This window comes from Triticum aestivum, chromosome 3B, assembly GCF_018294505.1.
Source record: "Triticum aestivum cultivar Chinese Spring chromosome 3B, IWGSC CS RefSeq v2.1, whole genome shotgun sequence".
NCBI classification, from domain to species: domain Eukaryota; kingdom Viridiplantae; phylum Streptophyta; class Magnoliopsida; order Poales; family Poaceae; genus Triticum; species Triticum aestivum.
The window spans coordinates 678107086-678179174 of NC_057801.1; the positions used below are offsets into that span (position 1 = coordinate 678107086).

General features: G+C 44.9%; 1 protein-coding gene and 1 long non-coding RNA gene across 8 annotated transcripts; one reads left to right on the top strand and one right to left on the bottom strand.

Annotated features, from left to right (window-relative positions):
• Positions 1 to 8932: 8932 nt before the first annotated feature.
• LOC123071665 (uncharacterized) lies at positions 8933 to 16802 on the bottom strand. Of its 5 annotated transcripts, none has more exons than XR_006434490.1 (5): positions 14309 to 14585; positions 14117 to 14214; positions 12934 to 13051; positions 9701 to 12676; positions 8933 to 9592 (listed from the first exon to the last, which is right to left on the bottom strand). It is a non-coding gene; the product is annotated as an uncharacterized lncRNA (long non-coding RNA). The 5 variants fall into 5 exon arrangements; XR_006434489.1 differs by having other exon boundaries at positions 14117 to 14232; XR_006434492.1 differs by lacking the exon at positions 12934 to 13051.
• Positions 10260 to 16025, top strand: LOC123071664 (putative ABC transporter C family member 15). Of its 3 annotated transcripts, none has more exons than XM_044495243.1 (10): positions 10260 to 11124; positions 11210 to 12657; positions 12924 to 13010; positions 13210 to 13794; positions 13888 to 14052; positions 14133 to 14427; positions 14579 to 15099; positions 15265 to 15328; positions 15416 to 15655; positions 15783 to 16025. In XM_044495243.1, the coding sequence occupies exons 1-10, from the start codon at positions 10260 to 10262 to the stop codon at positions 15902 to 15904; spliced, it is 4392 nt and encodes a 1463-aa protein (XP_044351178.1). In that variant the 3' UTR covers positions 15905 to 16025. The 3 variants fall into 3 exon arrangements, with proteins under 3 accessions (XP_044351178.1, XP_044351179.1, XP_044351180.1); XM_044495244.1 differs by having other exon boundaries at positions 15419 to 15655; XM_044495245.1 differs by having other exon boundaries at positions 15787 to 15991.
• Positions 16803 to 72089: the final 55287 nt, after the last annotated feature.

The following is a 72089-nucleotide window of genomic DNA, read 5'->3' on the forward strand; positions in this document are numbered from 1 at the left end:
TCATGGTCGTTTGAACTGCACGAGATCTACCCTAACCATGTGAACGGTCTCCATATCTTAGATGAATCCTTCTCGGAAGCAGAAATCAAAAATACATTTTTCCAAATGAATCCACAGGCCAGCCCTGGCCTTGATGGCTTTGGGCCCTCCTTCTACCGATCCTACTGGCCCATATTAAAAGCTTCGTCCTATCTTTTTTCTCCCAATTTCCTCAAGGTGTGGTAGACACATAATGCATTAACCGAGCACACATCATCCTCCTTCCTAAAAAGGATTTGCCTACCTCTCCCAACGCATTTCGGCCCATCTCGCTCCAAAACTGCCCAATTAAAGTTGTAGCCAAAGTCTTAACTACTCGCCTCAAACCTCTCATTCCCTTGTTAGTGCATGGTAATCAGACTGGCTTTATCCCACGGAGGAATATTGCTAAAAATTTCATTTTCGCAGCCGATCTCATTAGCTCCTGCCATCCTAGGAAAAGGCCTACTATGGTCTTCAAACTAGATTTTCGCAAAGCCTTCGATTCCGTTGCATGGCCAGCACTTGACAAGATTCTCCTTGCCTGTGGCTTCTCCCAAACTTTCCGTAGTTGGATCCAGAACATCCTTCACACAACAAGACTGCCATTCTCCTAAATGGGGCACCAGGAAACTGGATAGACTGCAAAAATGGCCTATGGCAGGGTGACCCGATCTCCCCCTATCTCTTTCTCATCGTCGCAAAACCTGCTCCATCAACTCATCTTCAATAACACGAACGCTGCCCTCCACCACCCCATTTTCTCTCATCTCCCCCATTGTTCTGCAGTACGCTGACGATACACTCATCGTTGTTGTTGCGTCACCTGTTGCCGCCGCAGCTCTAAGAGTAATCTTAAACAACTTTGCCAATGCTACTGGGCTGACCATTAACTTCTCCAAAACTACCCTCGCCACACTATACACAGATGACACCATTGCTAACGCCACCGCCCTCGCCATGGGTTGCTCACATGACCCCTTCCCCCAAACTTACCTCGTCCTCCCTCTCTCCCCTACTAAGCCTCCGCCTAATGCCTTCGATCCTCTCCTAGAACGCGCTCGCAAACTGCTGACAGGATGGCGAGCTAAGCTGCTTGATAAAGGCGATCGGCTCATTCTCATATCCGCGGTCCTCGACTCCCTCCTCACCCACTTCATGTCGGTCTTCCGTATTCCAAAAAAGGTCTTAAAAACCCTAGACTCCCTTCACACGGCTTTCTTTTGGGCGGCAGAAAATTCATGTTCTGGAGCTCAATGCCTTATTTTATGGAAAAACGTGTGCACTCCAAAGAAATACGGTGGTTTACGGCTAAAAACATGCATATTCAGAACAATTTCTTGCTTATGAAATTTGCAGCCAGGGCTTTGACCTCCTCTTCGACCCCATTGCTGGAATGGCTAGATCTTCAACACCCCAATGCACTCGTCTCCCCCTCCACCCAAACCTCTTTCTTCTGCCGAACCATAGCACAACAAATACCCACTTTACAGTCTATTTCCTTCGTCCTAACAAACAATGGGGCGCATACATACTTTTGGCACGATACCTGGCTAACCCCAACGCCTCTTGCTTCTGCCTTTCCCCTTCTCTACTCACATTCCACTCTTCAGCTGGTTAAGGTGGCTAATGTACTACGTTACGGTTTAAAAGCTAACCTCCGTAACCGTCTCTCCTTTCTGGCAGAGCAAGAGCTTGTTGTGTTGTTGGCTGTTTTGCAGGACTTCGCTCCTATGACCGAGGAAGACCAAATGTTTCTACATCAAGGACTTGACTTCTCCACCAAGCATGCGTACGGTGCCCTCATGGCATGGCCGGACAACAACCCCATTGCTCCCCTCATTTGGCGCTCCAAGGTTCCACGCAAGATCAAATTTTTTGCTTGGCTACTCTTCAAAGACCGCCTCAACACCAGGGCCAACCTTGCTCACAAGCAAATCATTTCCACGAACATATGCCCTTGTTGTGCTATGTTCCCCGAGGACTCCATGCACCTCTTCATCACTTGCCCACTTGCCAGCCACGTCTGGCAGCGCGTGGATATCTTGCCACAGACGGATGACATCGCCGATCATTGGGACGTGCCTCTACCCCACCACCTACCGCACAAGACCTGGCCGCTAGTTCTTATGTCTCTCCTTTGGAAGATCTGGGCCGCCCGCAATAACATGATTTTTAGAAACATTGGTCAACGTTCTGTAATAACCCTCAGGGCCCTTATTTCTGACTTAGACCTTTGGTCACATTGTCTCATGGCAGCATGTGACAAGGAGGACGTCCCCTCGTGGCGTTCCTACCTCTCTGCACGCTGCGTCGTGCCTTTGTAATTCTGTGCTTGCTGCCTCGACGGTGTTTGAGTAATATATTCAGGTGGGGAGCTCCCCCCGGTGATTCTCAAAAAACAAATGGCTCGCATGCCACAGATAAACATGCGAGACTAACAATGGCAACAACTATATTTGTTCTTGATGACAACGAGGTAGTAGACTCTCGGATCTTGTTCTTATTGCATCCGTGGCACGCGGAGGCTGGGTTGCCAAATTCATCAAGAGTGGCTCGTAAACTGAAGGACACGGAGTGGGTACCAGGATACAGGAGACGCTCTCCTCGCCGAACATGTAGGCGTTTAAGCGAAGGTCGCTGAGGGACACAGACGTGGCTCTCATCATGCCCCGATCAAACTTAGTGTCGGAGATCCAAGGAGACAAGGCAACTCAATTGATCTCCCATTAGTTGTTACACTATTAAAGATGTCAAAGAAACAAAAAACAAGATTGGACTTGTAGTTTAACCTATTGTTGTTTTTCTACTATATGAGAAAAAGCGGTTGAACATGTTGGTCATTCCAAGGAGGCGGCATTTTTCGTTACCAAAGGTGCCAAACATTTGGGCACAATTATGCGGTGAGAGTAATGGCTTTTCTGTAACCAAGGGTGTGCTATAAATAAACCAACCAAACTCTATTATCTTTTTAATTAATAGATAAAACAAATCTTTTGACTCGATTTCAAAGAAAAAGCTTGACATAAAAACATGACAATTGTGCACTGCGAGTGCTGTTGGTTGAAATCAAGACGTGTCACCCAATTGTTTTTTTTTTGAACAAGCAAAGGCACCGAAGTGCCAAATTCATTCAGCTCGTAGAGAAAGTACAAAGAGAATTACATAGATCTGCTGAAGATGTAGAGAGCAGTAGCAGCAGTATCTAGAAAAGAGAGCTGAAGAAAGACCCTATATGAGGCAAAGTGGGAATGACCACTACACCATGATCAACATGGTCAGAACTAGCACAGGAACACTCTGAATATGAAACTATGAATTTCTGTTGTCTTTTGCTTCACTGTCATCTTTCTTGAAGCAAGCATGTCAAGGTCCTGTAGAAACAACAAAATACATCTGCAACCAAGATGAAAACCCTGCAAAATAAGAAACTGATGTACTCCAGCTTCGCGATATAGCATCAAACTCCAGAGATCTGCAAACGAATAAAAAACCAAGCATAACACAAAGTACAGAGAGAAGGCATAGCTAAAGAAGAAACAAAGAACAAGCCCAAGCTACCATCTATAACTGAGATAAAAACTTGCCACACCAAAACCTACAGGGAGAAAATTAATAACAGTGAACTGTATGAATTCTAAAGCCCTGAATCTGAAAATTTTCAAGAAGAGGCAGTATTGGGCAAGGACCATGATTGTGTCTTGCAACAAAACAAGAAAGCCGAGTGTCGCCAATAGCACGGAAAACTTGTTGAGCAAGATTATGAGCAATACCATTGATCTCCCTAGAAATGTGAAACACCTTTGGCTGAAGCTGATAAGTAGTCTTAAAAAAACTAGCCAAAGATTTCCTGATACTCCATGGAGTTTCAAAAGTGGAGACATTACCTAGAGCAGCAGCCCCCGCTAAAACCAAGCAGTCCATCAGAAAAGTAGGCTGAGCAATGTTGAGTTGAGATGCAAGATAAGCAACAAAATTTAGTGCAAGAGCCTCCGCTTGCAGAGGAGTAGAAGTTGGAGGAGCTGAAGCTTGCACTTGCACATTGATCTCTCCTCGGTTAGAGGGTAAGGAAATAAAGATTCCCACACATGTGCCAACCTGTCCTTACAACATACCTGGAATTTTCTTGGTCCTAAAAGTTGCATCCGAATAGATTTTAGCCCCATCAGCCAACAAATCAGACCTAAGGGTTCTGCCAGGCAAAGGAATTTGATTAGAAGACAACTTAGTTGGAGTTGGAGCCTGATTCAAGAGAAGGGCATTGTCATACACATTAGAGGTTAACTCAAGAGCAGCAATGTGAACTTGATGAGGAAGAGATTTCACCCTATCAAATAGAAAATCATTCCTTGCTTTCCAGAGACACCAACGAAGCGTAAAAATGTTAGAAAGAGAACCATATGGATGCCTCATGCGAAGAACATCAATAATAGAATGCAAGGCGGAATGCCCCTGGACTAAAGCATCCGAACGAACAAACCAAGGAGAGGAAAACCAAGCTGCACGAGAAAAAGAGCACATGAAAAACAGATGGACCTTATCCTCTTGTTGACCACATCGGCAACAATTTATTGAAATATGAATGGAAAATCTACCAGCCCTCAACCCCGTAGGAAGAGCCCTCCTAAGCAGTCTCCACGCAAAAGTTTTTACTTTTGGGAGCATATCCTTTTGTTTCCAAATGAGTTTAAGAAGATTTGAGAGATCCAAAGGAACAGCAGAAGGAGCATTTCGGGGAATGGCCTAAATTTCCTGCAAACAAAGTTTATAGGCAATTTTGAAGAACAAATACCATTATGAGTGAGATCCCAACAAAGCATATCCGGACTATCATCATCAATAATATCTGTTTGCACAATAAGAGAGGCCAAAGGTTCTTGAAAAAGAGAGCAAACCAAGTCCTGATTCCAAGTTTTTTGGTCCGGAAACCAAAGATCTTTAACTAAAGATGGATATTGAAAACCATGTCGTTGATGAATAAGACAATCATGAACTGATCTCCAAAGAGAGCACCAAGGAGTGCTCCAGATTGAGATATTGCCTTGAGATAATTGATAAAAAAATGGGCTTTGAGTTTCGGTAGAATTTTAAGAATAGAAGCCCAAAAGGCCGACTTAGGAGAATTAGCAGAGGTTGTCCATATGGAGGCATTATGAAAATATTTAGCCTTAAGAACGAGATGCAAGTGAGAAGAAGGAGACTTAGCTAATCTCCAAGCAGCTGTGAGAAGGAGACCTTCATTGATAGCCTTCAAGTTCCTTATTCCTAATCCTCCCTCTTCCTTAGAGTTACAAATATCCTTCCAAGCTCGGAGGCAAAGGCTCTTTTTGGAATCACTTTCTCGAACACCTGTCCACCAAAAATTCCTAATGATTGCAGTAAGTTTAGCTATGAACTTCTTGGTAAACAAGATGTTAGCCATATAATAAACAGGTATAGCCGAGAAAACCGAACGAATCAATTCTAATCTGGCAGCATGGGAAAGCATGTTAGCTTTATAAGTAGGCAGCTTATTCTGAAATTTTTCAATGACAAAGTTGTAAGGCGAAGCTCTATTCTTAGCTGGAAGCACAAGGGGATGACCAAGATGAACAAAACTGCTATCCAAGTTAGAAACCGGGAAAATCTGCTTAATAGCATGAATCATAGCTTGAGGAACGTGAGAGCTGAAAAGAATGGCTGATTTAGCCCAGTTTGGAGTTTATCCTGAGATGGCACAAAAATGGTTAATGATTTGAGCCATAGAATGAGACTCTTGAAGACTTGCGTGTCCACAAACCAACAAATCATCTGCAAACAACAAAGAGTTAATAGGAGGGCAGTTTGGTCCAAGAGAAATTCCCTGCAAATGGTGAGCAGCCAGAGCCTCATTAAGAGCAAGAGATAATTCATTGATAGCAATGACAAACAAATAAGGTGACATGGGACAGCCCTGGCGGATACTTCTGAAGCTTCTAAATTTATGCGAGGGCTGACCATTAATCAAGACCGAGAACATGGGAAAAGAAATACAAGCATGCACCAAGTTAATGGAATGACCATGCAACCCTTTACGTGTAAGAGCAGCCATTATAAAATTCCATTCCAAATGATCAAAAGCTTTGACTAAATCAATTTTAAGCACAAAGGCATTATGATTCCAAGATTTAAGAGAGAAAGAGTGCATGATTTCTTGGGCAATGATGATATTATCACTAATGCGTCTACCGTCAATAAAAGTTTGCTGAGCAGGATCAATATAATCAGGCAAATGCAATTTAATCCTATTAGCAGTGTCGCCCAATTGTCGGAGTGCGTTCGTGGGTAATACCTACCCACCCACACCTAGAGAAAGTACCGTCTGAAGACTCAGTTTCATATTGAAACCTGGAGAGTGGAGACTGGCTTCCGATCCAAAATCTGCGGTCCAGATCAATCATGTTCGCCCCACCGGATTGCTTTGTGATCTTTTGCCAAAAAGAAAAACACCCTTTGTATTTCTTTTTCCCATAACCTGTACCAGCTCCAAGCTGCTGCCAGTCTGCCCCGAGCTAAGACATCCGTGACTGGTCATGTCCATAGGTTAGTGCGGCAGAAAGACCTGCTAGGCTTCATACATGTGTTCCATGCTGTTCACTGAATATTTGCTTCATACACCAGTTCAGTTATGGTTTCACACTGTATGGAAATTTGTTCAGGAATACTATCGGACAACTGTACGAGTAGAAGCACATCACTGCTTGTTGAATAATGCTGCAAGGATCTCATCAGTCTTACTGAGCTTAGACAGGATCCAACGGCCTCATGGAGCTGAATACCAGTTTTCATTGGAGACTTTGTCTGTGATATGCCTGCAGCGCAGTGCAGTCCGAGACAGATCGAAACAAGGAGGCTAGCTAGGAACGCCGGCTGGCAACCTGTCCCTTCTAGTCTTTGCTTCGCCTAATTACGTGCCTGTACTACACGTTCGTGCGTGCTGTGCACGGTGCACACGCAGCAACCGCAGGATAAGGGACGGGACCCATAGAGACAGCTAGCGAATCCACGTACGCACTTGCGTAGCGGCTTCCCTCCGTGTGTGTTTTATGCCAGCTGATAAAAAGCGTTGGATTCTGGATCGGATGGTCCAGTTTAAACAGAGGCATGCCGGCCCCGTGCACGCCGTACGCACGTACGTGGTCCGTCCTCGTCCCCTATACATACATACAACAGTGCACGACGTCAAAAAAAAAAAAAGTGCACAACCGATCCTGCACGTACCGCACGCGCATGCACGACGCAATCGCCCCGCTGCCACTTCAGATACCGTGACGCGTGTGGGACTCCGGCGCGCGTGTGAAACCGACGGCACGGGACAAAGTACAGCGGCATGCATGCGGGCCAGGCAGGCGCGCGCACGCTCGATCGTGACCGTGGCGTGCACTGGCATCGGCATGGGCAAGCACGGACGGCGCCCAGACGTCGATCCATCGACACCATGAGGCCACCGGCGCTTCGCGGCGGCACACTGTGTCGACACCCTACGTACACAGTGCACAGGTAGTCCTGCACATGCATCATGCATGTGTTGATCCGGCTAGCCAGCCACCTAGAGGGTTCTCCGGCACGTCCAATTCTTCGAGTCCTCGGTCCAGGAACAGACGCCCACCAATACAGTAGAACGGCCGCCCGCGCCTATCCATTGCGGTATACTATGTCACGACAGCCACGTACTGTACGTAGGTACGTACTCGGGAGTTGGGGGTACCAGCTGCCGACGTGCTCCATGTTGCCATCAGCTGCCCGCTCCGGAGCCTCTGGAACATGCACGCGACGGACATGAGGTAGCGGCCGATCTGAGTGGTGCATGGAGGCACAGCTAGCTCAATTCCATGCTTTTTTTTTAATTCGCAACCATGACTAGCCTTTTCGAAAAAATGCAAGCTATACATGCAGACGGCTGGATGTTTCCACATGATTCTTTTGACGAATTGATATGAGATATGTTATTTATTACCAAATCGGCGCCATGTGATGGAGAAAAGACACAGGGAAAAACACAGAAAACAGCATGGCTGCATAGGGGCGGGGTTCAGAGAGGCAAAGCACACTGACTACGTACACTGGCTGGCAAAGCTAAGCTAATTAATTAACCTCAAAGCGGGCATGGACAGAAGGATTTCCAGACCCCTTTGGCACCTGCCCTATCCCAAAAGAGAGAGCATTTTTGATCTCCGGGTCTAAAGAGTCCGCTAAGCACGAGCAAGATTCACCGCGCGGGAGGAACACGACAAATTGACAAGGTTGCTCGACCTCACGATCTGACCGGACCGGGATTTTCGCTGGCAAATGAAAGTGCATGCGCAGTAGGCCCACGTGTAGCCAGTAGCGCCGGTGGGATCGTGTCAACTCAACCCGCACTAGCTATGCTCCCATCTACCAGTAGTAGGAGCCTTGCCTTTGTGCCGCATGCATGTTGATGTTTATACGTCTACTCATGTAGCTAGGCTCGCCACTCTCTGGCGAATTACAACGACGACTACAAGCGCCTGCGTTCGTCAAATTCTACCAACACATAATTTTCGCACACGCTCTAGGTAGAAATCGGTTAAAATCGGACGGGATTGGCTACTAGTGGCGTCAGGGTGGCTGCCACATTTCACGAGCGAGGTTGGGTACATTGAGACGGAGAGAAGATCTTGGGCAGTACGTACTCCATCTCCATGCATGTTGCCATGACAGCAGCATCGTGATTTACGGCGGTGGCCGGCCTCCAATGGGATTATGGGAACGTGAGAGGTCAGCAAGGACTCCCGGCGCGCGTGCATGGATAGCCGCTTGGCGCGTGGCTGGCACGCGACGGGCGCGTGCCGCCCGGCTCCGGCCATGTGGCGGCCCCCATTAAGGAAGCTTTTTTCAGAAAGAGGTGCAAACCGGGGAGGGAGGGACGACGGCCATCACAATCGGATCGGATCGAAATCGTGGCGGATTTGCATGCGCTCGCATCAACGACGTCACCACACACGCGGACGACGTATGTGTATGTTCACAGGGATACATACAAAGGTCGATCAAGTTTCACCGCCTTCCTCCTGCCAGCGCCAGCGAGCGCGAGGATAAAAAATAAATCGACGGCAGTGATGGTAACTTTCCGCTTACTCACATGGATGCTGCATCGGCCCCTCTTCCATTGGCCATTGCCAATGCTAAGCCATGGGGGGGGTAGACGACGGCACAAGGGCTCGTCCTGCAACTGCTGCAGCGCATGCATGCACGTTCCGCGTCTGAGCAGTGCGCCGTTGGCGGCTTGCACCGCCACCCACCACCGATGGAGATGCCCGGGCCAGATCGGGCCCGGCGCCGTGCCCAGATTTGATCATCGTTCTCCGTGGGCAATTTGGATCGGGCGTCCCCCGGGTCTCTGCCCTGTCGTGCTTTCGATCAGTGGCATTTCGATATTTGCTTCTTCATCTTCTCCGCTGATACTCACTCTCACTAGTGATCTAAATGCTTTTATATTTCCTTACAGAGGGAGTACAGTAGTTCAGCTTTTTCGACACGAGGCTCGACTTATCTCCGGCACTTTTGTGCTTGTTTATTATATAGGGCCATCTTCCTGCATGCAGAAACACAAAGGGCACGTTAGATGGCTCACAGGATGTTACTCACTCTGTAAAGAAATATAATAGTGTTTAGATCACTACTTTATGGAGGGAGTACTTACGTTTCGAAATCACAATATCCGGTACGTTTAGCTGCATAATAATACTGCATTAGCAGATTAGCTGAGACCGACGACCATATGCTTTGGAGCTGGCTGATAAGAACAATAGTTGGTGTACTCCATCCACGCCGCGACCAGCTCTAGTTGCCTACTTGGTGCATCTTTCGTTTATCCGGACAGACACTGATACCAACCTGCTTTCTCCTGCTTATGCCAAAAGAGCCGGCCAACAAACCCAATCAAGATGCACGCATGCCGCAAAACATAATACTATCTCAATATATATGCCCTTTGATTCTCTTTCTTGTTTTAGGTCGGCAGTAAACACTAGCATCGCCGCTTGAAAAAGGCCAGCGCAAGGCTTGATGCCATTGCCGATCCCAAGTATGCGTACATAGCCTCTCAAGCCAAGCCACGTGCTGTCAGTCAGGCTCTACTTTTGGTTAGCGCCCGTCCCCTCCCACTACTCACTGCTTAGCTTATTTTGCCCAAGTTTGTCTCTCACTGTCCTGCCTCAATGTAACAGGCCAATTCGGTGCCATCTTGGTTCTACAGCTCCATGCCACCTTCTCATGATTTCCAGCACCCCATGGAGCGATTGCAAGCATTGGACTACGTCCGGGCAGCAGCATTCGCCGTCCTGCTGGTTTGGACCCTTGCAGAGCTCGTGAAACGGAGGAACAGGCACCAAGAAGCAGCAGCGGCAGGGTATGGCACCGACATGGTCTCGGCGCAGCAGCGAGGAGGGGCAGCCAGTATAGTTGCATTCTGCAATGCTTCGATCACGCTGTTGCATATAGGGCTCTCGGTTCTTGGGTGTTGGAAGCGGCAAACCATCTCCCCGGGCCTGGTATTTCAATCTTCCTCGTGGCTTCTGGCTACTCTCTTTCTGCTCTACTGCAACCATGAAAGTGCTGCAGGGGTAGTAGTATCGTCCAACTGGCCTCCGGTTCTTGTTTTTTGGTGGTTCTTCAGCTTCTTATCGGAATCGCTCCTTGCCTCGCTGCATTTGCTTTGCCTCTTTGATTCTGCAACTGTCGTCGTTGATTTCGCTTCTCTTCCCTTCTGCACTGTCATCTGCCTGGTTGTAGTAGCTATGAGGCTTTCCAAAGCAAACCAGAAAGAGCTGAACCAGCCACTACTGCTCAGAGAAGATGCTGATGACAGCAGCAGGGACAGGTTATCTAGCTCGGGGTGGTGGAGTCGCCTCACATTCCGGTGGCTGAATCCAGTCTTCGAGAAGGGGCACAAGGTGAGGCTTGAGCTGGAACACATCCCATCTGTGCCGCAGTCCGAGACGGCAGAGCAGTCGTATGCCTTGCTTCAAGAGACACTCCACAAGCAGAAACCTGAGCCAATGCCACTGCGGGAAGCCATCATTTGTGCTGTCTGGACACCTCTGGTCACCAATGCAGTCTTTGCAGGTCAGTGAACAGTTCTTCTTTTTTCAATAGAGCTAAGTATTTGTCCTGGCAATCTATTAATACAGTGACTGGCTTTCATTACCAGGGCTCAACACTGTTTCTTCTTATATGGGACCATTCTTGATCACCTACTTGGTGGAGCTACTCTCTGACGAGAACACTGACAAGGGCCATGGCCGTGGATACATGCTTGCATGCCTCTTCTTTGCCTCCAAGACAGTGGAGTCACTCTCACAGCGGCAGTGGTATTTTGGCGCCCGCAGAATTGGATTCCAGGTGCGGGCAGCACTGATGGTGTCCATCTACAAGAAGTCCCTGCTGATGAAGAACTCGGGTCCAGTTGCAGGGAAAGTTGTGAACTTCCTTGATGTTGACGTCGAGAAGGTTGGTGAGTTCTTCTGGTACATCCATGGGATTTGGTTGCTGCCCTTGCAAATTTTCTTGGCACTTGCCATCCTGTACCGCAGTCTTGGTGCAATGGCCTCGCTGTCTGCAGTCCTCGTAACAGTGTTGGTGATGGTGAGCAACACACCACTGGCAAATTCGCAGCAGAACCTCAATATGAAGATAATGGAGGCGAAGGACTCTCGCATCAAGGCTATGGCCGAGGCAATGAAGAGCATGAGGATCTTGAAGCTTCATGCATGGGAGACAGCCTACTTGGACAAGCTCCTGAAGCTCAGGGATGTGGAAAGGGGGTGGCTTAGGAAGTATCTCTACACGTGCTCAGCGATAGCCTTCCTGTTCTGGGCCTCACCAACGTTGGTTTCGGTCGTTACCTTTGGTGTCTGCATTCTTGTGGAGATACCATTGTCAGCTGGAACAGTTTTATCGGCCCTTGCCACGTTCAGAATCCTCCAAGACCCGATCTATAACCTCCCAGAGCTTGTGTCAATGGTCACACAAACCAAGGTGTCCTTGGATAGAATAGAAGAGTTCATCAAAGAAGATCACCAGGGTAAACCAAGTTGCCATGGCAACATAAATGGAATGAAGGACTTGGCAATGGCTGGCGAAATAATAATTGAACCAGGAGAGTACAGTTGGGAAGCTGATACTAGCTCGAAGAAAACAAAGGTAACACTCAAGATCAACAGCAAGGTGAGCATCAGGAAGGGTCTCAAGGTTGCGGTGTGCGGGCCAGTTGGTTCAGGCAAATCAAGCCTCCTTTACAGCATCATGGGAGAGATTCCAAGGGTTAGCGGTGCAGAACCAACAGTTGTCGGGTCAAGGGCATATGTCCCACAGAGTGCTTGGATTCAAACTGGGACAATTCAGGACAATGTGCTCTTTGGGAAGGCTATGGACAGAAGCTTATACGAAGAGGTGCTACAAGGGTGTGCTTTGGATAGAGATTTGGAGTTATGGGCCAATGGAGATATGACTGTAGTAGGGGAAAGGGGTGTGAACCTAAGTGGAGGCCAGAAGCAGAGGATCCAGCTTGCCAGGGCATTGTACAGTGATTCTGATGTTTACTTCTTGGATGATCCCTTCAGTGCTGTGGATGCGCACACCAGCGCACATCTCTTCAAGGTACGTAAACATGAGTGATCTGCAATACATGAGCAGCAACAGATGAGCTTAGCTTCATGAGATTCAAGGGCAGTTACTGCAATTTACATGCCTACAACATAAGGCGTGAAACATAACCAAACAAGTAATAAACACACTAATTACAGTACTAAATTGTATAGCCATTAAATAGTCTAAGCAAGAGTATTTCCATCGAGTATTTATAGTCTGACATGGTCAGCATCAACTTCGAGAAAATGAATCAACTGATAAATTCATATTTGCAGGAATGCTTACTGAGACTAATGTCCTCTAAGACAGTCATGTATGTTACCCATCAGCTAGAGTTCTTGCGGGACTCAGATCTTGTTCTGGTAAGGTGTCAACCCAGTTTCCACACATAACTAGTTTTTACCTGAGTTAAAGAAATTTTGTGCAGTTTAGACTAGGTTCGAACAGAATAAAATAAAAACATTGTGGATATCTTAAATAGAGTAGAAATGTAGAGTTATACTGTCATGCACGCATGGCAACATCTAATTCTAACAGATGGTCGTGAATGGTCACTTGAAGGTCATGAAAGATGGAAGGATTGTTCAGTCTGGGAAATATGATGATCTGATAGCTGACAAAGATGGAGAGCTCTCGAAGCAAATGGCTGCACATGATCAATCCCTTAGTCAGGTCAACCCAGCAAAAGCACATGGCTTGCCCAAAAGCAAAAAACAGAAGAAGCAGATAGAGGCCACAGAAATAGAATCGGATGGCCATGTCATAGGGAGGGAATGTGAAGAAGAGCGTGAATCTGGAAGAGTCAAATGGGATGTTTACCGCAAGTTTGTCACCTCTGCATACGGCGGAGGTCTCATCCCTGTGGTTCTTCTATGCCAAGTCTTTTTCCAGGGATTGCAGATATGTAGCAACTACTGGATTGCATGGGCAGCAGAGAGAGAGGATCAAGTAAGCAAGAAGAAGATGATTGGTATATTTGTGCTTTTGTCTGCAGGAAGCTCGGTATTTATATTGGGAAGAGCTGTCTTCCTATCAACAATTGCCATTGAAACTGCCCAACAGCTCTTCTTAGGCATGACCAGAAATATTTTTCGAGCACCAATGAGCTTCTTTGATTCCACTCCATCAAGTCGGATACTCAATAGGGTGAGCCAACAACTGTACCTCTCCATTAGGGAAATTGTACAAAATACTCTCCGATTTTTTCAGTTCTCATGGCTTAGCTTGTCCATTTTGCAGGCTTCAACAGATCAAGCCACAATTGACACAGATATTCCCTACAGGCTAGCAGGGCTGATATTCGCAATGATTCAGCTCCTCAGCATTATTTTCATCATGTCCCAAATTGCTTGGCCTATATTCATGCTATTCATAATAATAATTGCAATCTCCACTTGGTATCAGGTACAGCTTCATTCATTGTAACCTACTTCCCTAAGTTCTCAAAATGCACACTAGTAAGTAGTACCTTATACTTAATGCAGAGCTATTACATCAGTTCGGCTAGAGAGCTAGCAAGGATGGTTGGCATCAGAAAAGCTCCAGTCCTCCACCATTTTTCAGAGACTGTATCAGGAGCTGCAACTATTAGATGCTTTAATCAGGGAGAGAAGTTCTTGACAAAGAGTCTTGCGCTAATTGATGACTATACCCGCATTACCTTCCATAATTCAGCGACAGTTGAATGGCTATGCATACGTATCAACTTCCTCTTCAACCTTGTGTTTTTCGTGATGCTAGTCATACTCGTCTCCTTGCCACGGGATACAATTGATCCAAGTAAGTGTTTTTTGTAAAATAGGATTTTCAGTTACACGAACTGTATTTTCTAGGGCAGTTTTAGAGTCAAAATGCATTATTCTATACAGCTTTAATTTAAAAAAAACACATTGCTAGAAACAACAAATCATTTTTCTTTCTCCTTGTTTAGGTCTTGCAGGGCTTGCAGCTACCTATGGCCTTAACCTTAATGTGTTACAAGCATGGGTTATATGGAATCTGTGCAATGTCGAAAACAAGATGATCTCTGTAGAGAGGATTTTCCAGTTCTCAAACATACCGAGTGAATCACCTTTAGTGATTGAGAACTCTAGACCAAGGGAGACATGGCCATGGTGCGGAACCATTCAGATCGAGGCTCTCCAAATTCAGTACAGCCCTGACATGCCCATGGTTCTCAAGGGCATAAGCTGCACATTTCCTGGAGAAAGGAAAATTGGGGTGGTAGGGCGGACAGGGAGTGGGAAGTCTACTCTCATCCAGGCTTTGTTTCGGGTCGTTGAACCATCTGCAGGACGGATATTCATAGACGGAGTGGACATATCGCTTTTGGGAGTGCATGATTTGCGGTGTAGGTTGAGTATTATACCACAAGAACCAACTCTCTTCCAAGGGACTGTCAGAACAAACCTGGATCCTCTACAACAACATCTGGACACTGAAATATGGGAGGTAAACAATATACAGTGCCAGCAAAAGGCGCTTTAGTGTTTATATGATGCAAATATTCTTTGCAAAGAAATTACAGTAGTAATAATTTACCTGTTCATGAATCAGCAGTTCGCTAGTAGTTTCCTACTTTGTCAAGTCTAACTTTTAAGAATTTCCATCTATCAGGTTCTGCGTAAGTGCCGCCTTGAGGAGATTGTCAGAGAAGACAATAGGTTGTTAGATGCACCAGGTAAGATTAATTAGTTACGATTCTCACATTCTATCCAAATTCATTTTTCAAGATGGCCCTGTTACATGGTTGTAGTTTATGTAACAGTAGTTGAAGATGGCGGAAACTGGAGTGTGGGGCAAAGGCAACTTGTGTGCTTGGCCAGGGTATTGCTGATGAAAAAGAAGATACTTGTTTTAGATGAAGCTACAGCATCAGTTGATACTGCAACGGATAATATCATCCAAAAGACTATAAGGCAAGAAACGGACAATTGCACAGTTATTACAATTGCACACAGAATCCCCACCGTGATTGACAGCGACCTTGTTCTTGTACTCGAAGAAGGTAAAGAACACTAAAGCGCTTGCAGTATTTTGGTTTTTGCATAAATTTTGGGGTGTTATAAGTTGGCACTTCCAACAAATTGTGTTCTATGACAAAGATTATCATTTCTCATCAATTTTTGCTGCAGGTAGGATACTAGAGTTTGACTCACCGGAAAATCTACTTAGGGATGAATCATCAGCTTTCTCAAAGCTGGTGATGGAATTCGTGGGAAGGTCAGAGGGCCGACATCAACCCGAGCCAATGTAGAGGCATCAAGCAACTACCAACCTACCTGACCTCACTTAGGCTTGTGTACATATAAGCTCTGACGGAATATAAGGAAATACAGCATGGGGAAACAAGGAAAATTTGGTTTAGTGGTGACTGGTGAAGATTAGACCAGCGGCATATGGACACTTGAACTACTGTATAATCTAATTTATCTTCCTGCTCTAGCCCTTTTTTCTTCTCCTAGCGTTTGTTCATATCGTATGGCCAATCTAAGTGATGTTAGATGTATGCAACTCCTTTTCTACCAACCATTGAAAAGAGAATAAATAGTCACCCTGCTATTTTCAAACAGAATGTTGCCATCCATAATTCGTTCTTATCATGGTACATTTCGAGAGAGACATTCTACGTTTAGCTTTTTCAGGCCAACAGAGACCCACAGGCCCTTGGCCCTGCCCCATTCTACTCAAGATGAAGCAGGCATCAGCATCAGCAAGCAGAGCTCATCTTGTGCGCGTGCAGTTGCAGTCTTGCAGAGCATGCAATCGACAGAACGTAAGTTGCTAAAAAGAGTAAAAGCATGCCAGCAAGCAATACAAATCGGCTGAGAAACTGGCGATGCGGACACGGACGCGTAATCCGCAGTTGCTGAGAGGCAGCAGCGAGAGGGGGAGCGAGTCCTTACCCGTCTGGGGCAAAAGAGCGAACAGCTGGCGGGCACTGGTGACCACCCGCGGGGCACACGGCGATCGAACGACTGCTTCGCGCACGAGCACCGGCTCCCGCGCCGCTGCCGGTCGCCGTACTCGCGCACGAGCGCTGGTTCCCGCGCCGCCGCCCGCAGGCGCGGCGCCATCCGTATGGGCGCGTGGCTCCGGCCCGGGCGTTGTTGCCACGGTGCGTGCTGTTTTCGTTTCTTTCTCTCCGAAGTGGAAACGGGCAACACAAAGCTGCGGCAGAGCACAAAGTTTGTTTTAGAAAGAAGAACAGTAAACAAAAAGAGTAAAATGCACTGCTAGTCCGTAAACTCGAGCAATTTTGGTTAGATATCCGTGGATTTAACTACTCTCTTCGTTTCATATTACCCCGCGTACAAAATTTATTTGAAATTAAACTACACAAAGTTGGATCAACTTTATATTAAAAATTACAGACATTACTATACCAAAGTTATGGAGTATGAAAATAAATTTTACTATGCATCTAATGATATTTGATTTTGTATCGTGAATGTTGATATTTTTTTTCTATAAAATTTGTCAAACTTTACAAAGACTTGAAACAAATTTTTATATGCGGATAAAAAGAAACATGGAGAGTATTTTTCATCGAGCCCTCCCTCCTTTCTTTTCATATCCTCCGCGTCCCAAAGTAATTAAAGTTATGAGTTTGTCTTAAGTCAAACTAGTTTAGGTCTGACCATGTTTATAGGAAAATAAATATTGACATAAAGAGCACCAAGTTTTTCTTTTGTGTGGGAATAAAGAACACCAAGTTAGTCTCACGAGATACTTTGTGAAATATATTTTTATACTATGCGTATTCAGTTTAGTACATCTTAACACATTTTCCTATACAGTTGATCAAACTTAAGTCAGTTTCACTTAGAACAAAATTAAAAGTTTAATTATTTTGAAACGGGGGAGTAGCATGGTTAGATATTGATCTTATAAACAATATCAAGTGGAGACATCCACCATAGCCGAGCGATAAACACACTTTGTGCATATGTAGAGGGGTTATTGCCGTTCAAATAGATTTCCCATCTCTTTTAATCAGTTTGGACCTTTTGACTTACCTAGTTGGAGATGCACTTCTATTCATGCCCTGTTTGTTTCAGCTTTGATTGGATTTTAATCACATGTGGATTCACTTCAGTTGCGAAGCTGCTTCGCCACCGAAGTACACTTAAAGGTGCTTCGGGAAGTTGCACTACAAATGGCCCAAATTTAGATTCAGTTTCACTGGCAAAGCTGATTTCAAATAGTTGTTTGTTTCAGATTTCAGATTCGGCATCACTCGAAACAAACAGGGCCTCAGTATCATAGCTTACATGCGTGGGGTTGGGGGGGGGGGGGTGCTCAGTACGGCCTTTGACCGTGTTCGTTTGAATTTGATGTGTTTCCTATGAATTTTGATTGTAGTTTGATGTGTATTAATGAAATTGTGGTCGGTATTTTGCATTCAACTTAATTGTCTTAATGTTTTAGGTGTTCAGAAACAAACCTCCGCGCGCTTCAATATATTTTCTAATAAAGAAACAAATTCATACGCCAGCCGTTAGAACCAATTAGGGGTTTGATCCAAATTCGACTAAGTATCCAACTCGCCTACCCACATATAAATGTATAGACATGTTTTGTACATAGCTCGGTTGCTGTGAAGAATAGGAAAGATTTGAAACCATCTAATGCGTCCACAACTAATCCTGAGATTTGGGCCAGGTCAGGCCAGCACGACAGGACCCTCCCGTGCCCTGGGCCAAGTCAGGCTTGGGCCAGATGGCTCGGCCACCCCATGGTGTTGTGTCGTGCTGGTCCATGCCACCCATTTGTCGCCGAAGGAAGGAGGATAGAGGAGACGATGAAGACACCGCCCTTGTAGGGCAACATGGTACGCCATCGTGTTTGTTATGGACCGATGGGCGTCGACACGATGCCAACCCCTGTGCACGACCTTCAACCACTACAAGGAAGCCGGCTGGTGAACTCTGTGCAGGGCTCAACACGATTGCAAGCGCTCGTTCGTCCGGTCCCAACACGGCGACACACAACAATGATAGCTACCTATAGAGGAGAGAGGGGCAAGCGGTGACAGCAGAGAGATAAAAGGAGTATGTGGTGGCAAGCAGCGTCATGAGCAGTAAGGAATGGGCAGATCAAGGGGGTTTCAGAGTGACCGAGCGAGACCGATGAAGAGGCTAGTGATGATCTGGTGGGCCTTTTCTTGTGTTTATGCCTTTTTCGGTGCTTGTGTCTATTTCATACCGGGACGTGCTCATGCCAGCCCGCCAGCTCAAGTTGGGCCGTGCCATTGGGCCAGGCCGGCCTTGCATGCCAACCATTGGGTCGGGCTGTGCTACGGGTTGTGCCTTAAGGTCAGGCCTGGTGCCAGGCCGAACAAGCACAACCCGAGTCTCATATTTATTCACAACAACACAAGTCGGATGACACACGGAAGGGATGTAGCGGGTTGCATGACCAGATTATTGCTAAGATCAAGTTAAGAGCTCTAGATTTTAGCTGTATTTTTCTCTTTGAGGGTCGGGCATCGAACACTAAAGCCCATTTGCTTGCCAAATATTCCGTATGTAGTCTATATTGAAAATCTCTAAAAAGACTTATATTTAGAAACAGGGAGAGTAATTCATCAAATCAGGGTGCTATGTATAGTTAGGCCAACCACACGATTCTTTTTGTCATCTTTTATTTTACGCCAAAACTATCATCTTTTCTTAGTCAACATTATCATCTTTTTTTTGCGAGAGTACGTAAATTGCGTACCATAATTTTATAAAAGAAAGAAAGTTGATTACAAGAGACCAACGGTAGTGCAAACTGATGGAGAACGTAGTAATTTCAAAAAATTTCTCACGCACACGCAAGATCATGGTGATGGCATAGCAACGAGAGGGGAGAGTGTTGTCCACGTACCCTCGTAGACCGTAAGCGGAAGCGTTATGACAACGCGGTTGATGTAGTCGTACGTCTTCATAATCCGACCGATCCAAGCACCGAACGTACGGCACCTCCGAGTTCAGCACACGTTCAGCTCGATGACGATCCCCGGGCTCCGATCCAGCAAAGCTTCGGGGATGAGTTCCGTCAGCACGACGGCGTGGTGACGATGATGATGCTCTACCGGCGCAGGGCTTCGCCTAAACTCCGCGACGATATGACCGAGGTGGAATATGGTGGAGGGGGGCACCGCACACGGCTAAGGAACGATCCATAGATCAACTTGTGTTGTGCCTAGAGGTGCCCCCCCGCCCCCGTATATAAAGGAGCAAGGGGGGAGGGGGCGGCCGGCCTAGTAAGGGCGCGCCAAGGGGAGTCCTACTCCCACCGGGAGTAGGACTCCCTCCTTCCTTGTTGGAGTAGGAGAAAGGGGGAAAGAGGGGGAGAGGAGGAAGGAAAGGGGGGCCGCACCCCTTGTCCAATTCGGACCAGAAGGGGGCTGCGCGCCTCCTTCCTTTCGACCTCTCTCCTCTATTCCCGTATGGCCCAATAAGGCCCATATACTCCCCGGCGAATTCCCGTAACTCTCCGGTACTCCGAAAAATACCCGAATCACTCGGAACCTTTCCGAACTCCGAATATAGTCGTCCAATATATCGATCTTTACGTCTCGACCATTTCGAGACTCCTCGTCATGTCCCCGATCTCATCCGGGACTCCGAACTCCTTCGGTACATCAAAACTCATAAACTCATAATATAACTGTCATTGAAACCTTAAGCGTGCGGACCCTACGGGTTCGAGAACAATGTAGACATGACCTAGAACTATTCTCGGTCAATAACCAATAGCGGAACCTGGATGGTCATATTGGCTCCCAATATTCTACGAAGATCTTTATCGGTCAAACCGCATAACAACATACGTTGTTCCCTTTGTCATCGGTATGTTACTTGCCCGAGATTCGATCGTCGGTATCCAATACCTAGTTCAATCTCGTTACCGGCAAGTCTCTTTACTCGTTACGTAATGCATCATTCCGTAACTAACTCATTAGTTACATTGCTTGCAAGGCTTATAGTGATGTGCATTACCGAGAGGGCCCAGAGATACCTCTCCGACAATCGGAGTGACAAAACCTAATCTCGAAATACGCCAACCCAACATGTACCTTCGGAGGCACATATAGTACTCCTTTATAATCACCCAGTTACGTTGTGACGTTTGGTAGTACCCAAAGTGTTCCTCCGGTAAACGGGAGTTGCATAATCTCATAGTTACAGGAACATGTATAAGTCATGAAGAAAGCAATAGCAACATACTAAACGATCAAGTGCTAAGCTAACGGAATGGGTCAAGTCAATCACATCATTCTCCTAATGATGTGATCCCATTAATCAAATGACAACTCATGTCTATGGTTAGGAAACTTAACCATCTTTGATTAACGAGCTAGTCAAGTAGAGGCATACTAGTGACACTATGTTTGTCTATGTATTCACACATGTATTATGTTTTCGGTTAATACAATTCTAGCATGAATAATAAACATTTATCATGAAATAAGGAAATAAATAATAACTTTATTATTGCCTCTAGGGCATATTTTCTTCAGTCTCCCACTTGCACTAGAGTCAATAATCTAGTTCACATCGCTATGTGATTTAACATCAATGTTCACATCTGCATGTGATTAATACCCATAGTTCACATCATCATGTGATCAACACCCAAAGGGTTTACTAGAGTCAATAATCTAGTTCACATCGCTATGTGATTAACACCCAAAAGAGTACTAAGGTATGATCATGTTTTGCTCGTGAGAGAAGTTTAGTCTCCGGGTCTGTCATATTCAGAGCCATATGTATTTTGCAAATATTCTATGTCCACAATGCTCTGCACGGAGCTACTCTAGCTAATTGCTCCCACTTTCAATATGTATCCAGATTGAGACTTAGAGTCATCTGGATTGGCGTAAAAGCTTGCATCATTGTAACTTTTTACGACGGGCTCTTTTATCACCTCCATAATCGAGAAACATCTCCTTAGTCCTCACTAAGGATATTCTTGACCGCTGTCCAGTGATCTACTTATTAGATCAAAATTGTATTCCTTTGCCAAACACAGAGCAAGGTATACAATAGGTCTGTTCACAGCATAGCATACTTTATAGAACCTATGACTGAGGCATAGGGAATGACTTTTCATTCTCTTTCTATTTTCTGCAATGGTCGGGTCTTGAGTCTTACTCAAATTCACACCTTGTAACACAGGTAAGAACTCCTTTCTTTGACTGTTCCATTTTGAACTATTTCAAAAATTTATCAAGGTATGTACTCATTGAAAAATTTTATCAAGCGTCTTGATCTATCTATATAGATCTTGATGCTCAATGTGTAAGCAGCTTCACCGAGGTCTTGCTTTGAAAAACTCTTATTCAAGTATCCTTTCATGCTATCCAGAATTTCCATATCATTTCCAATTAACAATATGTCATCCACATATAATATTAGAAATGCTACAGAGCTCCCACTCACTTTCTTGTAAATACATGCTTCTTCAAAAGTCTGTATAAAACCATATGCTTTGATCAACTCATCAAAGCATATATTCCAACTCTGAGATGCTTGCACCAGTCCATAGATGGATCGCTGGAGCTTGCACAATTTGTTAGCACCTTTAGGATTGACAAAACCTTCTGGTTGCATCATATACAACTCTTCTTTAAGAAAACCATTAAGGAATGCAGTTTTGTTTATCCATTTGCCAGATTTCATAAAATGCGGCAATTGCTAACATGATTCAGATAGACTTAAGCATAGATACGAGTGAAAAACTCTCATCGTAGTCAACACCTTGAACTTGTCGAAAACCTTTTGCGACAATTCTAGCTTTGTAGATAGTAACACTATCAGCGTCCGTCTTCCTCTTGAAGATCCATTTAATCTCAATGTCCCGCCGATCATTGGGCAAGTCAATCAAAGTCCATACTTTGTTTTCATACATGGATCTTATCTCAGATCTCATGGCCTCAAGCCATTTTGCGGAATCTGGGCTCATCATCGCTTCCTCATAGTTCGTAGGTTCATCATGGTCTAGTAACATGACTTCCAGAACATGATTACCGTACCACTCTGGTGCGGATCTTACTCTGGAAGACCTACGAGGTTTGGTAGCAACTTGATCTGAAGTTTCATGATCATCATCATTAACTTCCTCACTAATTGGTGTAGGAATCACTGGAACTGATTTCTGTGATGAACTACTTTCCAATAAGGGAGAAGGTACAATTATCTCATCAAGTTCTACTCCCCCCCCCCACTCACTTCTTTCGAGAGAAACTTCTTCTCTAGAAAGGATCCATCTTAGCAACGAATAATTTGCCTTCGGATCTGTGATAGAAGGTGTACCCAACAGTTTCCTTTGGGTATTCTATGAAGACGCACTTCTCCGATTTGGGTTCGAGCTTATCAGGTTGAAACCTTTTCACATAAGCATCGCAACTCCAAACTTTAAGAAAGGACAACTTAGGTTTACTGCTAAACCATAGTTCATACCGTGTCGTCTCAACGGATTTAGATGGTGCCCTATTAAACGTGAATGTAGCTGTCTCTAATGCATAACCCCAAAACGATAGTGGTAAATCGGTAAGAGACATCATAGATTGCACTATATCCAATAAAGTACTTGTTATGACGTTCAGACACACCATTAAGTTGTGGTGTTCCAGGTGGCATGAGTTTGTGAAACTATTCCACATTGTTTTAATTGAAGACCAAACTCGTAACTCAAATATTCGTCTCCGCGATCAGATTGCAGAAACTTTATTTTCTTGTTACGATGATTTTTCCACTTCACTCTGAAATTCTTTGAACCTTTCAACTATTTCAGACTTACGTTTCATCAAGTAGATATACCCATATCTGCTCAAATCATCTTGTGAAGGTCAGAAAATAACGATACTTGCCATGAGCATCAACACTCAATGGATCACATACATCGGTATGTATTATTTCCAACAAGTCAGTAGCTCGTTCTATTGTTCCGAAGAATGGAGTTTTAGTCATCTTGCCCAAAAAGGCACGGTTCGCAAGCATCAAATGATTCATAACCAAGTGATTCCGAAAATCCATCTTTATGGAGTTTCTTCATGCGCTTTACACCGATATGACCCAAACGGCAGTGCCACAAATAAGTTGCACTTATCATTATCAACTTTGCATCTTTTGGCATCAATATTATGAATATGTGTATCACTACGATCGAGATCCAACAAACTATTTTCATTGGGTGTATGACCATCAAAGGTTTTATTTATTTAAACAGAACAACAATTATTCTCTGATTTTAAATGAATAACCGTATTGCAATAAACATGATCAAATCATATTCATGCTCAACGCAAACGCCAAATAACATTTATTTAGGTTCAACACTAATCCCGAAAGTATAGGGAGTGTGCGATGATGATCATGTCAATCTTGGAACCACTTCCAACACTCATCGTCACTTCCCCTTCAACCAGTCTCTGTTTATATAACTCCTATTTCGAGTTACTAATCTTAGCAACTGAACAAGTATCAAATACTCAGGGGCTACTATAAACACTAGTAAGGCACATATCAAGAACCTGTATATCAAATATACCTTTGTTCACTTTGCCATCCTTCTTATCCACCAAATGTTCAGGGCATTTCCGCTTCCAGTGACCATTTCCTTTGCAGTGTAAGCACTCAATTTCAGGCTATGGTCCAGCTTTGGGCTTCTTCGCAGGAGTGACAACTTGCTTGTCTTTCCACTTGAAGTTCCCTTTCTTTCCCTTTGCCCTTTTCTTGAAACTAGTGGTCTTGTCAATCATCAACACTTGATGCTCTTTCTTGATTTCTACCTTTGTCGATTTCAATATAACGAAGAGCTCGGGAATTGTTTTCGTCATCCCTTGCATACTATAGTTCATCACGAAGTTCTAGTAACTTAGTGATGGTGATTAGAGAATTCTGTCAATCACTATCTTATCTGGAAGATTAACTCCCACTTGATTCAAGCGATTGAAGTACCCAGACAATCTGAGCACATGCTCACTAGTTGAGCGATTCTCCTCCATCTTTTAGCTATAGAACTTGTTGGAGACTTCATATCTCTCAACTCGGGTATTTGCTTGAAATATTAACTTCAATTCCTGGAACATATCATATGGTCCATGACGTTCAAAATGTCTTTCAAGTCCCGATTCTAAGCCATTAAGCATGGTGCACTAAACTATCAAGTAGTCATCATACCGAGCTAGCCAAACGTTCATAACGTCTGCATCTGCTCCTGCAGTAGGTCTGTCACCTAGCGGTGCATTAAGGACATAATTCTTCTGTGCAGCAATGAGGATAAACCTCAGATCACGGATCCAATCCGCATCATTGCTACTAACATCTTTCAACATAGTTTTCTCTAGGAACATATCAAAATAAACATATGAAAGCAACAACGCGAGCTATTGATCTACAACATAATTTGCAAAATACTACCAGGACTAAGTTCATGATAAATTTAAGTTCAATTAATCATATTACTTAAGAACTCCCACTTAGACAGACATCTCTCTAGTCATCTAAGTGATCACGTGATCCAAATCAACTAAACCATGTCCGATCATCACGTGAGATGGAGTAGTTTCAATGGTGAACATCACTATGTTGATCATATCTACTATATGATTCACGCTCGACTTTTCGGTCTCCGTGTTCCGAGGCCATATCTGTATATGCTAGGCTCGTCAAGTTTAACCTGAGTATTCCGCGTGTGCAACTGTTTTGCACCCGTTGTATTTGAACGTAGAGCCTATCACACCCGATCATCACGTGGTGTCTCAGCACGAAGAACTTTCGCAACGGTGCATACTCAGGGAGAACACTTCTTGATAATTAGTGAGAGATCATCTTAAAATGCTACCATCAATCAAAGCAGAATAAGATGTATAACAGATAAACATCATATGCAATCAAAATATGTGACATGATATGGCCATGATCATCTTGCGCCTTTGATCTCCATCTCCAAAGTACTGTCATGATCTTTATCGTTACCGGCACGACACCATGATCTTCATCATCTTGATCTATATCAATGTGTCGTCACATGGTCGTCTCGCCAACTATTGCTCTTGCAACTATTGCTATCGCATAGCGATAAAGTAAAGCAATTATTTGGCACTTGCATCTTATGCAACAAAGAGACAACCATAGGGCTTCTGCCAGTTGCCGACAAAACATAATCATCTCATACAACAACTTATATCTCATCACGTCTTGACCATATCACATCACAACATGCCCTGCAAAAACAAGTTAGACGTCCTCTACTTTGTTGTTGCAAGTTTTACGTGGCTGCTACGGGCTTAGCAAGAACCGTTCTTACCTACGCATCAAAAACCACAACGATAGTTTGTCAAGTTGGTGCTGTTTTAACCTTCGCAAGGACCGGGCGTAGCAACACTCGGTTCAACTAAAGTGAGAGAGATAGACACCCGCCAGCCACCTTTAAGCACAAGTGCTCGTAACGGTGAAACCAGTCTCGCGTAAGCGTACGCGTAATGTCGGTCCGGGCCGCTTCATCTCACAATACCGCCGAACCAAAGTATGACATGCTGATAAGCAGTATGACTTGTATCGCCCACAATTCACTTGTGTTCTACTCGTGCATATAACATCAACGCATAAAACCTGGCTCGGATGCCACTGTTGGAGAACGTAGTAATTTCAAAAAAATTCCTACGCACACGCAAGATCATGGTGATGGCATAGCAACGAGAGGGGAGAGTGTTGTCCACGTACCCTCGTAGACCGTAAGCGGAAGCGTTATGACAACGCGGTTGATGTAGTCATACGTCTTCACGATCCGACCGATCCAAGCACCGAACGTACGGCACCTCCGAGTTCAGCACACGTTCAGCTCGATGACGATCCCCGGGCTCCGATCCAGCAAAGCTTCGGGGATGAGTTCCGTCAGCATGACGGCGTGGTGACGATGATGATGCTCTACCGGTGCAGGGCTTTGCCTAAACTCCGCGACGATATGACCGAGGTGGAATATGGTGGAGGGGGGCACCGCACACGGCTAAGGAACGATCCGTAGATCAACTTGTGTTGTGCCTAGAGGTGCCCCCCTGCCCCCGTATATAAAGGAGCAAGGGGGGAGGGGGTGGCTGACCTAGTAAGGGCGCGCCAAGGGGAGTCCTACTCCCACCGGGAGTAGGACTCCCTCCTTCCTTGTTGGAGTAGGAGAAAGGGGGAAAGAGGGGGAGAGGAGGAAGGAAAGGGGGGCCGCACCCCTTGTCCAATTCGGACCAGAAGGGGGCTGTGCGCCTCCTTCCTTTCGACCTCTCTCCTCTATTCCCGTATGGCCCAATAAGGCCCATATACTCCCCGGCGAATTCCCGTAACTCTCCGGTACTCCGAAAAATACCCGAATCACTCGGAACCTTTCCGAACTCTGAATATAGTCGTCCAATATATCGATCTTTACGTCTCGACCATTTCGAGACTCCTCGTCATGTCCCCGATCTCATCCGGGACTCCGAACTCCTTCGGTACATCAAAACTCATAAACTCATAATATAACTGTCATCGAAACCTTAAGCGTGCGGACCCTACGGGTTCGAGAACAATGTAGACATGACCTAGAACTATTCTCGGTCAATAACCAATAGCGGAACCTGGATGCTCATATTGGCTCCCACGTATTCTACGAAGATCTTTATCGGTCAAACCGCATAACAACATACGTTGTTCCCTTTGTCATCGGTATGTTACTTGCCCGAGATTCGATCGTCGGTATCCAATACCTAGTTCAATCTCATTACCGGCAAGTCTCTTTACTCGTTACGTAATGCATCATTCCGTAACTAACTCATTAGTTACATTGCTTGCAAGGCTTATAGTGATGTGCATTACCGAGAGGGCCCAGAGATACCTCTCCGACAATCGGAGTGACAAAACCTAATCTCGAAATACGCCAACTCAACATGTACTTTCGGAGACACCTATAGAACTCCTTTATAATCACCCAGTTACGTTGTGACGTTTGGTAGTATCCAAAGTGTTCCTTCGGTAAACGGGAGTTGCATAATCTCATAGTTACAGGAACATGTATAAGTCATGAAGAAAGCAATAGCAACATACTAAACGATCAAGTGCTAAGCTAACGGAATGGGTCAAGTCAATCACATCATTCTCCTAATGATGTGATCCCATTAATCAAATGACAACTCATGTCTATGGTTAGGAAACTTAACCATCTTTGATTAACGAGCTAGTTAAGTAGAGGCATACTAGTGACACTATGTTTGTCTATGTATTCACACATGTATTATGTTTCCGGGTAATAAAATTCTAGCATGAATAATAAACATTTATCATGAAATAAGGAAATAAATAATAACTTTATTATTGCCTCTAGGGCATATTTCCTTCACAAACATCACGGCCGGCCCACCCACGCCACAACAAAAACGAAAACTACACTTCACAAAACGTTGTAAGCCTCCTACTCCGCCTCTAGCTACTCTCCACTCTCTAATTTCATCAAGGATGCTGTTTTTTTGAGGGATCATCAAGGATGCTGTTGGCCAATGCGGGCGCATCCAACAAACACTGTCATCTTTGAGTAGCTTTGGCCCTCCTAAGAGCATCTCCAATAGCCGTGCTAAACTAGCGCCGCGCTGCAAATTAGTCCGTTTTAGCGCGCGCGCAACGTGGCGGGTCGCTCCAGCGGGCGCGCAAAAATGGCGCGCGCGCTATATCGAGTTGGGCGCGCTGTCGGAAACACTATCCCGCGTGATGTATTTCGGGCGCCCGCTACAGCGTGCGGCACACTCGAGCGCTCGCTCTCGCACTTCCTCTTCCACTTCCACCCCCATCCGGTCACGCCGCCGCCGCCGCCCGCGCCCCCCAACGACCGTTCAGGCGCTTTCCCCGGCCTATCCCCGCTCCGCCGCGCTTCCGCCCCCATCCCGTCCTAGTCCCGCCGGCCCTCGCGCGCCTCCGTCGTCCGAGGAACAGCGCCCGAGCGCTCGCTGTCGCGCCGCGCCCGTAAGGTGTTCGACAAAACGCCTACAAGGTATGTATTGCTCAAACTTCATGAATTTGGTGCATGTTTTGAATTGTAGTTTTTATATTATAGTATTGAACATTGTAGATGAGTTCGTCGTATGATTCTTCCGAAGAAGAATTTGATATGGAAGAGGAGGAGGATCTTGCAATGATCATAGCTATGCATATCAATAAAAAACCGAAGCACGGTGGTTCGATTATGGGTCGGGAGAAAATTTGGAGAGATAGGATTGATGCCCATAACAGATTGATGAAGAACTATTTCGTGGAGAATCCCACATACCCGGAGTCGTATTTTCGTTGCAGGTTTAGGATGAGCACCGACTTGTTCAGGCGCATTGCAGAGAAACTAGCGAGCCATGATCGGTTTTTCCAGCAAAGGAGGAATGCCGCCGGAGAGCTCGGGCATAGCACCTTTCTGAAGGTGACAGCCGCTTTGCGTATGTTAGCATACGGTATCCCGGCTGATCTAGTTGATGATCACTTGGCTATGGGTGAGAGCCAAGCCATCATGTGTGTCAAGCGCTTTGCAGTGGGAATTGTGCAAGTGTTTGGCGAGGAGTATTTGATATCTCCCACTGCTGAAGACGTCGCAAGGCTATTGGCGACGAACAAAGCGTGCGGCTTTCCTGGCATGCTTGGCTCAATAGATTGCATGCATTGGAGTTGGAAGAATTGTCCAAAGGCATGGCATGGGCAGTTCCACAGACAAAAAAGGGTTCCACTATAATCCTTGAAGCGGTGGCCGATCAGGAGACTTGGATTTGGCATGCATTCTTTGGACTGCTTGGATCTTTGAATGACATTAATGTTGTCAACCGGTCACCACTGATGAATAAGATTGCAAACGGTGAGTTGCCACCGGTGTAGTTTGTAGCAAATGGCTGTACGTACAACTATGGCTATTATCTAGCGGATGACATCTATCCAAAGTGGCAAACCTTCGTGAAGCCGTTGAAAAAGCCGGAAGGTAAGAAAAATCTTGATTTCCACAATGCTCAGACGGCGGCTAGAAAAGATGTGGAGAGAGCATTTGGGATTTTGCAAGCCCAATTTGCTATTGTGAGAGGTCCGGCTAGATTTTGGGATCAAAAAAATGCTTTGGTACATCATGCACACTTGTGTGATCATGCACAACATGATCATCGAGAATGAGCGTGGCCAATATTTAGACTACTCACAGTATGAGCTCTTGGGACATCCCGTGCGAGTGCGATGGAGGCTGAAAGGGTAGCCCGTTTTATTGCCTCCTATCATGCCATTCGGCGTCCCGCAACGCATAATGAACTTCAGAATGATCTGATTGAAGAGTGGTGGGCATGATATGGACGACAAAGAGCATAATTTCTGCATTCGACATTGTATTCTTGAACTATTTGTTGTGTTTATTGCATTATTTGTTGTACTGAACGATAAACTATTTGTTTGAGTTGTAATGATAACGAAATTGAACTATTTATTGTTGATTTATTTTGTTTGTTTGATCATTTTTGCTCCTTTTTTTTTGAAATGTATATGTAGTTTGTGCGGCGCGCGCGCTGTATTTTTGCGCGCTGCTGGAGTGGCGCGCGCGCACTGCATTATAGCGCGGCTGCTGGAGCCAGCGCTGGCGGCCGCGCTAAACCAGTCGAAGCGCGCGCGACAAACAGTCTTTTTGCGCGCGGCGCATAGCGCGGCTGTTGGAGATGCTCTAAAAAAGCACAGTCGGATCGCTAGGTAGTTAGATACAGTTTGTTATTTTTACCGCAAAAAAAAAAGAGATACAGTTTGTTATTTTTCCAAGGAAAGATATAGTTTGTTATGTATTTTTTTTTGAACCTCAGTTTGTTTTTGTTACAATCTAAACATCTGATTCTAGACGTAAAAAAAAAAAACCCATCTGATTCTAAAAAAAAGTCTATCTAAACCATCTACTCCTACAAACTACGGCCTTATCCGCCGCTAACACCAGAAATTTCACGCTCAGTGCCGTATAGATAAACAGTCCCCAATTGAACTACTACTATGATATGAATTGTGAATTCATGATCCATACATACATTGCATGATCGATACATGTACATTGCATAAACAATCAACCAAGAAATCTCGTCAATGCCGGTTCTTGCATCGAGAAAGAAATCGAACGCGATATGACACGCTGCCTGGCGCTGTACAGAGACCACGTAGAATCAGGGTGCTCCGATCTTGCCTTGCGGGAAGCCCGCGGTGGACGACGACGGCGCCCACTCCGCCTCGCGACCCGGACGCGACGGCGCGCACGGCGCAGTCACGATTTCAGTAGAGTTCTGCGGCCGGGCCGGCGCCTGCTCGGACGTCGTCGACGGCTGCCGTGGCTGGACCAAGGAGGGGGCGTGCGGATGATCGAGCTCGGGGCCTTTCTTCCCGGCGCCGCCGCGGGGGACGGTGCTCGCGCATCGGGGTCTCTTTGCTTGCGGGGCGCGCGCAGCAGGCGGCTTCCTCGTCCTGTTTCTCGGCGGGGCCGGTGCACACAGCGCTAGCACCGTGATGCGACTGAACTCGATTTGCGGCGGCTGCGGCAGCGGTGATCCCAGTTTACCGGCCGGCGGCTGCTGCAGCGGTGAGCCCGGTTTATCGGCCGGCGGCTGCTGCCGTGGCTCGAAGGGGCGATCCGTCTCGTCCTGCAGCCTGTACCCGGCCCTGGCTGCCCGCATGAGCACCCTCAAGAACAGGTCTTGCGCCCTATCGCTGTCCTCGTCAAACATGCGCTCCCACAGCTCCACCTTTTGCAGCTCGTCCTTGGACATGGCCACAAAGACGAAACTGTCCCCGTCGCCGCCGCCGCCGCCGCTCGCCTTCTTCCCGTCCATGGCCGGGTGCTCTGCGGCTGACCTAAAATGCGACGATCTGCCGCAGGGCGCGTAGGTGAGGATTGCTCTGTATAAAAGGGCAACTAGTGCTCCGACTCAGACGTGGTTACAGTAGCTGAATCCAGGAAGGAATCCTTTTCTGCAAATCCGTGCTGCTCCAGTTCCAGGACCCGCCTGGCCACCTCTTTTTTTGATGGGGAATCACTTGTATCAGATATTCAGATATACAGTACTACAATAGTTGTTACAATTTTGCTACAACTGGATGGCAGACGCCGCTCGGGGCCAATTTTGGTGTTTAGACCTTTTCCGAAAAATCTGACCCCGATTCAAAAGTATTTTGAGATTTGTCCATTTTTCTACTGACAGGGTCCATGATGGTATGGTTGTAAAGGCTACCGCCAAAAGCCTAGGCGGTAGCTCACTCATCCACGTCAGCCCGTGTAAACGGCAGCCATCTCCTGCCGTCCATCCTACCGCCAGGTATATAGGCGGTAGGTTGTGCAACCCTACCACTGGAGACCCTGGCGGTAGATGTTGAACATTTATAAACCATGGGGCCGGGGCGCGGGGCCCACCCACGAACCCCAGCCCCCATCTTCTCCCCTGTGCCGCGTCGCCCAGCAACAAAGAGTGACTCCTCTCTGCCCTCCCCACTCCCCCCCGGATCTTCTTCATTTCTTCATCATTTTTGCGAATCGAGATGGCTCCGAAACAAGAAAAGTACGTTCTCTCAATCCCTCCAATTAGTTTTAGTCAAAATGCTTTTGATTTGATGCATTATTTGGTCCAAATGAACCCTATTTTCCTAATAGATTTAAATTTTGGTTGATGCTAGGTTTGCTTAGCTTGATTCTATATGATGTATGGGGTTGAATATGAACTCTAGTAACTAGTTGGAGAGATTCTATGTAGTTTTCATATGAGCTCTAGTTCGTCACCATTTTTTTGAATGAATGGTCATATGATGGATGTTCGAGGGATTGTAACTAGTTGGCTACATATGATGGATGTTGTTGAATGAATCAATCCTATACATATAGTACAATGTTTGAATATGATCGATTTTGGTGAATTATGCATGTGTATTTTAATTTTTTAATATAAATATTGAATAAATAAATGAACTGTCTTAAAAAAATCTTGGATGGTTGAATGTTGTTGAATGAATGATACTGGTTGAATATGATTAAGTTGCATTGGTCATTTATATTGGTTGAATATGATACAAATGTTGGTTGAATATGTGATAGTTGATGAAAATGATATGATTCATGTTGGTTGAATATGATTCATTTATGTTTGAACTTGATACGACTCATGTTGGTTGAAAATGATATCATTTATATTTGAACTTGATATGATTCATGTTGGTTGAAAATGATTCATGTTGGTTAAAAATGATATCATTTATATTTGAAAATGATATGATTCATGTTGGTTGAAAATTATATCATTTATATTTGAACTTGATTCATTTCCAATTGTTTTAGCCCCCCCCCCCCCCGCGCCCAACATGAGCATCAAGTATACCATGCTTGAATGCTTGACCATGCTTTCGACAACGGTCATCTCGCCCGTTTTGTGGAGAATGGAGTGATAATATCTATGATCAAGTTGTTGCAGAAGTTGTTGGTTATTATGAGAAATGAAGTTACTAACTATTATCGTTTACATTTTGGCAGATGCTACCCCCATTGCGGAAGAGGGGCCACACCAAGGCCGTATAGATGCGGTATAACGAGCGGTACACACCATACTTCAGGAGAGAAAGACTGCTGGGTTTCGTGCTTCAGTTCAAACGAAAGTCGTTGACGCTCATCCACTCGGCTCTCATGGCATTCATCGACTCGTGGCGCCCCGAGACGCATAGTTTCCATCTCCCATGTGGTGAGATGATGGTGAGACTCGAGGACTTCGGCATGATCACAACACTACCGATCCAGGGCCATGCTCTCACTGGGCAAGTGGAGAGGACCAACTGGCGGGACAGGGTCATCGCCCTTATCGGCGGCTGCCCTGATGTCTCCTAGAACTGCATTGGTATTTCCCCAAAGAGGAAGGGATGATGCAGTATAGTGACGGTAGGTATTTCCCTCAGTGATGAGACCAAGGTTATCGAACCAGTAGGAGAACCTCCTCACACCATGTAAATAGCACCTGCACACAAATAACAAATACTCGCAACCCGATGTGTTAAAGGGGTTGTCAATCCCTTCCGGGTACGGCGCCTCAAGATAGGCAAATAACGTGAGGTAAAAGTGGTAGATAGGATAAATAGATCGCAGAACAAATAAATTGCAGCAAGGTATTTTTGTATTTCTGGTTTAACAGATCTGAAAATAAATGCAAAGGAAAATAGATCACAAAGTCAAATATGATGAAAAGAGACCCGGGGGCCGTAGGTTTCACTAGTGTCTTCTCTCGAGAAAAATAGCAAACAGTGGGAAAACAATTACTGTTGGGTAATTCATAGAACTTCAAATAATCATGACAATATCCAGGCAATGATCATTATATAGGCATCACATCCAAGATTAGTAGACCGATTCCTGCCTGCATCTACTACTATTACTCCACACATCGACCGCTATCCAACATGCATCTAGTGTATTAAGTTCATGGGAAAATGGAGTAATGCAATAAGAACGATGACATGATGTAGATGAGATCCGTTTATCTATTGTGGAGATATAGATCTCATCTTGTTATCCTTAGTAACAACGATACATACGTGTCGGTTCCCCTTGTGTCACTGGGATCAAGCACCGTAAGATCGAACCCACTACAAAGCACCTCTTCGCATTGCAAGATAAATAGATCAAGTTGGCCAAACAAAACCCAAATGTCAGAGAAGAAATACGAGGCTATAAGCAATCATGCATATAAGAGATCAAAGAAGACTCAAATAACTTTCATGGATAAAAACATAGATCTGATCATAAACTCAAAGTTCATCGGATCCCAACAAACACACCACAAAAAGACTTACATCATATGGATCTCCAAGAGACCATTGTATTGATAATCGAGAGAGAGAGAGAGAGAGAGAGAAAGAGAGAGAGAGAGAGAGAGAGAGAGAGAGAGAGAGAGAGGAAGCCATCTAGCTACTAACTACGGACCCGTAGGTCTACAAAGAACTACTCACGCATCATCGGAGAGGCACCAATGGAAGTGGTGAACCCCTCCATGACGGTGTCTAGATTGGATCTGGTGGTTCTGGACTCTGCGGTGGCTGGAATTGATTTTCGTCGACTCCCCTAGGGTTTATGGAATGTTGGGGGTATTTATAGAGCAAAGAGGCGGTTCAAGGGGCACCCGAGGTGGGCACAACCCACCAGGGCGCGCCTGGGCCTCCTGGCGCGCCCTGGTGGGTGCTGCTCCCTTCGAGCCACCCCAGATGCTTTCTTGGCCCACTAGATGTCTTCTAGCCCAAAAAATCCTCCAGGAGTTTCGTTACGTTTGGACTCTGTTTGATATTGATTTCCTGCGATGTAAAAAACATGCAGAAAATAGCAACTGGCACTGGGCACTATGTCAATAGGTTAGTACCAAAAAATGATATAAAATGACTATAAAATGATTGTAAAACATTCAAGAATGATAATATAACAGCATGGAACAATAAAAAATTATAGATACTTGGAGACGTATCAGCATCCCCAAGCTTAATTCCTGCTCGTCCTCGAGTAGGTAAATGATAAAAACAGAATTTTTGATGTGGAATGCTGCCTAACATGTTCATCACATTTCTTTTCTTTATAGCATCACTGGTACGCGTCGGTGCTATACAAACGGTTTTTAACCCCTTTCCGCGACGGCATTTGGAACCGTCGCCTAGTGAGTGACGACGATAGGGGGGTCCTTCCCACATGACCCAGAAACCGTCGGGGGGGGGGGCTACAGTACTCCTACTCATTTGTGCTTGCATTGCCATCGCAGTCGGTATTCTGTGGTGCTACGTTTATGATGTGCGACCCATCACAAATGGTTCACTATTATAGAACGTGTATGATAAGCATACAATCACACATTCGCTTTTCACAAACCGTATGCGATAACTAATTAAGAAGATTAGCTAATCATCGTACGAGTGTCGGATAGGATTACGAAACGTCGGACCGTCGTAACATTGTCATACACGACAACTATCGCACACACTATTATGTGGTGCAACGTTTACGATGCATACTTCATCAAAAATAGTTCATGGTTGTGAATCGTGTACGATAAGGCAACTATCACATACGCTATTCTGTGGTGCAACATTTATGATGCATACTTCATCAGAAACAGTTCATGGTTGCAAATCGTGTACGATAAGGCAACTATCGCCAACGGTTAGTTTGCCAACATTGTTTGTGATATTGTCTGACATCGCACACTCTTTGCAAACGTCAACTGTGTGCACGCTTGCACATGTTTCCTCTCTGTGAACCGTCTCGGATTATGGTGTATATCACAAACGTTTGTGTTTTACCAAACGTGTGTGTCGTAACAATTTGGAGAGCGTAATTTCACCATAATTTAATTGCTGCTATATCAAATTGAAATTGAAATTGAATGTATGCTATAGCTTTATTCATATCCATCAGGTTCAGACAACCAATGCATTATTTGATTTATAGGTACACATCAAGAATTACATAAGAACCAAATAAAGAATGATGAACCACAGTTGTATACTTGTACTATTAAAGACGGTAAAGAAAGATGCGGAATACATTCTGGTTCCTGAACAAGGTGAAGCGGAATGCCCATATTGTGCCCTCCTCCATGCAGAAGGCACACACGACTCTAGTCCAACCCCTTGTGATGGCCGACCGCCCATCCTTCACGGTCTTCATGAAAACATCTAGATAATCATCGTGTTCTGGTAGAAATACTTTAACCTTTGCATGCCCACCAATCATGTAGTTTGAGAGGTAATCTTTAGTAAACTGCTTTGGGAACCACTGCAAAGGAAAAAGATTCAGACATTGTCATCTAACACAACTCATTATGGGTAGTAAAAAGAAGGCTGCAGAGTTCTTACTTACCATCCTGCAGTTCGCTATTGTATTGGATAAAGTGTAAACAAATAGTTTAATTGCCATCTTTTGACCCATTTTACTAACAATCTTTATCAGCTTCCTCACTTGATGCTGGTTCATCGATATCTCATTTCCCCATACGCAGAAAGGGTCGAAGCGCGGATCTTTACCAATGACATATGTACCTAAAAGCACCAAGTTAATATTAGAAACTAAACACCAATTGCACAATGATGTAGTACAACAATCTTTTATAATATCTTATAACATCCAATATACTCACATATTAGATGAATTAACATCTTATATTATGGGCTGGAAGGAGTTTATTGCATTCTTACAAATTATCGGCTGATTAACTGCTGCTGTATCCATGGGTCAGAGTTAGTTTGAGCTAGTTCAGGCTCAAATAGCCCTAAAATATATCTAAACATGAGGGCTAGTTTGAGCTAGCTGCATCTATAACCCACCCAGAAAAACTATCCAACCCAAGAGGTGCTAATTGGAGCTAGTTCTCCTAGTGCATTCATTGTCAATCTAAGTATCTAACCCTGTCATCCAAACACCTCCTTGAATGGAGTTAGTTCAGGGTTAGCCATGAGGTAGAAACTAATTCTAGCCTCTAAGCTAAGTTGAGTATCCAAATAGGGCGTTGTTGTTGTTGTTGTTGTTGCTGTTGCTCTTCTACGTGTATCTAGACATCATCAGAACATTAAGGTAACACTCTTCCTTGTTGCTATGTAGCCTAGGATTGCATATATAGACATTAAGTATAGTGCATGTTGCTATGTAGCCTCAGATATATTACATATGGCCCTAGTTAACCTAACGATAAATGGGTTGCAGATATATTCAGTTAAAAGTCTGATTCACCGATTAGTCCCTTATCAGCCCCCGACCTATATGGTACCAGCTACCGATATCCTGAACAGTGAGCATATATAAGCCATGGGATGAAACTAACCTCGATGGAAAACAACAATTGTTCCCAAAATTGTCCTGTGTAGGTACATCGAGAAGCATGTTAAGCACAACAGGCTAAACATCAACCAAAATTATCCGTGGCAGACAAAATAATCTCCAAAAGATAGCTTCATTGTGCAGGTTTAAGCACGCTAGTAAAGCAAAACAAGTGAAAAGGTGTGTTAACTGCAACAGGCCTAAATTTAACAACAAGCAAACATAGTCATTCAAACTGGTATTGTGTCGGTCTAAGTACACTGGTTATTGTTAAATAAAAATGGAAAGGCGTGTTTACCTACAAGATGCAGCAACCAAATGTAGTCATTCATGCCCTGTTTGTTTTAGCTTTGCTTGGATTTTAATCACCTATGGATTCACTTCAGTGGCAAAGCTGTTTCTGCGAATCAGCTTCACCACTGAAGTACACTTTGAGGTGCTTCAGGAAATTGCACTAAAAATGAACCAAATCCAGATTCAGCTTCACTGGCAAAGCTGATTCCAGATTCGGCTTCACTGGCAAAGCCAAATCTGGTCCCAGAATCCGAAACAAACAGGGCCATAGTGGTATTGTTGAAACTGGTCTAATGAAATTGAACTGCACAGTTCAAACTTGCACATATAGAACATCACGTTGTGAATAACTAGAATAAACAAGGCATACTATAAACAACCAAAGATAGCATTTGAAACTGGACATATGCTAACTACAAATAACAGAACAATCAAAAAACTTTAAAAGAGGCATATGCTAGCTATAACTGGCTTAACAACAAGCAAATATACGCATTCCTATCGGTATGTTTAAAACTGGATTGATGAAATGTACTACACAATAAATAATTGCACATACAGAGCATCGCATTGTGAACAACTGAAATAAACAAGGCATAATGCAAACAACCAGATATAGCAATTAAAACTGGACATATTCTCACTACACTACAAAAGGGACTTGACAAAACAAATCATGGGTTTCCCCCTGTGAAGATGTACAGCAAAACAAATCATGGGTTTTCTCACTTGTCACAGATGGGCTCGTTCCCGTGGGAAGAGCATGAACCCTAGATGCGCTCCATGTTCTCGCGGATGGGCTCCTTCCCCTTGGAAGAGCATGGTTGTAGGGTGACCTCCCTGATGTCGCAGACGGGCTCTTTCCCCTTGGAAGAGCAGATGGGCTCTTTCCCCTTGGAAGAGCCGGAGAAGGTGCCCTCCTCGTGGTGGCCACCGATGAGGTCTGACTTGGAAGCTGTGGATCCCAAGCCAGCGTCGTAGATCGTGTCCTTCAGAAATGACAAAAGGGGCTCGATGGCGATGTAGGATGGCAAGTTGTTGACAGTGAGCCAAAGGAGATCAGCGGCGGTTGAACCCGAGAGGTTGCGGCTGGGCCACTTAACCTGTGACATAGCCTGCCTCAGGCCGTCGCTGTCGATGACCTCGATGTCATAGCCGGCGGCCGAGATATGCCCGCATACTCTAGACCGCTGCTTGAGTTTCTGTGCCAGTAATGGTCGTCAGCTTCCTCGGTGATGTCGGGTAAGAGACCGCGATACACCTCTGTTGGGCCAGTCACTCCTCGAGCTCCACGGGAAGCATAGCCGGGCTTAGGCTGCGATGCTCTAGAGTGGGGGATGGGGATCTGTGGGAAAAGGGGCGTTTGGTAGGTGTCATCTAGGAAACTCAGGGCGGCCTTGGTATGCAGATCGGTGGGTAAGCTGCACGGGCAAACCGGCATATGTTGACACTGGAAGTCTCGCGGTGGCGGCGGCGGCGGGGACCTTGCTAGGATTTCGAGCCAGGGAGGGTGTGTGCGTGTGCGCGCGCATGCGCCCGAGGAGGTTTTGGTGTGTGTGTGTGTGGGGGGGGGGGCGAGGGTGTGTTTGAGGAAATAATGCGGGTAATGGAAATTTTACTATGCGGGAGTTAAATGCGGGAGTGACATGTCGGGGCTATTGAAAATTTTGATGATGGTGCATCGCGCACGGTCTGAAGATAACAACCGTGTGTTATGAAACAGAAAAACCCTCAAGGCAGACAAATATTTTCCAGGGGCAGGCGGGATTGGGAAGAAGAAACATCGCACACGGTCCGGAGATAACAACCGCGTGTTATGAAACAGAAAAACCCTCCTTGAGGCGGGCGGATATTTTCTAGGGATGCAGGTGGGATTGGGAAGAAGAAACATCACACACGGTCCGTAGATAACAACCGTGTGTTATGAAAGAGAGGCGGGCATATATTTTTGAGAGGGGAGCCTCATGGAGCCCAATGTACTGTGCGGATGTGTGCGTGACAGGGACACCGGTGTGGCACATGGTTAGTTTGAGTGAACCATGTATGTTGCGTCATCTGACTTGTCTAATGTTCATAAATTTGGCGAAAAATGACGTAGGAGAGGGTCAAAACACGAACACACTTGCATGTGGACCAAATTTATATGTATGAAAAGGGTGGTTTGATTTTCAAATACCAAATGCAACTTCGATGTCTCACCTATCTCGCAAAGCGCACGGTATTGATCCCCCCTTGTGTCGACACGAAGGGAATCCTAAGCTATGAATGCATGCCCCCCAACCGACGCTCACCTAGCAAAGTGCGAAGTAGCTAGCAGCCCCCCTCCCTCGTGTCAGCACGAAGGGAATCCTAAGCTATGAATGGATGCCCCCAACCGTGGTTCACCTAGCAAACTACGAAGTAGCTAGTAGCCCTCCCCTCGTGTTGGCATGAAGGGAATCCTAAGCTACGAATGCATGCCCCCCCCACAACGGAGGCTCACCTAGCAAAGTGCGAAGAAGCTAGTAGCCCCCTCCCTCGTGTCGGCATGAATGGAATGCTAAGCTATGAATGGATGCCCCCCAACCATGGTTCACCTAGCAAAGTGTGAAGTAGCTAGCAGCCCCCCTCATGTCGGCACAAAGGGAATCCTAAGCTATGAATCCCCCCCCCCCAACCGAGGTTCACCTAGCAAAGTGCAAAGTAGCACCCCCCACCCCCCACACACTTTTAGTCGGCGGGCCAGAGAGGCATCTCACCAAGATTGATCGTAAAATGGACCAAGAATAATCCACCTTGGTCGTACAACCTCTCTCTTGTTGCTGGTCAAAGTGATGGTCGTCCATGCGACCCCAGATAGGCTAGCTCGCCAATTATCACGCAAGTAGCTAGTCTCCGAAGACAACCACTGCATGTGTGTGGCCCAGACATATGTATGGGTCAGGTGTGTGTTTTAGTACACAATAGAACAACTTTGATGTGGCACCGTGATTTCGAACTAGAAATCCCCACACCGAGTGAGGGTTAGGTTGATGATGCATATGTATATATGTTACACCACACTTCAAGCCGACGACGGGGATTCATGCATGCATGCGTGCATAGTATATGCGCTCAAACTTTAATTAGGTCTGAATCTCACCATGACCTATACTACGATAACATGAACCAAATGAAGAATCTGCCATGGTAACCTATCTTGTTGTCGGTCAAGGTGATCATGGATGTCCACGCGGGCCCATGAATATATAGGCTTGTCGCCAATAACACATGAGGGAGTGTACTGTTCGAAGACAACCACTACATGCAGGTGATGCGTGCATGCATGTTTGAATACCATTTCACAACATTGATGTGACGCGTGCGTCGAAAATCATACACTCTCCCCACACAGAGCGAGATCGGTTCATGATGTGTCGTTGTACTAGCCACTTCGACTCGATGGGAGGGATTCATGCGTACACATGCATGCGTGTGTGCTCATATATATATATATATATATATATATATATATATATATATATATACAAGCAAAAAAATAACCCCCTCCTAAGTCAAATTAACCACTCTCGTTGTCAGGCAAAAGTAGTGATGGACCAAGCCAGCCCACAAATGGAAAGCATCGATATCGCTGATAACCGCTTAAGTGGGTACGAGAGGGCAACCACCATCACTTTGCAAGTGGGCCAAACATATCTTGAATATAATACCTAAAATGCACAATTTTGATATGCCACACATGCCTCAAAAACTATAAACCATGCACCCACATAGAGCGAGGTTCGTGAAGCATACTACATATGATGGTCCCCTTACCCCTCTTCGACGCATACTATATGCTCCTATCGTAATACAACCCAAAAATAATCCTCATCGATGGTGAAACTAATTAACCTCTCTCGATGTAGGTCAAAGTGATGCACATGCATTGACGGTGGCCTCGTGGGCCCACAGATGGAAGCGTCACATGTGAGTGTCCTAGCTAGGATAACCACCGTCTACATGCATGTGGCACAAAGAGGTGTTGTGATGTTTGAATAGCCATTTTCATAATTTTGATGTGGCACGTGCCTCGGAAACCGAGAAGTCCCGACACTGAGTGAGGTGTACCTGTTCACGGGCACGCACACACACACACACACAACACACACACACACACACACACACACACACACACACACACACACACACACACACATATATATATATATATATAGTCCCCTCCCACCTCTTCGACGCGTACTATATACCACCATAACACAAACAAAAAAGATTCTACCTTGCTGGTCAAATTAACCTCACTATCAGCTGTTCGTCAAAGTGATGGACGACGACCTTGTGGGCCCACAAAAAGCGTCATACGCAAGTATCGAGTGTCATCTAGGACAACATCGACCGCATGTGGCCAAAACATGTATGTATGAAAGGGTTGTGTAATGTTTTAAATTATGAATTCACGACTCTGGTGTGGCACCGGCCTGCCTAACAAAACGGCCAACCCACATTGTGGCTCACAACTTGTAGTGTACTGCGAGCCACTCGCCACCCCCCAGACGCGCACACACACACACACACACACACACACACACACACACACCGCGAATCCACCGCAACTATGATGCATGTTAAATTAATTATCCCGCGGTGAACATATACATGTTACCAAAGGAGGGACGTTTTATTTTCGAAAAAAATCAGAGACCATTAAGACGTTTTAGTACATTAATTGATTGATTTTCTACGGGTATAATGTGCAAAAATTAAATTCGAGCTACATGCACACGTGACAGTGCACCTTAATGGGTTGCAAAAATACATGTGTCTCACTGGGTGCATGTTTACTCCCTGTGCAACAAATTTCAAACAATGAGAATTTTGATTTTTAAATTCTAGTACCTCCAAAACTTATGTGAAATTCATGAAACTTATCGTGTTGTCATATGGACACCAATACAAAGTTGCATTGTACTTTTTTTGGTCAAATTTGAGACCAGTTTTGATGTAATCTTTATCTAATTATAAACGGGATATTATTAATAATTGGGAACCAATATCACAAATAGACTATTTATTCGAACCGTGAGCGTTAGACCAACAATGGATACATGCCATGCTTCGGTTAAGCAAAAAATAAAGCGATATCTTTAATCATCCAAATAGAAAAACAATATACGTGCCGCCACGTGACCCATGTACCGTGCGAGCAGGCGTGAGTTGATGGGACGCATGCGAGCAGTCCGCCGCGTAGGTAGACCAGGAGGCGTGCGTGCAGGTGTGTGAATTGACGGAGGCATGCTCGCTGCATAGTGTCATCAGGAGGCGTGCGAGTAGCTGTGTGAAACGACGGTAGGCATGCCAGCAGTCCGATGCGTAGGCTCACCGGGAGGCGAGCCAGCGGTTTGACCGCTGCCCGCCTCTCTCCCACTACTCCATATTAATGGTGCGCCCGAGCGGCTGCACCCCCATACTCGCCACACACACAATCCCCTCTCTCCGCTTGCATCCTCAATGTTGCTCTCAGTCATCAAAGCCGTCAGTGTATGAGGATGCCACCGAAGTGCCCCATCAGAGGGAGTGGTGACGCCGGGGCTGCTAAAGCACTGGAGCACGGCGTGGAGATGGAGACAGAGGTTGCCGTCATCACAGGTGAGTTATCGCTGCAACCTGACATTGTCGACGACATCGAGCTTCCAAAGCCGGAGGTGGAGTTCCACACCGACTCTGGTGATGACTCGGGCGATGACTCCGACGACCACTCCGGCGACGACTCCGACGATGACAGACAACTGGTTAGTCATCTCTACCCATTTATGTGTGAAATAGATCCCAGAGTTTCTTTGCTTACTCCTGCCTCCCCCTTTTTAGAATAGAAATCCTATGGTTACGTTCTCCCAATCCATGAACCATGTAGTGTATTGATTGTTTAAATGGTACAAGTGATAAGTGATTAGTTGTTTCATCTATGGAAATGATTTCTGCTAGTAATCCGACTAGGGTTAGTGTCGTGCTAATAATTCCTAGCCAGGACATGACAATTGATTTTGAATGACCTACATATGTTTGTGCCATTATTTTCTTCAAGATTGGTCTGTACATAGATGAATGTGCTTAAAAATCGAACCATAATATCTGGATATGTATAAACAAATAGCCATAAATTCCTAATCCTACTTCATGGCATGTAATCATTGATTTGATGCCAATTTTTGGCAACTGCCAAATGTTCGCTAGAGATTAGTTTGTAACCATTTATTTGATGCCACATTTTTAACTATTTGTATAGGTGTTGTCTGACGATGTGGACAACGAGGATGAAGATGTCCAGAGGAGGTACAAGAAGCAAATCCCGAGGGAGCTTTATGCGGGAATGCATAACAGGCGTATTAGGACCTAGAGCGGCGGCTATCGATGCCCATTTTGCAACCACAAACTTCATGACGCGTATCAAAGTATTTTGACGCATGCAATAGGACGGCCCGTTGGCTCCTTCAAGCAGAAGTATGCTTGCAGGGTGGAGCACGGCGCTTACGCCGAGTACCTGGAGAAGCTTCAGGATCGTGCCGGCTTGTGAGATGAGATGTGGGATCGAACTATGTATGCTTGAGCATGGTTAATGACGGTTGAACCATGCTTGTGTACGTGTACGCTTATTATCTATATCTGAGTATGTTTAATCTGTGTTTACTTATGTCTAATTGTGGAATATGGATGCAATCAGTTCAGTTGATGGAATCTACCTCCGTCCTCATTTATTGGCCCCCTTTGTAATTTGTGTTAAATGTTGACCAAAGATTTAACTGACAAAATGTTAGTGCAAGTTAGCAAAAATTATATTGTTGGATGTGTATTTGAACATAGTGTTCAATGATATAATTTTTGGTGACATGCATAAACATTTCTTAGTCAAATATTTGGTCGAAATTTGGTACAAATTATAGAGGGACCAATAAACTAGGACGGAGGTAGTACATCAATCACACACGGTTCCCAAAATTGGAACCGTGTGCAATGACTTTTATTTTGCCTGTTGCTTCAATCACACACGGTTCCCAAAATTGGAACCGTGTGCAATGCCTTTTGTTTTGCTCACACGGTTGGCTCTTGCAAACCGTTGCCTCCGAAATTTTTGTGGGACAGAAAACCCTCACCACCCAATTCAAAAAAGGAAAAAAGAAAACCCTCGCCATCCCCACGTCACAAAAACCCTCACCCCCAGTGATGTCTACTACGCAACCTTCTTCTTGTAGACATTGTTGGGCCTGCAAGTGCACAGGTTTGTAGGGCAGTAGCAAATTCCCCTCAAGTGGATGACCTAAGGTTTATCAATCCGTAGGAGGCGTAGGATGAAGATGGTCTCTCTCAAACAACCCTGCAACCAAATAACAAAGAGTCTCTTGTGTCCCCAACACACCCAATACAATGGTAAATTGTATAGGTGCACTAGTTCGGCGAAGAGATGAAGATACAAGTGCAAAAAAGATAGTAGATATAGGTTTTTGTAATCTGAAATTATAAAAACAGCAAGGTAGCAAGCGATAAAAGTGAGCGTAAACGGTATTTCAATGATAGGAAACAAGGCCTAGGGTTCATACTTTCACTAGTGCAAGTTCTCTCAACAATAATAACATAGATAGATCATATAACAATCCCTCAACATGCAACAAAGAGTCACTCCAAAGCCACTAATAGCGGAGAACAAACGAAGAGATTATTGTAGGGTATGAAACCACCTCAAAGTTATTCTTTCCGATCAATCTATTCAAGAGTTCGTACTAGAATAACACCTTAAGACACAAATCAACCAAAACCCTAATGTCACCAAGATACTCCATTGTCACCTCAAGTATCCGTGGGCATGATTATACGATATGCATCACACAATCTCAGATTCATCTATTCAACCAACACAAAGTACTTCAAAGAGTGCCCCAAAGTCTCTACCGGAGAGTCAAGAACGTGTGCCAACCCCTATGCATAGGTTCATGGGCGGAACCCGCAAGTTGGTCACCAAAACATACATCAAGAGGCACACGATATCCCATTGTCACCACAGATAAGCACGTCAAGACATACATCAAGTGTTGTCATAAAAGACTCAATCCGATAAGATAACTTCAAAGGGGAAAACTCAATTCATCACAAGAGAGTAGAGGGGGAGAAACATCATAAGATCCAACTACAATAGCAAAGCTCGGGATACATCAAGATCGTGCCATAGAGGGAACACGAGAGAGAACACGAGAGAGAGAGAGATCAAACACATAGCTACTGGTACATACCCTCAGCCTCGAGGGTGAACTACTCCCTCCTCGTCATGGAGAGCGCCGGGATGATGAAGATGGCCACCGGTGAAGGATCCCCCCTCCGGCAGGGTGCCGGGAAGGGCTCCCGAGAGGTTTTTGGTGGCTACAGAGGCTTGCGGCGGCGGAACTCCTGATCTATCTTGATATTCGATGGTTTTAGGGTACGTAGGCTTATATAGGCGAAAGAAGTCGGTCGAGGGGTGCTCGAGGGGCCCACGAGACAGGGGGCGTGCCCAGTAGGGGGCGCATGCCCTCCTATCTCGTGGCGTCCTCGAGGGTCTTCTGACGTGAACTCCAAGTCTCCTGGGTGATATTCTTCCAAAAAATCACGTTGCCGAAGGTTTCATTCTGTTTGGACTCCGTTTGATATTCCTTTTCTTCGAAATACTGAAACAGGCAATAAAACAACAATATGGGCTGGGCCTCCGGTTAATAGGTTAGTCCCAAAAGTAATATAATTTGTATAATAAAGCCCATAATCATTCAAAACAGATAATAAAATAGCATGAATGCTTCATAAATTATAGATACGTTGGAGACGTATCAGCATCCCCAAGCTTAATTCCTACTCGTCCTCGAGTAGGTAAATGATAAAAGAAAGAATTTATGAAGTTTGAATGCTAGAAGGTGCACAAGTTTGATCAATGATAATTTCAATCACCTTTTCTAGCATGATTATATGTCATAACAGTAGTTCATCTCATAAAACTTTTCACGATCAAGTAACAAGCTATTCACATGTCAAAGCATAGACCATAAACTTTCTTGAAAACTAGCAAACTTCATTCTTAGTCATCAAAAGAATTGCAATTCATCTTATTTTCAGGAATAGCAAACTCCACATACTCAACTATCATATAGTCTTCTACAATTGCTAACACACACACAATACTTGTGGTTATGAAGTTTTAATCAGACACAGAGAAAGATTGGGGCTTATAAAGTTGCCTCCAAACGTATTCACCTTTGGGTGATGTCAACAATAATAGTTCATGCTAACGTACATCCAATTGGATATATATATATCAGGATCACCCTAACACAAAGTGCTTGCCAAAGGATAAAATGAAAAAGGGAAAGATGAAGATCACCTTGACTCTTGCATAAAGTAAAAGACATAAAGTAAAAGATAGGCCCTTCGTAGAGGGAAGCAGGGATTTGCAGAGGTGCCAGAGCTCAATTTTGAAATAGAGATAAATAATTTTGAGAGGTATGATCTCATTGTCAACATAACAACCAAGAGTTCCCAATATCTTCCATACTACATACATTATAGGCGGTTCCCACGCAGAATGGTAAAAGTTTATACTCCCCAACCACCAACAAGCATCAATCCATGGCTTGCTCGAAACAACGAGTGCCTCCAACTAACAACAATCCTGGGGAAGTTTTGTTTAATTATTTTGATTTGATTTTGATCTTTTTGATCATGGGACTGGGCATCCCAGTTACCGCCACTTTCTCGTGAATGAGGAGCGGAGTCCACTCCTCTTGAGAATAACCCACCTAGCATGGAAGACACTGACAACCCCTAGTTGCTACATGAGCAATTCGGGCATACAAAATAGATTATAATTTGAAGGTTTAGAGTTTGGCACATGCAAATTTACTTGGAACGGCAGGTAAATACCCCATATAGGTAGGTATGGTGGACACTCATGGCAAAAACTGGGTTTAAGGATATTGGATGCACAAGCAGTATTCCCGCTTAGTACAGAAATTTAGGCTAGCAAGGGGAGAAAGGTAAGCTCAACATGTTTGAATGATCCATGACAATATACTTTAACTGAGATGCGAGAAAACACAACCCATTACGTTGTCTTCCTTGTCCAACATCAACTCTTTAGCATGTCATACTTAATGAGTGCTCACAATTATAAAGATGTCTATGATAATATATTTATATGTGAAATCTCTCTTCCTTCAATATTCTTTCACGAATTGTTCAAATGACCAATACAATGCTTGCTAACCGTCAATAAATTTACAACCTCTACTTCTTAGATGTGAAGTCATTACTCCCCATGGAATAAGCAAATGAGGCATATATAATTTCAGATTTATGACAATCAACTCATTCAACAATTTACTCATAGGATATAAGTGAAGCACACGAGTAAATGAAAAGCAAATCCAAAAAGATATAAGTGAAGATCAATGAGTGGCTAAATAATTATGCAACTATATGAAGACTCGCTCTCATTAAAGAATTTCAGATGTTGGTATTGTATTCAAGCAGCAAGAAAAACAAAATAAAATGACATTGCAAGGATAGCACAACTCATGTGAAGAAGCAAAAACTGAGGTTCAACCGATACTAACCGATAGTTGTCGAAGAAGAAAGGTGGGATGCCTACCGGGGCATCCCCAAGCTTAGATGCTTGAGACTTCTTGAAATATTATCTTGGTGTGCCTTGGGCATCCCCAAGATTGAGCTTTTATGTCTCCTTAATTCCTCTCATATCATGGTTTCTCTTCTTTTTATCAAAAGCTTCATTCACAACAAACGCAACAAGAACTCGTGAGATCGGTTAGTATAAACCAATGCAAAACCTTATCACTTTCTACTGTAACAAATCACTAAAATTATTATTCAATATTTCACACTAAATGCCTCTGCATATTTAATACTCCTATCCTCAAATAGAATCATTAAACAAGCAAACATACGCAAACAATGCAAACATAACAGCAATCTGCCAAAACAGTACAGTCTGTAAAGAATGCAAGAGTAACAATACTTACATGAATCCAAAAATTATGAACTAAAATTCCCACTGTAATAAATTTATCATATCTTAATATGCAAAAAGATTCAACATTATACCATTCTCTGACTTTCCTAGGGAATTTTTGCAACAGCGGTAAACTTTCTGTTTTCAAACAGCAACATGTATACTAGCAAAATAAGCATGGCAAAGGCTATCCTTGACTTTTTTATTGAAACTAAAGATGCAAAACATTATTCTAACTAACAGCAAGAAAAAACTATCAAAATAAAATGATGCTCCAAGCAAAACACATATCATGTGGTGAATAAAAATATAGCTCCAAGTAAAGTTACCGATGAACGAGGACGAAAGAGGGGATGCCTTCCGGGGCATCCCCAAGCTTAGGCTCTTGGTTGTCCTTGAATATTACCTTGGGGTGCCTTGGGAATCCCCAAGCTTAGGCTCTTGCCACTCCTTATTCCATAGTCCATCGAATCTTTTACCCAAAACCTGAAAACTTCAACCACACAAAACTCAAAACAAAACTCGTAAGCTCCGTTAGTATAAGAAAATAAAACCACCACTTAGGTACTGTAATGAACTCATTATAAATTCATATTGGTGTAATATCTACTGTATTATAACTTCTCTATGGTTCATACCACTTAATACTAGCCATAGATGCATCAAAATAAGCAAACAACACAATGAAAACAGAATCTGTCAAAAACAGAACAGTCTGTAGTAATCTATATCAAACGTATACCTCTGGAACCCCAAAATTATGAAATAAATTGCTGGACCTGAGTAATTTGTATATTAATCATCTGCAAAAATAATAAACCTAAAAGCACTCTTCAGTAAAAAATGGCAGCTATTCTCGTGAGCGCTAAAGTTTCTGTTTTTTACAGCAAGATCATAAAGACTTCACCCAAGTCTTCCCAAAGGCTCTACTTGGCACTTTATTGAAACAAAAGCTATAAAAAATGATTACTACAGTAGCATAATCATGTGGACACACAAAAACAGTAAGGATAAATATTGGATTGTCTCCCAACAAGCGCTTTTCTTTAACGCCTTTCTAGCTAGGCATGATGATGACAATGATGCTCACATACAAGATAAGAATCGAAACATAACGGGAGCATCATGAAGCATATGACTAGCACATTTAAGCCTAACCCACTTCCTATGCATAGGGATTTTGTGAGCAAACAACTTATGGGAAAAATAATCAACTAGCATAAGAAGGTAAAACAAGCATAGCTTCAAAAATTTCAACACATAGGGAGGAAACTTGACATTATTGCAATTCCTACAAGCATATATTCCTCCCTCATAATAATTTTAAGTAGCATCATGAATGAATTAAACAATATAACCAGCACCTAAATCATTCTTTTCATGATCTACAAGCATAGAAAATTTACTACTCTCCACATAAGCAAAATTCTTCTCATTCGGAATAGTGGGAGTATCATAAGAGACTTGAACACTAAAAATTGTTTCCACATTAAAAGAGTAATGTTCAGAAAAAGGGTAATCATAATCATAACAAGTTTTATAAATATAATCATCACTACTTTTTATAGCATAAGTTTCATCACAATAATCATCATAAGTAGCAACTTCGTTCTCATCATAATCGATTGAAACCTCTCCCAAGATAGTGGAATCACTAAATAAAGTTGACACTCTTCCAAATCCACTTTCATATTCATCACAATAAAATTCAACATCCTCCAAAATAGTGGGATAATTACTTCCTAAAGTTTACACTCTTCCAAACCCACTTTCATGAATATAATCATCATAAGTAGGAGGCATGCTATCATCATAACAACTTTGCATATCAAAACTTGGGATGCTAAAAATATCATCTTCAATAAACGTAGCATCCCCAAGCTTGGGACAAACATTAATTTCAGAAAATATATTCTCAAATATTTCATCCTCAACAAACATAGCTTCCCCAAGCTTGGGCCCTTTCATATCATAAGCATAATCACTCTCATCATTAAAAATATGGATAGCACCAATAGTAAAGCAATTATCATCATCGCAATGAGTAGTAGGAGCAACATCATTTGGGAGGGATACCTTTCTACCTTTGTTGCTCCTTCTTTTCTTTTTCTTCTTCACATTATGTGTGGGTTCAACCTTCCTCTTTGAGCTCCTTATTGATGAGATTGGTTGAATAGAAAGCTCCTCCTCGTTACCTGATTCATCATAAGAAATAATAGGAGGATATTGGGAAGTATCTTCCCTTTCATTAGTATTCTCATCATATTCTATTTTCTTTCTTTTCTTTAGGTAATTGGCAATATAAGGATTTTCAATGCAATTCTCTGCGCAAAACATATAAATCTTTTCTAGATCAATATCAAAGAATTTCTTATGGGCAAATTCTGGAAGATCCTTAAGTAAATGTTTCAATTCTTCATAACCCAAAAGTAAACTAAGTTCACTGTAATGTGCAATGGAGATCAAATCATCACAATTTTTGGACACGATTCGATCATGAAACAATTTGCATTGGAGATGTAAATGACCATGTTCATTGCAAAGTTCACAAGTACAGCAAATGAATTTTAAATTTTCAGCACTCACATCTAGCCTTTCTTGCAACCATTTAGTCTCTAAATGCTTATGCCTCTTGCAATAAATATCTTCTCTATTAGGTGTGTTCATGCAAACATGCACTCCACAAAAGTTGACATGCTCATAAGAGATATTTTCATCATGACTAGAGCAATCATCATTAATACTATGGATATTCAAGGAGTTCATACTAACAACATTGCAATCATGCTCATCATTCAAAGATTTAGTATCAAGCATTCTAATGCATTCTTCTTCTAGTACTTGAGCACAATTTTCCTTTCCATTAAACTCACGAAAGATATTAAAAAGATGAAACGTATGAGACAAACTCAATTCCATTTTTTTGGTAGTTTTCTTTTATAAACTAAACTAGTAGTAAAACAAGTAACAAAAAGATTCGATTGCAAGATCTAAAGATATACCTTCAAGCACTCACCTCCCCGGCAACGGCGCCAGAAAAGAGCTTGATGTCTACTACACAGCCTTCTTCTTGTAGACGTTGTTGGGCCTGCAAGTGCACAGGTTTGTAGGACAGTAGCAAATTTCGCTCAAGTGGATGACCTAAGGTTTATCAATCCGTAGGAGGCGTAGGATGAAGATGGTCTCTCTCAAACAACCCTGCAACCAAATAACAAAGAGTCTCTTGTGTCCCCAACACACCCAATACAATGGTAAATTGTATAGGTGCACTAGTTTGGCGAAGAGATGAAGATACAAGTGCAAAACAGATAGTAGATATAGGTTTTTGTAATCTGAAATTATAAAAACAGCAAGGTAGCAAGCGATAAAAGTGAGCATAATGGTATTGCAATGATAGGAAACAAGGCCTAGCTTTCATACTTTCACTCGTGCAAGTTCTCTCAACAATAATAACATAGATAGATCATATAACAATCTCTCAACATGCAACAAAGAGTCACTCCAAAGCCACTAATAGCGGAGAACCAACAAAGAGATTATGGTAGGGTACAAAACCACCTCAAAGTTATTCTTTCGGATCAATCTATTCAAGAGTTCGTACTAGAATAACACCTTAAGAAACAAATCAACCAAAACCCTAATGTCACCTAGATACTCCATTGCCACCTCAAGTATCCGTGGGCATGATTATACGATATGCATCACACAATCTCAGATTCATCTATTCAACCAACACAAAGTACTTCAAAGAGTGCCCCAAAGTCTCTAACAGAAAGTCAAGAACGTGTGCCAACCCCTATGCATAGGTTCATGGGAGGAACCCGCAAGTTGGTCACCAAAACATACATCAAGAGGCACATGATATCCCATTGTCATCACAGATAAGCACGACAAGACATACATCAAGTGTTCTCATAAAAGACTCAATCCGATAAGATAACTTCAAAGGGGAAAACTCAATTCATCACAAGAGACTAGAGGGGGAGAAACATCATAAGATCCAACTACAATAGCAAAGCTCAGGATACATCAAGATCGTGCCATAGAGGGAACACGAGAGAGAACACGAGAGAGAGAGATCAAACACATAGCTACTGGTACATACCCTCAGCCTCGAGGGTGAACTACTCCCTCCTCGTCATGGAGAGCGCCGGGATGAATAAGATGGCCACCGGTGAAGGATCCCCCCTCCGGCAGGGTGTCGGGAAGGGCTCCCGAGAGGTTTTTGGTGGCTACAGAGGCTTGCGGCGGCGGAACTCCCGATCTATCTTGATATTCGATGGTTTTAGGGTACGTAGGCTTATATAGGCGAAAGAAGTCAGTCGGGGGGTGTTCAAGGGGCCCATGAGACAGGGGGCATGCCCAGTAGGGGGGGGGAGGCGTGCCCTCCTGTCTCGTGGCCTCCTCGAGGGTCTTCTGACGTGAACTCCAAGTCTCTTGGGTGATATTCTTCCAAAAAATCACGTTGCCGAAGGTTTCATTCCGTTTGGACTCCGTTTGATATTCCTTTTCTTCGAAATACTGAAACATGCAATAAAACAGCAATATGGGCTGAGCCTCCGATTAATAGGTTAGTCCCAAAAGTAATATAAAAGTGTATAATAAAGCCCATAATCATTCAAAACAGATAATAAAATAGCATGAATGCTTCATAAATTATAGATACGTTGGAGATGAATCACCCACCCACCACCCCATGCCTTTGGTCCCCATTCACACTTGCACAAGCTCCTCCGAGTCTATGCATGGCACCGCCTATCGCGGCGGTAACCACTTAGCTCGCCACGTGCCGCCGCCGCTAGGCTGCCGGCAAACCCCACCGCATTTCGCCACTTCCTCTTGCCACCTATCGCCATCGACTTTCTTGACACCGCTCGGTTGGGGAATCTGCCATACTGAGGTTTTTTTTCTCATGGACGATAAGGTAAGTAATTTAATGAGATATTATCTCATCTCTCATCCCAGTTCATCTACCTCCTTTAATCACCCGGCGGAAATGGCCGTGAATTCAATTTTATTTGAGCTGATTTGAGGGTTATCTTTCATTCACAGAGTGTACAGTGCGCCGACACATCAGGACCTTATGACCTCCGCCAGATATTCCATCTCACCGTACCAGATGACTTGAGCATGTGCGCGGTATGTTCAGTGTCACCCTAAATCGGTTGGCATGACCTACTTTCTTGAAGATATTCTAAATATTGCTACATTTGGATAAAAGGTGCCACATGCACCATATATGTCAAAGGGGATTTTCCCCTCTTCTTTCTATATTAGGCAAATTAATGATGTATTGTTCTTTCGATTACTCTCATATTTCCATGACATCATGTTTACCCTATCTGTTTAATTATAGATTTTTGTCCTTTGATTTCAACTAATGTACAGTTCTTTCAATCTGGGCTCATATTTGCATCTTACCATATTTTCTTTAACAACCTACCATTTTCTGCAGCGCATCCCTTGCTATGCAACAAATTATGTAGTGCACAATTTTTCCCTTTACATAGATCAAGGCTGCACGAATGTCATACTGCACACAAACCATTGATTTACAATCGTTGCTACTGTAAGACTTGATGAACATGGTGACTCCTATTTTGGGTTGGCTTTTGGAAAGAAATTTCTAAGTTTTATGTACTGAAAACTGGCACTAAAATTGGACTGCACATACAAGGTCCTGGTCATGAGATATATGCTAACTTCCCCAACAAAATCATCCGTCCTGAGTTTGTTCAAAGTAAGTTTTCTTTTCAACTATCTGCATGTTGACTTACCTAGCAATGTTAAATGAATTGCGTAATATTTAAGCAACCAATTGTTATTCCTTTTTCTTACTATATTCCTACCTAATAACTTCTAGTTACGAATACACTTTTCTATTGCCCAGTTTTAACTAAATATTCCTTGTACTCTCATTTCTATCAGAAAGTGCCGCTGACAAGGAGACTCCGGAGGTGGAGAATGAGGCTGCCAACAAGCGGAGGCGGGGCAAGCTAGAACCACAAGCGAGTCCAGCAGGCATAGACTTCATCAGCAGCCTCCCTAATGATATGTTGACAGTCATCATCTCCCTCCTCCCAATCAAATGTGGGGCACGGACAACCGTCCTTTCTCGGCGGTGGCGCCCCCTATGAAACTTCACCCCTCTTGACCTCATCTACACCCACGAGCTATGCCATGGCTATCACAAAAGCTTGTATGCGTTCCCTAAGATCCTCAGCAGTCACCCTGGCCTAACCAGAGGCCTTAGAATGGGCAAGTTCCGTTCCAATGGCAGGGACTGAGCAAATCTTGATGACTGGTTTGGATCCCCTGCCCTAGATCAGCTCGAGGAGCTCACTTTTGATGATGGGCATATGCACTCACTGCCAACGTCTGCGCTCCGCCTCGCGCCCATGCTGCGCGTCGCCAAGTTCAGAAACTGCCGTTTGCCCCCCCTTAATGGTGCGCCCGCTCTTATTCTACCATGACTGAAGCACGTCGAGCTCGTCGCCGTCTGCCTCCCAAACGGTGACATGGAGCGCCTGCTCCGTGGCTGTACTGCACTCAAGTACCTTCGTCTTTAGGCGATCAATGGGTTGAGTACATTCCACATCACCTCCATGACTCTCTGAACTATTTATGTGCGTTGCTGGTTCGGCAGGAAAACATCACAAGACGTGTACCATGGTATGGTCACTGAGGACACACCTGCACTTGAGATATTACTTGTACTTGATCAAGTAGGTCCAACAAGAATCAATGTCATTTCTGTGCTGAAATTGACAGTGCTGGGCTACTCGTCTGACAAATACTCCGAACTTGTTATTGGATCCACACCCGTTTAGGTACAACAACCGCCTTCTACCTCTCCTTCTACAAATTAACATTATTTATAATTTTGAAGATGTTTGTTCGTCTGTCATTCAGAAAATGATTCCGACAAGCCTGACCGTGAAACTGTGCATAGTGAAGGTCTTGGCACTAGAATCTATCGGCTCCAACCTGGAGCAAGTTATCACTTTCCTGAGATGCTTTCCGTGCGTGGAGAAGCTATATATTGAGGTGACGTTCCTTTCCTATTAAATGTTAACCATAAGGGAGTTAGATTTGTGACACCTTTTTCAGTTTACAATGACAATGTACTACGATTTCTGAAGGATTCTTTTGGAGGATTTTAGTACATACATGTATCCTTTTCCAAGTTTAGAATGACAATGCTTGAATCATATGGTTACAATCCATATGCATTTCTCCTTTGGATTCCTGTACTAGTTTTCTTAGGGAACTTTTCATCCACTCCAACATCTTGTGAAGATGGAAGATGGCATGTTAATGCCCATGTTAATCATGTCAGATCAAAGATGGCATGTTAGTGCATTTTACAAATCCTGCAAACCAAATAGGCATGTAGTAGTGTTCAAAACTGCATCTAGGCACTAACATGTTTTCTTCTTTTGCAGATAAGATTAGGCCCAGTGGTGGATAATGTGATACAATATAACAATCACGTCGAATGCCTAGATCTGCATCTCTTAGAAATTACTTTGAACTCTTACCGAGGGACCTTACCAGAGATTATATTTGCCAGATTCTTTGTTGTCAGAGCAAGGGTGCTGAGAGATTTGCCCTACATTTATTTCAGAAAAATGTATGGTTTGTTGATCAGTGCCGGCGCACGGCAGAATGGAATAGGCTCCAAAAATGCTGAATTTCATTTTGGAACTTCAGATGACAGAGTAATCGGAACTCATTGTGTCAACCCCATACATGACTTCTCAGTGGCTGCCCCCTTTGCAAAAGTTGTGAGGTTTCGAAGCCAGACTTAGAAGTGGTAATATTAGTTTGAACCTCTCTGAAATCCATGTTCAGCGGATTAGCGCGAGTGCTTGCATTTGATGAGCTGAATTTTATTTCTAATATCAGTTTGAACCTTGTAATGTTCGAATTTGAGCCATATAACTTTGGAATTTCAACCTTGTAATATTTTGAGCCTTTGTGGTACAATCATCGAAATGGCATCGTATGAGACTCGTATATTGGTAGCACTATTTTGAACTTAATATGCAATGGTCTTAGATTTGATTTTATTAACCATTCTCGAATCTGTTTACCTTGTCGATCTCACACCACACAGTCTGTATGGCTAACTCGACTGCGATCTTGGTCATTACTGCACACACTTGGTTTCTTCCACCATGTGCCCTATAGAGCGCATAATTAATTATTGCACTCAAGTGTCCATCATCACCCTTCTGTTTAACTTTGAACTCATCACCCACGGGTAAACTTACGACCGAAGTCATTCCACACACTCCATTTTTACAAAGCCTTTTGCCAATAAACGCCCATGATTTGTCCCTCTTCTAGCCGACGTGTGGCAAACCAAGCCGGGCGGTAAGCTTGCACGGTAGCGCGGGAACAGGCTCACCGACGATACATTTGGTGCCTCTTCGAGCTCACGCGTGGTCAAACTGCGGTGCGTGTCGGTGTCAAAATCGACGGATCTCGGGTAGGGGGTCTCGAACTGTGTGTCTAAGGTTGATGGTAATAGGAGGCGGGGGACATGATGTTTACCCAGGTTCGGGCCCTCTCTATGGAGGTAATACTCTACTTCCTGCTTGATTGATCTTGATGAATATGAGTATTACAAGAGTTGATCTACCACGAGATCGTAATGGCTAAAACCCTAGAAGTCTAGCCTATATGATTATGATTGTGATTACCTCTATGGACTAAGCCTTCCGGTTTATATAGACACCTGAGGGGACTAGGGTTGTACAAAGTCAGTTACAGAGAAAGGAATCTTCATATCCGGGCGCCAAGCTTGCCTTCCATGCCAAGGAGAGTCCCATCTGAACACGGGAGAGGGTCTTCGGTCTTGTATCTTCACATCCCAATAGTCCGGTCCATATCAATAGTTCGGCCATCCGAGGACCCCTTAATCCAGGACTCCCTTTGTAGCCCCTGAACCAGGCTTCAATGATGAGGTGTCCGGCGTGCATATTGTCTTCGTTCCTTCTTCGAATACTCCAAAATAGTCTTCGAACACAAGAATTGTGTCCGGCTCTGCAAAACAAATTCCACACACAACCATAGAGAGTATAATATTTCACGAGTCTAATCCGCTGACGACTTTTTGTAGCGTGACATCACGTCGCCGCCCAGCTATTATCTCGAACCGTTTTTAGCCTGCCGCTCCATATTTCAAGATGTGGTTTCATTGGCACGTCTTGTCAAAGAAGAGATCGTGTTCCCTTATTACGGGATTCTCATCAATATGGGCGTGGGTAATCCAACTGTTCTGTTGGCATGATTCCTTAGGAATAGGCAGGTTTTAAGGCCTAGGATGGGGTGTTTGATATTCATCGCCCTTATAAGGAGCTTAGATCCGTCTTTTCTCCTTTACGCCAAGCCTCTCTTCAGCCTCTCCCACCTCGAGTTCTAGCACCCAAGGTTCAATTTAATCGCTTCACGCTTCCCACTCATGTCTGTACCCATCCCTCAAGGCTAGTGGATGGCCTCCTCTGTCATAGAGGAGGATATTGCGAAGCTCCAGGCGGCAAGATACCTGACCGCGGAAATCCCTCACATGCTTCCTCCTCAAGGGCAGGTTATTCCTACTACCAGATCCGTCAAGAGGGTCGTATTCATCTCCCACTTCCTCTAAGGGCTAGGGTTTGCTCTTCATCCCTTTGTCCGAGGGCTCATGTTCTATTACGGGCTAGATTTTCATGATCTAGCTCCGGACTCCTTTCTTCACGTCCCGGCGTTCATTATTGTGTGCGAGGCCTTCCTACGTATTCCCCCACACTTTGGCTTGTGGATCAAGACCTTCAATGTGAAGCCAAAGGTAGTCGACGCAAAACAAGCGGAGTGGAGTGGTGCTGCATGAGCAAACTCACCAATACTCCTTGGCCAAAAGGCTCCTTCACAAAAATTTCTGACTTATGGCAGTGGGAGTGGTTTTACATCACTGAACCCCGTGGTACCAAGTGGACAACTACACCTACGTTCCAATCCGGCCCTTCGTTACAACTTGCATCATGGGTTAATAAGGGGTTGGATTGGGGATCAATTGATGAAGTGTTAACGCTGCAAAGCCGCATTCGGAGCCTCATTGAAAAGGACACCGGTCTTATCAACGTAATCCAAGTAATGCTAGTCCGTCGGGTCCTACCGTGCCAGTGATGGCCTCTCCGCATGTGGGAGTTCAATCCGGAAGGACCACGAACCCTTCAGCACTTTTTCGGCATGACGCTCAAAGAGATGTGGAAATTATTCTTCGGGGCACGAAAACAGTGTTCGGATACTTCAAAGGACACCGGCCTTGACTGCAACCATCCGGATACCTCGGTAAGCACTCGACTCCCGAACACATCTTATTTAAATTTCTCATAAAAATATACTGAGAAAACCATACTCGGGCAGGGCTGGATAAAGAAGGCAGAGAGAATTAGGTGTTTGGCCCCTCTTCCTGAAGACTCAGCGGATCCGGTGTTAACAAGGATGCTGGCTCCGACACCATATCAAGTGCCAGCGAAGGAAGACAAGGAGGAGAGCAAAAGGCCCAGGGTGGCCCCCATTCTAGAGATACACTAGGCACCTCGTCCGGGGAGATTAGAACTCCCTCTTCTGAAGATGAAAAGGAAGGAGAAACTAACATCCCCTCTCCCCATGGGAAGAAGAGGACTGCCTTCGAAGACTTGAAGATAAAGGCTTCTGAGCGAGGGAAGATATCCCTGTCACGGGGTTCTGATTCGGGAGGTGATGTTGTCATGCAGTTCCTCCATAAGGACAAGCCCTTAACTAAATCGTAAGTGAACAAGGCTATCTTAAACATATCCCGTTCTTTCCTGGTTGCAAGGGTAATATCTAAAAATATATGTTTGCAGTCTGGCATGCAGCCTTTATCAACAGTCCTCCTCTTGGGGGGATCTTCTTCCGGAGATGATGGAGAGCGAGACGCCTCCACAGGTCTCCCCGCCCGATAGGGCAGACTACCCCGAGGTGTCGTCCCAGAGGATCTCTCCCGATCAACAAGTGGTGCGAGGGACAATGAAGACTAGGCCCGAAGGTGACACTTCGGCCGACCAGGGTCTGGGGCGTGCGGCCCCTACGAGGCCAATAATAGAGGCCCCGGACTATCCGATTTACAGCCAGATACGACTCTAAGGTATAAACATATTCCTTTGACGGGAGTCCGTACCCCTACAACTGCTTCCGGGGATCCGGAGGCGCCGGATACATTGATGGACATATTACGGCATGCGTCCGTCTTAGAGGAACATCGTACCTTGATGGGTATGGTGGTTGAGAGGGTTTTGTCCGTGAAAAGCGGATTGAATGAAGCCTTTATGAGCCTGCTAAGAGGCTTCGAGGTACGTAATGTAATATTTTCAATTGTGCTATAAATGCAAAATGCGCCTGTGTATAGATAGTAGCCCCTGAGACTCTGGTTGGCGTCCAAAGGGAGGCGATCAGAGGATCAAAAAAAGATATGCCCAGGTGTCAGGACCCCGACTCAATGCCACATCGATCTAGCATGTAACACCTCATATCACTTTGCGGCCTCACGCACGGTATTCCCACGGGTGTCGCCTTACCTTTGCCTGGGACCGTTTGCGCCTTTTGGCACATGTATATGACAGTGTCGCTAGCATCCATATGATAAGGAGCCCGGGCTGACATGGCTAGTCGTAAACCCAAAGTGGCACAAACTTACAGGGACAGGCATCCATGACCCAACATCGAACGTGTCGCTCATCAGCGAGTGAATCCAGGCTGTAGCACTGGGCTAGCAGGACTCTGGTGAACCGGGCTGTAGCGGGCTAACAGGACTCCGGTATTCATCGCGTGACATTTCCCCGAAGGGACAGACACAGGAACGAAGAAGGACACATGCCGGCCAGCCTAAGTGTTCCGGAGCAGTAGCAAGCTACCATGGCTCGGTGGAAACACTAGGAGACATTTCCCGGTAAGAGGCTACTAAGGATAAACAACTAGATAGTCAGATCCCACACATACCAAGCATTTCAATAACATACACACAATATGCTCGATATGTGCAATACAACATGGCATCACAAAATGACTCTACGACTCAAGTATTTATTCAATAGGCTCCGAGGAGCGAGATATTACAAACATGGGTTTCATGACCCAACAATCAGAGCATACAAGTCAAAGCACATGCGGAAGCTTAACATGTCTGAGTACAGACATCTAGAAATGAAAAAGGCTGAGAAGCCTGACTATCTACCAGATCCTGCCGAGGGCACAAGATCGTAGCTGAGGTAACAAGCTAAACGTCGAAGTCCACGTGGAACTACTAGTGAGACTGAAGCCTCTCTGCAAAAACATAAATTAAGCAACGTGAGTACAAATGTACCCAGCAAGACTTACATCAGAACTAACTACATATGCATCATTATCAACAAAGGGGATGGTGGGGTTTAACTGCAGCAAGCCAGCTTTGACTCGGTGGCTATCCTAAACTACGACTGCAAGTAACTCTTTTGAGGTGGCGCACACGAGTCCACATATTCACCATATCAATACACCACTATGGATCCACTCCCGTCTCCCTACGAGAACGCCATCCATAGCACTCACGCTTATCTTGCGTATTTTAGAGTATCCACTTTCACTTGTCTATGAACTATGCAAGGGGTCCAAGTTTCCATATCCGAGGAATCCGGCTATTCGAATAGATAATGATAACCCTGCAGGGGTGTACTTCTTCACACACGCTCCCGCCACTTATCGCCCTGTACACGTCATGTACCTCGGCAACCTTCAAGCGGAAGCCGGGCGAGGGAGTCGGCCATGACCTGACTAACCAAACATGTCTCTAGTCCAGGTTTATCGCCTATTCGGGTTCCATCCGCAAGGAGATCCGGCCGGGGTGTCGCTCACGGCCCCAAACGATGTGAGCAGGGTTCCCAATCCCACCTCGACGGGTGGATCTACGCTTGGTACACCGTGCCACTGTGCCTAGTCTGTCCCAAGCCCACCTGTACCGGGTGCCACTTGGTAAACTACTAACACTACCTACAAACACCAGAAACTAGTTGCAACTCCTGGACAGAGATCATGTTGATTAATAAGTCGAGAGAGTCAATTAAGGATCCCAATGTGTGGTAGTAGCTGTTCATGGATCACAAACACAGAACTCAGTTCCTGAGGACGGCTGCAATGAGACAACCCACCATGTACTCCTACATGGCCTCTCACCGCTACCTTTACCAAATCGTGTTCACACACTTAGCTCACACACAGTAGGACATGTTCACACACCTCCGATTCATTCCCAATGAATCAGACCTGACTCAACTCTAAGCAGTAGCAGGCATGACAAACAAGCATGAATGAGTAGGCACATCAGGGCTCAAACAACTCCTACTCATGCTAGTGGGTTTCATCTATTTACTGTGGCAATGACATGTCATGCAAAGGATAAAGGGGTTCAGCTACCGCAGCAAGTAACAGATGAATCGGTGTTGTCCTAATGCAGCAAAAAAAAGCAGGGGCGAGAGAGTGGGATTTTATCGGAATGAACAAGGGGGTTTTGCTTGCCTGGCACTTCTGAAGATAATATAGCTCTTCATCGGTGTCATCGATCACATCGCCGGTACACGTCTATCGAGAGGGGACAATTACCGGCAAACAAGGAAGAACACAATCAATGCAATGCGACAATATGATGCATGAATGTGACATGGCAATATGATGTGATTTGTGCTGATGCAACTAAACCAGATTAAATGAAGTTGGTTTGAATCCAAGATTCAAATTCAAACTCCACATGTAGTTATTTAAATGCCATTTAATTGAATTGTCCTAAACAGTGGTCATACGTTGTTCTAACATGCATGAAAATGGTACAGATGGATAGATTGGATTTTTCTGATCATTTTTCATATATAATTTATCTCATTTGGAGTTACGGTTGATTTTCTATGAATTTTAGAAGTTTATACAATTTTCTAGAATTTTCTGAATAAAAATAAATCCAGAAAACATTACTGCGTCAGCCTGACATCATCATGACGTCAGCAGGTCAACAGGGGCTGGTCCGGGTCAAACCTGACCAGTGGGGTCCACTGGTCAGTGACTGGGGGCTGGTTAGTGTCAATGACAGGTGGGGCCGGGTCAACAGACACGTCAGCACAGTCAACTCTGACTGGTGGGTCCCGCTTTATTAAACTATCTTAAACAAAAATAAAACCTGGATTAATTAGGGCCTGGGGCCCAGGTGTCATTGTCACTGGACGGGTTAATTAGTGGCGCCATTAGCCGCTAATGACACTGCCACGTCGGCACGGCCGGAGTTAAACCGCCGGCGAGGTCAGCGACGGCCGAACGGCTCGGGTTTCGCCCTCCGGCGACCAAACGCCGCGCGGAGAGGCTCTGTGGGTTCCTAGCGCTCGTGCGCATCCGGAGGAGGCGACGGAAGGACGCGGGGTGGTCAGCACTCGCCGGAGCGGAGCTTGCGGCGGCGGCCAGAGTTCGGCTAGATGCAGGCGCGGGCTGCAGCTCGCTTCCGAGCAAAAGGAGCACACAGGCGGCAGCTACTGGAAGAAGGAGCTCGACCGGGTACTCAGCCGTGACGTTGGCCCGTCGCAGCGATGACGGTGACAAACGCGGCGGCCGGAGCTCACGGGCACTTGCGGGCGGCGGCTATGGAGCGGAATAGAGCACGAGCGAGGAGGGGAAACGGAGAAGATCTTACGGCGGTTCTGGAGATTAGCACGGGAGGCTCGGGGACGGCCTGGCTGCAGCGAATCAACGACGGAGAGGTCCGGCGACCGGCAATGAAGAAGATGGCGACTGCATTGCTTCGGTGCCTCCGGGCTCGCGAGATTCGCCGGAGAGGAGCCGCTCGAGGTAGCAGAGGCGATGGACGACTCGAGGAGGCGAGGCGTGCGCGGTGGCTACAGATACGGTTGACGGCGGCGAGAGGCGTGCTCGGGGCTGCGAGAGAGAGAGCAGCAGGGGAGAGAGGAGCCGACAGGGAGGAAGTGAGAGGGGGGTCGGGGGTGTCGTGGCATCGTCTGGGCGCGTCGGGGCAGCGGTGGGAAGCAGGAGGTGGCGGGGAAGCAGGAGGTGGCCGAGGCAGCGTCGGCGCCCGCCACGCACCTGTTCGTCCTCCTGGCAGAGGAGGAAGATGACAAGGGGGGGCGCTGGGCTGGGCCGGCCGGATGGGATGGCCAGCTGGGCCGCGACAGGTGAGTCCAGGTGAGGTTCTCTCCTCTTTTTTTTATATTTCTGTTCTGTTTTTCTTTTATTTAATCTTTTGCCATTATTTTGAATTTAAACAAATTCAAACAATGTCAAAAACTCCTCTGAATATTTTTATTTTCCTAGATGGACTTTTCCAAAAGCTCAAAAAATATTTCAGGGGTATTTGAAATTATATTCTAGTTATATGAATATAATTCAAATTCAAATAGCTAATGATTTAAATTTAAAGTCCCAAGATTAAGTCCTTAAAAATGTTCAATATTTTGGTTGGGACCAGAACCCTTTGCCAAAATTATCAAACATTTAAGAAGAGCATTTTGGAACAATGAATGAGATTTTAGGGTTTTTGCCCTTCTTTTATTTAGGGTTTTGAGGCTTCCAAATTTCCTCAGTTCAAGTTTCAAAATTTAAACATGATGCAAACACTAGGCAGCACCACAAGCTAGGGATGTGACAACTCACCCCCACTAAACAAGAATCTCGTCTCGAGATTCAAGCGTAGGGTAAGATGAAGGGGAAACACAAACTAGTATAATCTTCACGATCCAGGTTGCACTTCAACTGAAAGTTGATTCGTTCACCATCATTGTCTCAAAGTCTTGCTCTGAGAACTCCAACTATCATGACAACGAGAGGAAGGAATGACCCCAAAAGAATCGTTCTTCTCGAAGGTCGACAACTCAGGATTAACTCACGGAATGAGACTTAGCAACATCTCTTGAGCTGAGAGACGAAGCACACCTCTAGCGGAAAGGAGTGGAACAAATGACGGAGGGTTCACTAGGTAGACAACAATTCCACACTTAAAAAGGTGGTAAACGATTGTCAACGTAGCGAGGAGTTGAGTTGCCATGATACCACAACGAGGCACCTTAGGGATGGTGACTCGTAGATATATCCCCTTAAGTGGCAAAAAGAATACCTTTGATTCAGAGATCATTGAAACTCTTTAAACCAGCCTAAGGCAATTCTCGAGCGATTGTTTGGAGGGGGTCGGTAGAATAGCATACTCGGACTTGGATGATGTGGATTACCTTGTTGAAGACAACATAAGGGATAATTTTGCTTACCACCGGAAATGGAAGAGACCCATGGTAGAATGGCACATTGGCGGTACAAGCTGGGAACAAAATGCAAATGCTGGGAATGATTCTGGTAACTGGGGAAGAACCCAACAATAAAGAGTGAATTCACTGTTTGAAAAGGTCATAGCATTGCCGAGGAAACTAAGAGCACTATACAGTTAATGCCGACGATCAAACCTAGCACTTGCACATGCTCTCAAGAACTTGAGCATTTCCATAATCATCAAGATTTTACCAATATCCGAGTCAAGGATCCTGGTAACACAACTTGCTACTATGATGAATGATGATGGATGATGCAGATGCAAAGGAAGATAACACTTTCTCAGATTTTACCTTAGTGAGGCTAAGGAAACAAAACCTGGATGATCGACCGAGAGACATTTAGCACTCCGCTTCTAATGTTCTCCTTGATGCGCTAGTGTATCCCATTCATAGATATGGTTTGATATCTAGAACATCAAGTAAAAGGTCGGACTTCGGAACACAAAAATCATAAGGCACAACTAGGGAGTAAATCCTACGAAGTCCTTATGGAAAGGTGGCCAACTTGTTCAATCAAGATACTACAATAATAGGTCTTCCGGCTGGGTGTGTTGGCCATGACATCCCCTTTACCGGTTATAGAGGGACCAATATTGTAGTTCTTGGGAAACATTCCAACCATCAAGTCTGCCTGAGATTCAGATCTGGTTGGTGTCAGAATATTCCAGACCCATCGAGTCTAGGAAGAAAAATGAAAGTTTGCAACACAAATCGACGAGATGACATTGTGGGATTCTCGGGAGATGAACTACGATAGCAAGCTCCAAAACATGAGCTGGTTCTGCTACACACATGTGAACATGTTGTCTCAGACAAACATGATCACATGGTAGTCTTACAATAAAACACTACCGAGTTCTGGTGGGGAACCATCATCGGGGATATCAAAGTCCTTGCATAAGGTATACTCTTAAGAAGGAGCTTCTTCTCCTTGAACATATCAATCAGTGGCTTGGTGTACTAGGGATACGTATAGAATGAAGATGATCAGTCTATCAGACCATAGAATACTTCGCACATGCATGACTGACTTGGGATGATTCCAGAGGAGGCAACATTGACTTTCTCGAATCCACGGCGGCAACTTGCATCAAATGCACATGAACTAGAGGAAGTCACTTCTTACATCCGAACATATGCTTCACGAACGAGTCATGAAGATAATGCTTACACAAGTTTCCAACACTAGCTTAATGTTCAACAAAATCATGGAGGAGATAAGGATGTTGTCAATGGGCTCAACAACAATTCATCCAGGTTTCCATGGAGATGGAATTCCATAACTATGTGAACAAGGTGATAGTATTGGTCAGACCCAAAAGACATAATGGTGTATGCTCGAGGGAAAATCCACGAGTAAGACAACATTACGAACATCGTTGGTTCTGATTTGATTTGAGAATAGCCCATACTCAAATCAAAGTTTTGGCAAGACAATAGCTCCAACAACTGGTCTCGAGGATCAATTGATGAGGATATCATCTTTCTTCAACACACATACAAGACATCCCTTAAAATGAACTAAGTCGGACAAGCTTCCATCTTCCAACTCTCCAAGTTGTTGTTTAGCTTGACCAAAGCACTCAGGGGTACCCAACACAGACTCTTGGAGAAGGGGTGGTTTACAAGGAACCAACTTGATCACGAGCCCAACATAACAGTCAGGTGACAACCTGGTAATACTTCCGAGAAGATATTCGGAAAATCACGAACCACCGATATGTTACTAAGCTCGAGAACAATCTTGCTTTTCAGGGCAAGACGATATGATCAACAGAGCAAGGGTTTGAATAATCCTAACTCATTGATCGAAGAGTGCACTGGAAATAAGGACTAGGTAGCACGAACAGTCTTAGAATGATGATTCAAGAACCAACACGCTAAGAATGAAATTATTGTCCTTTAACAACCAAGCAACAAGGTTGCTAGGAGTATTGATTTCACACATCACATTCACTTGTCGACATTCCTGTTACAATAACACAGGAACCGAGGAATGAACAATGATGGCAAGAAGTATCACTGTACCAAGAGTTCATAGGGTGGTGTGCAATTCCTATAACATCCCGATATAAAGATGGTAATACTCCAAGGTAGAACAGAGCAAAAGCTGGATTAACAATTTGATCTGCGGAGCACAACTTCTTTGACCCGATCCTGGATATGGATGAGGTATTGGAGTTTGTTTCTCCTAGTCATTCCAGAATAGAATGGCTCGACGGACCACAAGAACAATAAGCATCGATAACACGAATGCACAATTACTCTTGACTATCAACGGATAGATGAAGACTGGAATACAACTAAAGAGGGACAACTCAATGGAACATACAATTTTCTGAGTTGTGGATACATGGATTAGTATGCCGAACAAATTCAGCATATTTCTTCCGGATAACCCATGCTGAAAAGGAAGGACATGCAGATTCACAATGTGGAATGGAGAACCCATCAAAAGCACTCTGGTTGTGATCTTTTGATCCAACAAACTTCTGCCATAAAGTGGTTCATAGTATTTGGAAGAAGGAAATACCACGAACTTCAAGGACTAATGCAAAGTTACTAATATCCTAAAGGAACTAGCAAACACTATCAACATGAAGTAAGTAGAGTGAATCTCGGGTTCAAAACCCAGGAATAGAATACCTACTACTAAGTGGCATCACGGGATGCTTTCGAGAATGATGGCCAGAATCATCACACTCGGAACACAAAGCATGGCTGGATTACTAGGTGATCCCCCTAAGACACCTAGGTCAATATAATAGCTCCAACATATACGTCGAGGCAATAGAGTACCTCAACTCACTGATTAGTGTGGTTAACCTGGCCAGAAAGGACATCGGGAACGGGAAGAAGGGATTTGCAAATGCATCAGACTGTTTAGAAACCTGGGATGACTCGGACAGCATAACGGCTGTAAATGCTCAAAACGATTTGAGACAATCACAAAAATGGTGGCATAACCACTCAGAAGCACAATATCAAGGTTTTCGAGATCAACAGTTAACATACAGAAGTCGTAGGAACTGAACTCAAGCTTAAATCCAACAATCTTATAAGTATACGGATTAGTAACATGTGATCCTGATAGAAAGAAGAGATAGCCTAGTTCTTAATCCCCGTAGGAAAGATAAGATGACTCAGATCAGAAGGGCATGAGGTATAAGGAGTAAAAAGAGCCTTACGTTCCATCCCACAATCAATTCCCTTATATAACTAAAGAATTTCTAGACTCCACTTCGACCAGTTTGGCTTGGTAATCCTACAGGCAGTCAAGCTCTGATACCAACGCTGTCAGGACCCCGACTCAATGCCACATCGATCTAGCATGTAACACCTCATATCACTTTGCGGCCTCACGCATGGTATTCCCACAGGTGTCGCCTTACCTTTACCCGGGACCGTTTGCGCCTTTTGGCACACGTATATGACAGTGTCGCTAGCATCCATATGATAAGGAGCCCGGGCTGACATGGCTAGTCGTAAACCCAAAGTGGCACAAACTTACAGGGACAGGCATCCATGACCCAACATCGAACGTGTCGGTCATCAGCGAGTGAATCCAGGCTGTAGCACTGGGCTAGCAGGACTCCGGTGAACCGGGCTGTAGCGGGCTAACAGGACTCCGGTATTCATCGCGTGACATTTCCCCGAAGGGACAGACACAGGAACGAAGAAGGACACATGCCGGCCAGCCTAAGTGTTCCGGAGCAGTAGCAAGCTACCATGGCTCGGTGGAAACACTAGGAGACATTTCCCGGTAAGAGAGGCTACTAAGGATAAACAACTAGATAGTCAGATCCCACACATACCAAGCATTTCAATAACATACACACAATATGCTCGATATGTGCAATACAACATGGCATCACAAAATGACTCTACGACTCAAGTATTTATTCAATAGGCTCCGAGGAGCGAGATATTACAAACATGGGTCTCATGACCCAACAATCAGAGCATACAAGTCAAAGCACATGCGGAAGCTTAACATGTCTGAGTACAGACATCTAGAAATGAAAAAGGCTGAGAAGCCTGACTATCTACCAGATCCTGCCGAGGGCACAAGATCGTAGCTGAGGTAACAAGCTAAACGTCGAAGTCCATGTGGAACTACTAGTGAGACTGAAGTCTCTCTGCAAAAACATAAATTAAGCAACGTGAGTACAAATGTACCCAGCAAGACTTACATCAGAACTAACTACATATGCATCATTATCAACAAAGGGGATGGTGGGGTTTAACTGCAGCAAGCCAGCTTTGACTCGGTGGCTATCCTAAACTACGACTGCAAGTAACTCTTTTGAGGTGGCGCACACGAGTCCACATATTCACCATATCAATACACCACTATGGATCCACTCCCGTCTCCCTACAAGAACGCCATCCATAGCACTCACGCTTATCTTGCGTATTTTAGAGTATCCACTTTCACTTGTCTATGAACTATGCAAGGGGTCCAAGTTTCCATATCCGAGGAATCCGGCTATTCGAATAGATAATGATAACCCTGCAGGGGTGTACTTCTTCACACACGCTCCCGCCACTTATCGCCCTGTACACGTCATGTACCTCGGCAACCTTCAAGCGGAAGCCGGGCGAGGGAGTCGGCCACGACCTGACTAACCGAACAAGTCTCTAGTCCAGGTTTATCGCCTATTCGGGTTCCATCCGCAAGGAGATCCGGCCGGGGTGTCGCTCACAACCCCAAATGATGTGAGCAGGGTTCCCAAGCCCACCTCGACGGGTGGATCTACGCTTGGTACACCGTGCCACTGTGCCTAGTCTGTCCCAAGCCCACCTGTACTGGGTGCCACTTGGTAGACTACTAACACTACCTACAAACACCAGAAACTAGTTGCAACTCCTGGATAGAGATCATGTTGATTAATAAGTCGAGAGAGTCAATTAAGGATCCCAATGTGTGGTAGTAGCTGTTCATGGATCACAAACACAGAACTCAGTTCCTGAGGACGGCTGCAATGAGACAACCCACCATGTACTCCTACATGGCCTCTCACCGCTAAATTTACCAAATCGTGTTCACACACTTAGCTCACACACAGTAGGACATGTTCACACACCTCCGATTCATTCCCAATGAATCAGACCTAACTCAACTCTAAGCAGTAGCAGGCATGACAAACAAGCATGAATGAGTAGGCACATCAGGGCTCAAACAACTCCTACTCATGCTAGTGGGTTTCATCTATTTACTGTGGCAATGACAGGTCATGCAAAGGATAAAGGGGTTCAGCTACCGCAGCAAGTAACAGATGAATCGGTGTTGTCCTAATGCAGTAAAAGAGAGCAGGGGCGAGAGAGTGGGATTTTATCGGAATGAACAAGGGGGTTTTGCTTGCCTGGCACTTCTGAAGATAATATAGCTCTTCATCGGTGTCATCGATCACATCGCCGGTACACGTCTATCGAGAGGGGACAATTACCGGCAAACAAGGAAGAACACAATCAATGCAATGTGACAATATGATGCATGAATGTGACATGGCAATATGATGTGATTTGTGCTGATGCAACTAAACCAGATTAAATGAAGTTGGTTTGAATCCAAGATTCAAATTCAAACTCCACATGTGGTTATTTAAATGCCATTTAATTGAATTGTCCTAAACAGTGGTCATAAGTTGTTCTAACATGCATGAAAATGGTACAGATGGATAGATTGGATTTTTCTGATCATTTTTCATATATAATTTATCTCATTTGGAGTTACGGTTGATTTTCTATGAAGTTTAGAAGTTTATACAATTTTCTGGAATTTTCTGAATAAAAATAAATCCAGAAAACATTACTGCGTCAGCCTGACATCATCATGACGTCAGCAGGTCAACAGGGGCTGGTCCGGGTCAAACCTGACCAGTGGGGTCCACTGGTGAGTGACTGGGGGCTGGTTAGTGTCAATGACAGGTGGGGCCGGGTCAACAGACACGTCAGCACAGTCAACTCTGACTGGTGGGTCCCGCTTTATTAAACTATCTTAAACAGAAATAAAACCTGGATTAATTTGGGCCTAGGGCCCAGGTGTCATTGTCACTGGACGGGTTAATTAGTGGCGCCATTAGCCGCTAATGACACTGCCACGTCGGCACGGCCGGAGTTAAACCGCCGGCGAGGTCAGCGACGGCCGAACGGCTCAGGTTTCGCCCTCCGGCGACCAAACGCCGCGCGGAGAGGCTCTGTGGGTTCCTAGCGCTCGTGCGCATCCGGAGGAGGCGACGGAAGGACGCGGGGTGGTCAGCACTCGCCGGAGCGGAGCTTGCGGCGGTGGCCGGAGTTCGGCTAGATGCAGGCGCGGGCTGCAGCTCGCTTCCGAGCAAATGGAGCACACAGGCGGCAGCTACTGGGAGAAGGAGCTCGACCGGGTACTCAGCCGTGACGTTGGCCCGTCGCAGTGACGACGGCGACAAACGCGGCGGCCGGAGCTCACGAGCACTTGCGGGCGGCGGCTATGGAGCGGAATAGAGCACGAGCGAGGAGGGGAAACGGAGAAGATCTTACAGCGGTTCTGGAGATCAGCACGGGAGGCTCGGGGATGGCTTGGCTGCAGCGAATCGACGACAGAGAGGTCCGGCGACCGGCGGTGAAGAAGATGGCGACTGCATTGCTTCGGTGCCTCCGGGCTCGCGAGATTCGCCGAAGAGGAGCCGCTCGAGGTAGCAGAGGCGATGGACGACTCGAGGAGGCGAGGCGTGTGTGGTGGCTACAGATACGGTTGACGGCGGCGAGAGGCGTGCTCGGGGCTGCGAGAGAGAGAGCGGCAGGGGAGAGAGGAGCCGACAGGGAGGAAGTGAGAGGGGGGTCGGGGGTGTCGTGGCGTCGTCTGGGCGCGTCGGGGCAGCGGTGGGAAGCAGGAGGTGGCGGGGAAGCAGGAGGTGGCCGAGGCAGCGTCGACGCCCGCCACGCACCTGTTCGTCCTCCTGGCAGAG

Excerpts from the sequence above, each read along its gene's own strand:
- LOC123071664 (XM_044495243.1), top strand. The coding sequence starts at position 10,260 with ATGCCACCTTCTCATGATTTCCAGCACCCCATGGAGCGATTGCAAGCA. Across the intron at positions 13,011-13,209 it reads GGGACTCAGATCTTGTTCTG|GTCATGAAAGATGGAAGGAT; the intron begins GTAAGGTGTCAA and ends GGTCACTTGAAG. Across the intron at positions 14,428-14,578 it reads ACGGGATACAATTGATCCAA|GTCTTGCAGGGCTTGCAGCT; the intron begins GTAAGTGTTTTT and ends CTCCTTGTTTAG.